The 69419-nt window shown below is 54.7% G+C and overlaps 1 protein-coding gene across 3 annotated transcripts; it reads left to right on the top strand.

The window, feature by feature from the left end:
- Window positions 1–13857: 13857 nt before the first annotated feature.
- Sec14l1 (SEC14 like lipid binding 1) lies at window positions 13858–51422 on the top strand. 3 transcript variants are annotated; one of them, XM_048367333.1, is made up of 17 exons: window positions 13858–14026; window positions 15738–15820; window positions 34046–34195; window positions 34279–34410; window positions 35341–35469; window positions 36852–37086; window positions 38296–38405; window positions 39693–39882; window positions 41826–41914; window positions 43079–43149; window positions 43816–43987; window positions 44135–44269; window positions 46438–46572; window positions 47922–48173; window positions 49122–49300; window positions 49420–49521; window positions 50916–51422. In XM_048367333.1, exons 2-17 carry the CDS (start codon window positions 15758–15760, stop codon window positions 50929–50931), a joined length of 2160 nt encoding a protein of 719 aa, XP_048223290.1. In that variant the 5' UTR covers window positions 13858–14026; window positions 15738–15757; the 3' UTR covers window positions 50932–51422. The 3 variants fall into 3 exon arrangements, with proteins under 3 accessions (XP_048223290.1, XP_048223291.1, XP_048223289.1); XM_048367334.1 differs by lacking the exon at window positions 13858–14026 and adding an exon at window positions 14748–14840; XM_048367332.1 differs by lacking the exon at window positions 13858–14026 and having other exon boundaries at window positions 15266–15820.
- Window positions 51423–69419: the final 17997 nt, after the last annotated feature.

Consider the following 69419-nt stretch of genomic DNA (forward strand, 5'->3'; position numbering starts at 1 on the left):
GGCCTCCTGTGCAAAGCTGGAACTCTGGTTCCTTTGAACCCCAGATTGGAAGCCAAAGGCTTGAGGGGTGGTCAGCCACAGCCAGCGTTTCATCTGGGTCAGCTTCAAGCCAACTGGATAGCAGGAACCGTGTCATTTTTTTTTTTCTGATCTGGGCATGCTGGGCAGGCCATCAAGTCCATCTGGCTTGTTCTGGTCATGTCAGTGCCCAGCGGCTGGAGGGATGGGGGGCCCAGAGTTATGGAAGGGGAAGGTGGCAGATGGTTCTTCAGGATGCTCAGGAAAGATGCTTCTAAATCTATTCTTCTTTCCTCCTAATGCACCGAGTGCGTGTGTGCGTGTGTGTGTGCATGTGTGTGCATGTGTGTGCGTGTGTGTGGTGTGTACTGGGGCTTGAACACAGGGCCTCACGCTCTTGCTTCGTTTTGTTCACTCCAGGCAGTCTGGCACTCTGCCACTTGAGCCACGCCTCCACTTCTGGCTTTTGGCTCGTGAATTGGAGATAAGAGGCTCTGATTTGTCTGCCTGGGCTGGCTTTGAACTGCGATCCTCTGAGTCGTTGAAATAGGGGGTGCGGGGGCCTGGCCCACTCTGACCTGGGCGCTCTCTCACGGTGGGGGGGGGAAGGAGGGGTCTGCAGCTACCGCACGTGGCTCTCTCCTCCTCCTGCTCCAGGACTATCGATCTGTCATGTTAAAATCGACACCCACCCAGGTCCCTTCCCACAGCAAAAAAAAGGGGGGGGGGGCGTCAGTAATAATTACTTTCGGTCACTGGGCGTAAACCCAGGCTGTCCCGGGCCAACTGGGTGGCACGCTGCTCTAATTATACAGGAGGGGGAGGGAGGAAGTGATTCACTAGCGAGGCTCCCCATCCCCACCCAGCCGAGGATCTGCGACAATGGACACGCTCCCGCCAGCGCCGAGCCCCAAGCAGGCAAAGATTCAGAGGCTTTCCAGCCGCCCCCTGGGTGTGTCCCTTCCCATGACGGGAGAGGAGCCGTCCCCGCGTCAGGGTTATCATTACGCCCCCCCTTCCCGCCACCCGGCTGACGCGCACGTGGGCGCGTGGGCAGGCCCTGTGCCCACGACACGCCGAGTACACACAGCTGCCGTTCGCGGTGGGCGCCGGCACGGGGGGGGGGGGGGAGCGCCCGGCTCACGACGCAAGGGAGCCGGGACCTGCCTGGCGGGGCAACCCTGGGGGGCGTAAGACGGGGCAGAAGCCGCCGGCACCTTCCGTTCATCATCCTGCCACCCCGCGCCGACGCGATCGAGGCAGCGCTGGCTCTGCTGACTTGTTAAGCAAGGCCGATGTCACAACCGGAAAGGCAAACCTGCCAGGCACGGGTGGCTCGCGCCTGGCATCCTCACTATCCAGGAGGCTGAGAGCTGAAGATCGTGGTTTGAAGCCAGACTGGGCAGGACAGTCTGTGAGATTGTTCTCTCCAGTGAACTACCAAAAAAAAAAAAAAGCCCACAGTGGATGTGTGGCTCAAGTAGTAGAGCCCCAGCCTTCCGTGAAAAAGCTGAAGGACAGCACTCCCCCGAACCCCAGCACCGGCACAACATAAATAAATGCACTCTTAAAAGAAAGAAAAGAGCTGGGCACGAGGGGCTCACACCTGTGATCCTAGCTCCTCAGGAGGCTGAGAGCTGAGGACCGTGGTTCAAAGCCAGCCCGGGCAGGAAAGACTGTGAGACTCTTATCCCCAATTTAACCACCCCAAACCTGGAAGTAGGGCTGTGGCGCAAGTGGTAGAACACACTGGCTTTGAGCAAAAACCAAAGCCAAAAGTTCAAGGACAACACCCGACCCTGACTTCAAGCCCAGGACTTTGGGGGATAGGGAAGGTGAGCTGGGGGGGGGGGGGGGGCTTGGGAAGGAGACGCTGTCCTGAGGGCAGGACAGAGGAGACTCGAGCAGTTCTCCAGTGGAGCGCGGGACGGGCAGAACCGCGGCCGTGCGAGGGCCGCCTACTACCTCTGGCTGGGGGAAACCATGCGGTGCCCACACCCCCAGGCCTTACCCACTCCCGCAAAGGCTGCGATCATCACACAGGAAGAATGAAGAGGGTGTTCCCACCCCGCGCCAGGGGAAAGACGGGCGCTTACGCCATCAGCAGCAACTTCAAGAATGTGACCTTGGACTGACCTTCCTTCTCCCTTTGCCTTGGCTGGGAATCACCTTCCTTGCTTTAGGAATGATTTCCGATGGTTGGTTTCGCTGCGTGGGAGGTCACTGATTACAGATTAGATTCCACTAGCGTGTCCTGAAAATGTGAGGTACACGCCCCCCCCTCACCCCAATGGACTGCACGGTTGCCGCCTCTGCTGCCCCCATCTGAGCCCCCCCCCGCGGGCTTTACACGGACGCCTCACACCACCAACTCTGACGGGAGGTCAGGGGTTCACACCCACAGGGCACGCACGCGTAGTCTGCTCCCTGGGTTCTTGGCCAGCTTGGAGGCTTTTGGTTTCTTTTACCCTGATAAGAATCAGGGTTCTGCGCATGCCGGACAAGCCTTCTCCCACTGAACTACATCCCTAGCCATGGCTCCAGAGTTCTAGAACCTTCTCTCCATATTCTTTTCTTGTTTTGTCAGTACCGGGTCTTACACGCAGGACCTGGCTCTCTCATGCGTTTTTTTGCTCTTGTGCATAGCTGGCACTACCACCTGGGACACGCCGCCACTTCTGGCTTTCTGCTGGTTAACTGGAGACTAGAGTTGTATGGAGTTTCCTGCCTGGGCTGGCTTCAAACTGCGATCCTCAGATCTCAGCCTCCTGAGTGGCTAGGATTACAGTCAGGGGCCACCAGTGCCTGACTCCACATTTACCTTAATATAAGAAATGCGGGGGGGGGAATAATGAGGAAGGAGGTAACAAGTTGGACAAGAAACGTACACACTGCCTTACGTGTGAAACTGTGACCCCTCTGTACATCACTTTAACAATAAAGGAATGAAAAAGAAATCACTTCACAGCGAAGAAATACGAAGCCAGCTGGGGTTCAGATGTGTGGTTTCGGGGAGCACATGTTTCTTCAGGAGGCTGTCTCAGAACTGACTTACATAAGGAGGCAGGTGTTGATTGTGGGCCGGGGAACTTGACCTTGGAGAGGGTCAGAGGCATCGCGTCCTGATTGGGCAGCTTCCCGGGTAAGCCACGCCTTCCGTGTGATGCGGTGACTTGGTTGGTTGTCCCAGCAGCCGGCCCCTGGCCTGGCGCCTCCAGCTCTCCCACAATCCTGTGTGCTCCGCGTCCCTTCCAAACCTTCCCTGGCACAAACAAGACAGCTGGCGTGGGTCCTACCTAAGCACCCTTAGCTGACACAAGGCACAGGCAGCCGCGGGCAGGGAAATAAGACATCAGGAAACGGTGGGAAGGTCCAGGATAAATAAGGGAAGTTAGCGTATGTTTTTGAATCGCGGCCACCACTTGTTGAGGCTGTATTATGTACAGTCTCTAACCCTTGCAACAACTCTAGCAGGAATGATTCCCAGATTAAAGATGGGAAAAATGGCACGAAATGAATAAACGCCTACGCCGGGCTCCAGTGGCTCACGTCTGTAGCCCTAGCCGTTCTGCTGACTAAGATCTGAGTATTACGGTTCCAGTATCTGAGTATTATGGTTCAGTATTACGCCAGCCCAGGCAGGAAAACCCACGAGACGTTTAGCTCCAATTGGCTACCGAAAAGCCAGAGGTAGAGCTGTGGGTCAAGTGGCAAATGCCAGTCTTGAGCGAATAAGTTAAGGGATGGTATGAAGCCCCTGAACCCTGCACACACCCCAAAAATGACCATGGCAGTCATGGGGCGGGACCAGGCCTCCGTTAGGAAATGAGACACCGGGGGACAATTCCCAGAGCGGGTGACCAGCGCGACCACTCGGTGTGTCACGCGGAGATGGGTTACAGGCCGCTCACCTCCGCATCCACACACGGTGCTGCGTGCATGGAGGGCTGCTTTGTGAGGTTTCTTGTTCTGCTTTATAAAAAGCAGGAGGATTGCTTTGGTCCTCGGGCATCGAGATCGGGGTGACTTCTATTTTCTCCCCCTTGCGTTTCTTTCTGCACGCACCGTGTTTCTAAAAGGAGCGGCGTGCGCACGCCGCTTCCAGCCACCGCGAGCAGAGACTCCTGACTCGGGGAAGCACGAGGAGGAGGCTGGGCTGAGCCCCGCGGGAAGGGCGGGGAGCCAGCCGCCCCCCACCGGGCGGGGCCGCAGCGTCCCCGGGGACCTCTGTGGCCCCTCTCGTGGGCACGGCGTGGCCAGCACAGCTTGGGAATCCGCGTGGGCACCAGGGCTCCCGGCCATCGCCGCCTCCTTGGGTGCCCTAGGTGTTTGGCGTTGTTTCGGCAGCATTGGGGTTTGAACTGGAAACCTTCCGCTTGCTAGTACCATCGAGGCTGCCTCTGTGGTGTCCTTAGAGAGCCCCGTCTGGGGCTGCGTGCCCACTCTGCTCGGTCAGTCTTGGGCAGGAGGGGTCACTCGGTCTCTGCTTCCCAGCTGGGGCTTCCTGGATTTGCAGGAGCGCAGACCCTGACGTCCTGGTCTTGGGAAGGAGGTGTGACAGCCTGGGTTTCTGCAGTAGTGCATATTAGTACTATCATTTTGTTATTTTTGTATCAGTACTAAGGCTTGACCTCAGGGTCTGGGTGCTGTCCCGTAGCTTTTCGCTCATGGCTGATGCTCTACCACGTAAGACACACACACACACACACACACACACACACACACACACGGAGTCATAGAGGTTATTGCTACTTGCTACGTAAAGAATCTATGAATCAAGCCGATTTGGTGGCTACTCCCTAACCCCACGGAGGTCGTGGAAGCCCAGGTATGTTCTTGGTTTGCCTTGCTTAGCGGTGGGTGTGCAAATGCACAGATACTGCCCCTGTCAGTGCTCCCTGGGGGCCGGCTTAAGCTGGCGGCCACCGGGCCATGCCGCAAGCCTTCTGTACTGGTGCAGCGCATTGCACCCTAACGCCTGGGCCAGTAGAGATTAACTGCTGAAGCAGGAGAAAGGAAAACAAACCCAAAACCCACTGAGTCCATGAGAGAAGCGTGTCAGAATCCCCCATCCCTACCCCAGACGCCCCGGCGTGTGCCGGGCGAGAGGGAGATTCACTTCCTCCCCTGAGGTGACCCCGACACCCCCCGTTTATGAACTGAGCTCAAGGGGGTCTCGTAATTAGAGGTCAAGGGAGCGGGATATGAACTGGGCCCCCTATTCTGCATTCTCTGTGGGGATTAAACACCTGTGCCTCAGTATCCCTGGGTGTGTCATGAGCTCACCTTGCCAGCGCCGCGCCCCCCCCCCCCCAGCCTGCACCCAGAACCCAAGAGCATCACACGGGTGAAGCCAAGCTCCAGTCCCATCCTGTCCCTGTGCATGCTGGGCCTCTGAACAGAGCCGGGCCTCTGCCGCCAAGGACAGCGTGTCCTTGTCCCAAGCCTGGGGGCTACAGAGCGGCCAGCCTGGCTGGCCTCCTGCTGGAAGGGGCCGATGCGTGTGGAACGCGCCTCCAGCCCTGTGCTGGGCAGTGGAGGAGGGTTCCACGTAGCCCCCAGAAAAACGTGTCCGCCTCCTGCCGGTGCAGCACGTGGGAAGATGCTTTAGCTGGAAATAGCTGCTCTGTCGCTATAAATTAAGGATCTAGAGACGAGACTGCTGTGCAGTGAGGATGAGTCCTAAATCTTAGAGGTTTTTTTCTTGGTTTGTTGTTATTTTTTCGTGCCAGTCCTGGGGTTTGAACTCAGGGAACGGGCGCTGTCCCTGAGCTCAAGGCTAGTGCTCTACCGGGTGAGCCACAGCGCCACTTCCAGCTTCTTTTGGCAGTTTACTGGAGAGAAGTCTCATGTGCTTTCTTGACCGGGCTGGTTGCAAACTGGGATGGTCAGATCTCAGCCTCCTGAGTCGCTAGGATGACCGACATGGCTCCCCAGAGCCCAGCACAGGAAGATTGGACCCGTGGAGAGAAGGCAGAGGCGGAGACTGGGGTGGCGTGGCCACAGGCCAAGGACTGTCTGAGGCCATGGTGGGTGGGCTGCCGGGCCTGCCCCCCAGACTCGCAGGAAGAAGCCAGCCACGATGTCTCCTTGGGAGAATCGATCCCATGTTTCGAGCCACTGGGTTCATGGCGGGGCGCGAGAGACCAGCGCGCCAGCCCGCGCTCCCTTCCTGGCCCCGGGAAGCTAGAAGGGGGTCCTCGGGTCCTGGAGGCGCAGAGGGAGGTCACGTTTTACGTCAGCATGGTTACACATTGCTGGGGTAGCTGGCCCCGAAGGCTCGAGGACGACGGGTTATACATTTACCACGGAGCAGTTTCAAGGCGTGTGAGCTTTCTGACCTTGGAGAGGTTGGAGACTGGCATGCCCAGCAAGCAAGCTGCCTGCGTCTCCGTGGGCTTCTGGTCCCACCTTGAAGACGGCTTACGAAGAAAAACCCTGCAAGTTTTTCAGCCTGTCTGTATCAAAGCCCATAGCAATGAGGATTCATCTTTTTTTAAAAACTCAGAGCCTGGGCTTGCTAGGCAGATACCCTACCACAGAGCCAAGACGCCCCCCACCTTTTTATTTTTTTTTTGCATTGCTTTGTGTCCCTGTTTGTGGCGCCTGGACTTTGATCCTCCTATTTTCTTCCTTCCAGCAGTAGCTGGGATGAGAGTCGAGTGCCACTCTGCCCAGCTCTTTTCATGGAGGGTCTCATAGACCTTCCTGCAGGCGCTGATCTGAACTGTGATCCTCCGGATCTCAGCTGCCCAGGTTACTAGGATGATAGGCAGGTGCCACCAGTGCTTGGCTAGTTTGGGTGGGGTTTTTTGTGTGGGTGTAGCGCCAGTACTTGGACTTGAACTCAAGGCCCTGGGAGCTAGCCTTTCGCTTTTTCACTCAAGGCTAGCATCTATCGCTTGAGACACACCTTCATGTCTGGCTTTTTTTTTTGGGGGGGGTGGGGTGTTTAGTGGGAGATAGGAGTCTCAAGGCTAGCTTTCAGATCTCAGCCTCCTGAGGAGCTAGCATAACAGGTATGAGTTACCAGTGCCCGGCTTTGGGTCTGGTCTTTGAATCATATTTTCTTTCCTTTTGGTCTGTTGAACAATGTTCACATTATTTTTCTGTGTGTATGTGGACATATAAGACAGGAAGAGAGTTTTATCTAAATATAAAGATGGCGCGAGTAGCCAGCTGGAAGTGGGTAGGATGATAATAATAACCTGTGTGCACAGAACATTGAGAGGCAGAGCCCGGCTGTGGGAAGTATTTACAATGTGTTTTCACAAACATTTTCTTATCCAGCTTAACCACCCCATGAGATGTGTTTTCTGACATCAAATCCCATCAACATTCAATTAAATTATCCTGTTTCTGTCTGGAAGAGAGAAACCATGAAAGCTACTTTGGGCGATGGAGAAGGCTCAATTTGGGTGCACAGGTCCTGCCTGGGTTGGAAGGGAAGGGAAGAGAAACTTCCAGCAAGGCATGAAGTGAGCAGGTGTGTCTGAACTCGCTTGGGGCATCTGTAAGCCAACCAACTCAGGAGGCTGAGGTCTGAGGATCACGGTTCAAAGCCAGCCCAGGAAAGTCTGTGACAATCTTATCTTCAATTAACTACCAAAAATCCAGAAGTGGCGCTGTGGCTCAAGTGGTAGAACGCTAGCCTTGAGCAGAAAAGCTCAGGGACAGCAGCCCTTCCCCGAGTCTAAGTCCAAGTATGGCGCGCGTGTGCGCGCGTACACACACACACACACACACACACACACACAGAGCCAGCATTTGCTTGGGGCAGAGCTGGATGATGTCTGGCTGCAGGATGGGCCCCAAATCAAAAACTCAACGGAAGCTGTAGTATATTTGGGGGCCCAGGTGGTCGTCCCTTTTATCCATCTCAAGTGGGGGGCCGTGGCATGATGCCCCTTGTGCGTGTCCTGGGCTGTCTCTGCCCACGGGAGGGACCAAAGGTGGCCTTCCTAGGACGCGCCTTGCTGTAGCTACCTGCAAGTAGGAGACCGTGGAATTCCTCACCCAGTTCCCTGCTGAAGCTGCTTTATCTACTCCGTGCAGACCAGAGCACCTCCCCTTCCCTCCCCAAGGCTAATTTGAAGTAGCAAGCTCGCCCCCCCCCCCCCCCCCCCCGCCCCGCTCCCCGCCCCGCCCCATGAGCCTCCACAGCCTGGCCTCCCTGCTGGACTTGCAAAGTGAAGGCTCCGCCCCTCATGATGGAAGCCGGTGAACACGGGACTCCGTTCTGCAGGCAACACACACCAAGAAGTGTGACTGGGCTGGACATGCGCATTTCCCCGAGCTGGAAGCGAAGAGGCCGGGTCGGCTTTGTGGTCTGAAGTCTCCCCCGCCCCCCCCCCAGCCGAGGCCCAATCACTTCCCCGGCGCCCCGTCCCGGCCCAGGGGAGGGGGGGCTGCGGGCGGAGTGTGGGGGACAGTGCGGTGACCGGGGGGTGCTCCGTCCAGGCCACAGGGTGGGGAGATGTTCAGTGCACGCAGACAGAAGCCTGATTCAGTTCCATCCCACTGATAGTTAACAGGTTCTAGAAAATGCCAGGCGCTCTGTAAAGTAGACGAAAACCAGTGCCCCTGGCTCGGCACCGGAGAGACGTGTGTGTGTGTGTGTGTGTGTGTGTGTGTGTGTGTGTGTGTGTGTCCCCTGGGGTTTGAACTCAGGGCCTGAGCTCTGCCCCTTAGCTTTCTCACTTAAGGTTGGCGCTCTACCACCTGAGCCATAGCTCCACTTCCAGCTTTGTTCTGGTTCATCTTGAGTGTTCTTCCCTGGCTGGCTTTGAACTACGCTCCTCAGATCTCAGCCTCCTGAGTAGCTAGGATGACAGGCGTGAGCCACTGGCTCCCAGCTAATACTCTGCTTTTATGTATCAGAAAAGTACTTGAGGGGTGGGAATGTGGCATAGCAATAGAATGCCTGCCTAGCATGCATGAAGCTCTGGGTTCGAATTCCTCAGAACCATATACACAGAACAAGCCAGAAGCGATGCTGTGGCTCAAGAGATAGAGTGCTAGCCTTGAGCAAAAGAAGCTCAGGACAGTGCTCAGGCCCTGAGTTCAAGCCCCAGGATTGGCAAAAAAAAAAAAAAAAGCGCCTGAATCCACAAAGTGTTGAATTAACAAAGGAAAGAATAAATGATGAGGTGAATGAAGATGGAAAGAAAGGACAGGACAGTCCTAGACAAGATTAGTAGAGGACCTTGAGTGATAACTTGGAAGCTCACATTTCACACTGTAGTCAACACTGCTTTTTTTTTATCTAGAGAGCGAGCTGGTTTGTGTTTTTGTAGGAGAATTCTGCCCATCATCTTGGGAGTACCCCCAAACAAAATGAGAGAACAATGGGGTTACAGTGAGCTTTGACTCCAGACCGAAAGGAACTATGTCAGGAATATATGAGGCTGTGTAATACCTAATGCAGATCTGGCTTCTTGGCCCCAGGTTTTCACAGCCTGTGAATGATGCAATGTATTAGCTCAAGGCCACTGGCCTACTGCCAGAGCTCAATTAGGAAATTGTGCCTGTAGGGTAACCTACATTTTCAGTACTTTTCCAGGCTGTAAACTTGGCCAGACAGACTATGTCGGAAAACTATCCTGCTTTGCAAAGATGTCTTTAACTCCTTTGCCACCATGGAGGAATGGGGTCTGTTCCAGAAGGGGAAGAAAAACCTGAATCTCGGGGTGTGTAGGACACCAGAATGAGAACTTCATGCTCCGAGCCTCCCAGCACAACCCAGATAACTAATGGGCCTTGACTCTGAGCACCCATGGCGGATCGTGAAGTCTTATCTCTTGCTTCTCTAGCTGCGTGTGGGGGTGGTGGGTGAGGATGGTAAAAAGGTTGGACGTGCATGCCTGGCTGGCACTCTACCACGTGAGCCACACCTCTGGTCCTGCTTTACACTGATTATAATTGGAGATGGAGTCTCAAGGACTTTTCTCCCCTGGCTGGCCTTGAACCACAATCCCCCAGATCTCAGCCTCCAGAATAACTAGGATTACAGGCGTGAGCTACTGGTGCCTCACAAGAAGCTACTGTTTTTGCTGGCTGTCTCTCCCCTCCTTTAGTCTTCCCTGCAGTAACTCTACCCACAGTCCTCTTGTGCCATCAATTTCCTATGCTTTAATTGAGAGGACTGCTAACATTGTGCTAAGAGCAATGGAGAAGACACGGCCTAGAAACTAGTAATAGTGTCACCACATATACACAGATGTGCACACACACACACACACCACACGCATACTTCCCTTACATTCCATGGGTTAGAACCAGAGTCACAGGGACTCACCTAATTACAAGGAAAAAGAGACCCATAGCCTGACTTTTAAACGGCCATGCCCTGCTAAAAAGTTCTATTAATTAGAAAGATGCAGGGGCTGGGGATATAGCCTAGTGGCAAGAGTGCCTGCCTCGGATACACGAGGCCCTAGGTTCGATTCCCCAGCACCACATGTACAGAAAACGGCCAGAAGCGGCGCTGTGGCTCAAGTGGCAGAGTGCTAGCCTTGAGCGGGAAGAAGCCAGGGACAGTGCTCAGGCCCTGAGTTCAAGGCCCAGGACTGGCCAAAAAAAAAAAAAAAAAAAAGGTGCAGAGGACCGCTGCTTCTGGCAGCTAATAATATTACTCATCAAGGATTTAATCACACTTGCGGGTTGTTGTTTTGTGTGTGTGTGTGTGCGCGCCAATGTGGGGCTTGAACTCAGATCTGGGTACTGTCTGTGAGCTTTTTTGATCAATTCTAACATTCTACCCACTTGAGCCACAGTTCTATTTCCAGTTTTTTGCTCCTTAATTGGAGATAAGAGGCTCACAGACAGACTTTCCTGGCCTGGCTGGCTTCCAACTGTGATCCGTGGACCTCAGCCTCTTGAGTAACTAGGATTCCAGGTGTGTGCCACCAGTACTGCACGGCCTCCAAGGAAGAGTGTCCTTCAAGGCGGGAGGTTTGAGCTTCACTCTGCTACCTCGCTGGAGGTCCAAGAGACCTGGTGATACCGGCAGAGCAGCAACCCAGAGGGAGCCCTCGTCCCTGGCAACAGGGAAGGAGACGTTTCATAAGGAACCATCAGCCCTGCCATCGAACACCTCCTGTGTCAACACAATTTTCTGTTTGATCCAGGAAATTCTCCTTCGGGAAGATTAAACTGTAAACCAGCATCTAGGCTTGACTGTTTGCTTCAGGAAACTCCTCAAGACTTCACTCTAACAAAAGATTTCTCATCTTGGCAAATAACCCCTGCTGCAGCAAGATGACAAGTAGCTCCCCTGGGCAAACAGCCCACTTATCAAACAACCGTTTACTTATTAAGACTGGAGACTTTGTTACATCCACCACGCTTAAACCACTACACCACAAACCACTAGATTCCATCAGATGCCAGCAGTGAAAAGTGCCTTAAGCACTGGAGCTAAGACTCTCAAACCCTAAAACCCACACTTGGATCCAGTCCCTTTAACATCTCCCGGAAAAAAAAAAGTGTCTTCGGTGTCACTGGGCGTGAGCAATTGAAGGTGAACACGGTGTCTTGCCAGCCCTGGACCTCATTCACACACTGGTATCATGATACTTGTTCTTGGGCTTTTGATCACCGGCAGCCTGCACCCTCCCCTCTTCCCTGTGGTTATCTTTGCGCCTCACGTGTGCTGACATGTGACCAGACTTCTGTGCACTCCTGTGAAATGGGTGGAGACTCCCTGGAGTTTCTCAGTTCAGCCCAGGACATGTTAATCCACAGAATTTCTTGGATCTTGGATACCTATCCAATAATGCTGATTTGAGAACAAATGGGCTAGGGGTATACGTAGCTAAGTGGCAGATAGTCTCCTTAGCACGCACAAAACCCTGTGTTGGACTCCCACAAAAACCAACAACTATAAAACATATCATGAGTTATATAGACCCACAAGCCAAGACCCATAAACTCAGAAACATCCATATGAATCCTTCACACCTGACCAAGTGTTATTTCCTTCCAGTTATTCATCCTAACCTACCCCCTGTAATCCTAGCAACTCAGAAGGCCGAGAGCTGAGGATCGAGGTTCAAAGCCAGACCAGACTGAAAAGTCTTCAAGATTTCAATTAATCAGCAAGAGGCTGGACTGGAGGCAGGGCTCAAGTGTGAGATCAAGGGGAGAGGTCCTGATACAAGCATAAAAGAAAAATATTAGACATAATTCCATCATCCCACCTAACAATTATTAGTAATTCCTTATATTATATGTTTGAATTGTGTTTAAGTCTCCCTCTTTAAGTTATTTTTGCTATCTTATTAAATCAAGGTGGAAATAAAATTTATGTATTGTAATTGGCTTCAGATTTGTCTTTTTTTCTTTAAGATGCTCAATTGAAGGATAGTATACACAGAAAAAAAAAAAAGACTACAAGTTCTTCCTTTTTTTGTTTTCACAGATCCTGGGGCTTGAACTCAGGGCCTGAGCACTGTCCTCGGCTTCTTTTTGCTCAAGGCTAGCACTCTACCTCTTGAGCCACAGCGCCAGTTCTGGCTTTTCTGGTAGTCTATTGGAGATAAGAGTCTCACAGACTTTTCTGCCCTGGCTGGCTTTGAACTGCGATCCTCAGATCTCAACCTCTGGAGAAGCTAGGATTACAGGCCTGAGCCCCCTGCACCAGCTACAAATTCTCTTAGTCGGATCTATAAACATTTTGCCAGCTCATTTTTCCCCTCTCAAATTTATTGGATAAAATAAATTCTGCAGGTTGTTGTTTCATTTAGCTTGCTGGTCTGTTTACTGGTGAAGCGGTTTGTGGTCGGAAGATTGTCTGACCAGGACTTTTTTTTTCTTTTTTCTTTTTGCAAGCCCATTTCCACAAGTGCTACTCTTTACTCTGACCGATGGCTTCTGATGGTGTCTTTTCGTGTTTTGAAGGTGGATGTCAGGTGGCTACTCCGGACTCGGTCTAGCAAACAATGGGGGTGGATCACGCCGGAAAATGAAGGTGTGATCAAGTTGTGAATGACTTACTTTGTGCGACTGGTAAACACGCCCCGAAGGAAATCCCAAAACAGCTCCAAAACTCGTCCCGGGCAGGGTGGGGCTCCGAGGGGGAGCCGGCCGGCCGTGACGGGGAGGTCAGGAAGCCAGCCCGGCCCGGGGCTTGCCTGGGGGTGGGGGTGGGGGGACGGGCACCCCGCTTTTGCTGTAAACTAGGATCTGGATGAAACCCGAGACCCACCCCCACGGCCCAGGGAGTGAGGGTTCGCGTGGATCTTAGTCCCTCCCACTCCCCCCACGTGCTCACGAGGATGCCGCGGGGCCCCCCCTCCTCCCCGCCCCTCCCCCGGGGGGGGGAGAGGTGATGTGGTCGGGTCACGGCGGGGGTGCCTGCTGCTTCTGAGTGGGCCACGAGAAATGCGGAAGCCCAGGGGGGAAGCTAAGAGGCCGGCCGCGGAGCGGGCGCGGCTCCGGCCCGGCAGCAGCAGGGTCGAGGCGGGAAGGACGCTCGTTCTCCCGGGCCCGGGCGCTGGCAGCGCCCCCACCTCGGCCCCTCAGCGTCCGACACCTCCTTCGCCAGCGAGTCCAGGAGCGCCCCCCCACCCGCCACGCCCCCTTCGCCGCGCCACGCCCCCGTGACGCAAAATGGGGAGGAGCCTCCGGCCCCCGAGCGAGACCCGGGTGCGTCCAGTGCGTCGTGTTCCCTAGCTCCTCCCACTCCCGCCACTTTCGACCTGGCGCCTGCGCAGTCCCGACCGGGCCCCGTGGTCCCCGCTCCCCCCGCCCTAGCAACCGTCGCCAGCCCCGCCCCCGCCCCTCGGCCACGTCTGCGCACGCGCGCCCCTTCCGGCGCTCGGCCCCGCCCTCCCCGTCACCCGTAACAACCACTGGAGCCCTCGCCGCGCCCTCCCGCCCCAGCCCAGTCCCCGGAACCGGCGGCCGCCCGCTCGGCGGAGCTGTGGAACGGCGACGTCCCCGCGGTGGCGCCGGCATGAGCGTCCGCCGCCGCCCCGCGTCCCCGACCCGGCCTTTCTGACTAGAGGTAAGAGCGCGTCGCCGCGGCGGGCTGGCCGCGCGGCCCCGACCCCGCCTCGTCAGCCGGCGGCCCGGGGCGCGCTCGGGGGGGGGGAGCCCCTCGGCCCGGACCCCGCGCGGGCCCCGCGCCCCCGCTCCGGGGGGCCGCGCCGGGGTGCGCAGCCGCGCCGGCCCCGCCTCGCCGGCCGGACCCCGCGCGCGGGGCGCTCGGTCGGGCCAGGCCCCTCGGCTACTCGGAGCCCCCCGGCCCGGCCCGGCCCGGCCTGGGCGCCCCTGGGCGCTGGGCGTCCGCCCGCCCGGCCGGCCGGCGCGGCCGAAGCCGGCGGTGAGCTCGGCCGCCGGTGCGGTCCCCTCCGCGGACCCCGGGGTCCACGCCGCCGTGCCCGAGCCTCGGCGCGCCGGTCGGGGGGCGCCCTCTCTCCCCACCCTCACCCCCTCCCTTCACCTGGGAGATGCCGGAACGTCAATCTTCTCCCGATTAAATTTTAAAGAGATGATTCCGATTCGATCCCCACCGCGCGCCGGCATGGAAAGATCTGCAAAAGTAAATGGAACGCGGCCCCGGCGCCCCCGGAGCCCCCGGCGCCCCCGGAGCCCGCTCGTGGAACCCGCGTCGGCGGACGCCTGGGCTTGAGCTCGGACCACTCCGGGCTTGGGCCCCGGCTTTCCGAATCCGAGGGTGTGGAGCCCCCTGCCCCCCCCCCCCCGCCCTGCCCGAACCTCAGACATGGAATTAGGGAGGCGCGGGCTTGCTGGAGACCACCCCCGAATAAAGGAGTTACCTTAGCAGCCCGCCCTGCACACCCCAGTCTCCCAGAGAGGGGCGCCCCCCCCCCCCGCGCACGCCGGCCCGAGTGCGGGGCGCGTGGACAGAAAAGCCCCGCGATCACGGCACAAAGGCGGCCGTGGAGGCAGCCCCGTGGTCCGAAGTGAAGGCGATCCCGCTGCTGGTTTTTGTCCCCGCAGCCCGTTCCACTTCTGAATATATCCTCTCAGACAAGATCAGGTTCTTAAGCCCAGGCAGGGGCACGTAGGCTTTACCCACCACACTTGTTCCCTCCTCGCTTTCAAAGCGATGTGGACCCGAGCAAGCCACCCAGGACCCCCAACACAAATGTGCTTTCTTTCAGCAAAGCCCGCACCGGCTGGCACTGGGAGCCGGAGGAGGGACACCCACCCCCCTCCCCCTCCCCGCCGTGGGGCTCGGGTTTGAGTGTGCCTCTCCACTGGAAGCAGTCACAGCTGAGATTTCAGCGAGCCCCGGTTAGCTGGGTGCTTGGCCCTCGCTGCCGTTTGCAGAGGGGTCTCCCAAATCGTCCTGTACACAGAAAACAGGAAACGACAAAAGTTCCTTTTTCGAGCTGGCTTTTGAGGAGTCTCCAGTCATTCGAGATACAGTAGTATTTTTCCCATTTTTATTGTTGTGACCTCCCCAGACTCAGGTTGAAACATGGTAACTTTTTTTTTTATTTGGTTCCTACTAGAAGTTTGAGAAAATGATTAAATCTTTGGGTCCTAGCATTTCATTGCTAGTTAGCCAGGTAGCTGGAGGAGGGAGTTGGTTCCCCCCCCCCACCTTTGTGGTCTCATACCTCCCTGCCCTTTGGGTATTATATGTATGGAATTATGATCTGTTGTCCCTCTTTACCCTTAGAATGGGGCACGACATGTTAATACAGACTTCGTGTTTTTCCTTGACATGTGTGCACGTGTTGCAGGTGTGAGAGGAGACACAACCATGGTGCAGAAGTACCAGTCACCAGTGCGGGTGTATAAACACCCCTTCGAATTAATTATGGCTGTAAGTATTTTACATTTCAGCTTACTCATTGCCTTGTTTTTTTAATGATTGGAATTTGATGATCTATAAACTTAATGTTCACTTTCTTGCTTATCCTGCCTTTATGATTATGAACTATATCTAGTGTCTGTAGGATGTTTCTAAAATAGAAGCCTCTGTGCACTTAAAAAGAAATGTACTTTAGAATAGAATGAGTCTGCAGCTATTCTTCCTTTGAAAACACAGGAGTGAAGTCTGACTAAATACTTCCTGTGGATTTTGCTGTGTTTTTGTTTGTTAGTTGGAGTACTGAGGGGAGGCTGAGCACAGTTCTTTCCTTTGCTGCTCCTTGGGGAGAGTCGGGGCTGGGGGCATGGGGGCCACTTTGGGTGGTCAGAGGATGGAGGGCTATATTGTTAAGTGACTCTTGAGTGAGTGCTGTTAGAATTCTGCATGCAGGGGATACTGGTCTGTTTTTATTATCTACCCAAGGATTTGGCTGACAACCATCCTTGTAGATATGAGAGATAAAAAACTTACCAGTCTCTTTTAGATTAGTGCAGGGTACTCCTTCCCTTCTTTTCTATTTGCTTTAAGGTATGATGGGAAATGTATCTATCGGAAGCAGATCTGTTGGTGGTGCCAAGCTTAGGGAACAGGACATACACAGCCCAGGATGAGTGGCTCTGCCCCATGGGTCCCTGTTCCCCACCTCTCAAAAGGAACCACTGGCTTGGCGGTTTCTTTTGCCCTCCCTCCCTGCCTACCTTTTTTGTTTATACTGGGAATTGAACACCAGGTCTTGCCCATGTTAGGCAAGCATGGTACCTCTGAGCTAATATTAAAAGCCATTTTTTTTGTTTGTTAAAATTATGTTGAGACAAGGTTGCACTGTGTTGCCCAGTCTGGCCTTGAACTCTGGCTGGAATTACAGGAGTATGCCACCATACCTGATTGCCATAGGTGTTCATTTTCTTTTTCTGTTCTTTGTAGCAACAGGATCGATGTGCTTTTTTTTGTTTGGGTGTTTCTGCTTAGTATTATGTTTGCGAAATTAGATCCACTTGGTCTTGAGCAAAATAAAAACTCAAATCCTCTACAGGGGAAATTTTGTTATTTTTTTCCCCGTAAAAATATTGAGATGTTCATTTACAGTGAAATGGTCCCATAGTTGTATGGTTTGGTTAGTTAAGTCACCCATACCTGTGGCCATACAGAACATTTTCACCCCCGGAATGCCCCATGCCTCCTCCCTGTCCGCTTGTCCCGTGGCTTGCTTGCTTTAGCCGGGCTGTCCAGTCCTCAGTGTGAAGGACCTGGGAGAAGGGCACTTTCTCACTCCATGCCGCTGCTGCCTGTGCCGCAGCAGGAGTGAAAGGGAGTCTTGTTAGTGTCGGCACCCATGGCGTGGTGGGAATCACCAGGTTTACCAGCTTTGGGAGTTGTGGCTGGGACCAGCTGGAGCCCGGCACTGAGGGAGGCTCCAGCAGCTCCGGGACACTCAGCAACAGTTGTCCCTGGAACTTCACCCCAGGGGACCCTGCCTCCTCCATCTGCCAGAGCCGCCAAGGGCTTTCTCTCTCCTCCCCTGTGGCTCCAGCTCACATGCTTTCTCTGCTGGCCACAACCCCTCTGGCCCTAGTTCACATTTGTGGTATGTCTTGTTGTGTTCTTTCAGTGATCAGTTCTTGTCACATTTCCTGCTTTGTATTCTTGAGCGAAACTTGGACTGGATTTCTTCCCTGGGACTTCTGCATAGGGCTGTGTTGGAATGTCTGCTGGTGTGTGTGTGTGTGTGTGTGTGTGTGTGTGTGTTTGATACTTTACCTCTCAGGGCTAGTGGAGGTCAGGGCCAAATTTTTTGGAGGAGAGAGAAAGACAGTATCAGGAGAAGCAGAGAAGAGAGGAGGGGCAGGCAACCAGGATGGGGGTGGGTTATGTTTTCTGAAACCTTAATTATGGTTTTAAAAGCTTGGTGCTAGCCTGATAATTGGGAGCACAGGTTGGTTTCTTCTCCAGACACCTAAATTTCATAAAGAAGTTCTAATGGTCAGACTTCCTCATTTCCCTTATTTTACCGTTTTTAAAATTGTGAAGTTTAGTTTGCAAATTTTATGCATGAATTTGCAGAATTGGAAATTCACATTCAGAGGCTTTCCCTCCTCCATCTTATAAAATTAAACCATTTGTAAACTGCTGTCTTAAATTGCTTCTTAAATTGCTAGAAAATATCTTTACTTTTTTGGAGGGGGGTCAGTTGTGGGGCTTAAACTCTGGGCCTGGGTGCTGTCCCTGAACTCTTCAGCTCAAGTTTAGTGCTCTACCACTTGAGCCACAGCGCCACTTCCAGTTTTCTGGCGAGTAATTTGAGAGTCTCAGACTTTCCTGCCTGGGCCGGCTCTCCGTGATCCTCAGACCTCAGATCTCAGCCTCCTGAGTAGCTAGGGTTACAGGCGTGAGCCACCCGCGCCTAGCGGATCTTTGCTTCTTTTAATCTAAATTTGAAATACATTACCTCCTTCCTTCTTCCAAAATTAGAATGTTTGTTATGCTGTTAAGATTTTGTATAGACACTTGCCCCTTCTTTCTGGCTGACAATGTGGTATACATACCATCCTCAGAACTGACTTTGTCTTATTTCGTTACACAAAGGAGAAACCATCCTGTGATAGCGTTCCATTTGTTCACTATTCAGCATGAGAAAGGCACGCAGTTGAGGTGGAAGCAGAGCTGTTGCTTCAGCTGGAATGGCCCTGCCAACCTTTAAAAGTGAATGCATGCTGGGCGTAATCCTAGTGCTCACGGGGCCCAAGGAGGGTTGGGCTGGTGGTCGGTGAGCTGTGGTTGACCGGTGTGTTTTAATCTTACAAGCACAAGAACTCAAAAAGGGACTTGTCCAATGCTGTTGTTGGTTTGTTTTAGCCAAGTGTTTAATTGTAGTCTAGGGTAGCCAGAAAAGGATGGAGGTGAAAAGTGCCTAATGTAAATAGGCAAACGGAGGTTCAAATATGTTAATTGCATTAGATGAGTTAATGAAAATTTACCATTTGTTTGAGGATTGATAACATTAAAAAAAAGTATGTTAAAGATGTCATTAGCTCATTTTGAAGCCAAATCTTAGACACTGAAGTGGAGGTTTTCAGCAGACCCTTATGGCCCTTGGAAGCCTAGGGCTCTGGTCAACTGCCCGCTTTGGGGAGGGAGGAACTTGGGGTTCAGACCACACGGTTAGTGGCTGAGAGCAGATTCTTGTTGATTCTGAATTCTTTTTGTTGGTCATGGGGCTTGAACTCTGGGCCAGGGCACTGTCCCTGAGTTCTTCAGCTCAAGGCTGGTGTTCTACCGTTTTGAGCCACAGCGCCACTTCTGATTTTCTGGTGGTTCATTGGAGATAAGAGTCTAATGGACTTTCCTGCCTGGGCTGGCTTTGAACTGCAATCCTCAGGTCTCAGCTTCCTGAGTAGCTAGGATTACAGGTATGAGCCATTGGTGCCCAGCAACTGATTCTGAATTCTTGCAGATTCTTGTGTCTTGACACACAAATAGGAAGGCTCTTCAGATCTGGTGTTGGCCAGACATGAACCCTGTGGGGAGACTTTGGCAAGTGGGGAGGAGAAAGGGGTCAGTGAGGGACCTTCAGCTGGCTGTACTTGAAGGGTTGACACTTGACTGGGTGCCAGCTATGGGCACCACAGCTTAGGGTCTCAGATCAGGCTTGAGGCAGGGAGTGTTTTATCTGGAAGTTTTTAGGATAAAACACAAGTTTTAAGGCTGAGCTGGGTATGGTAAAACACACCTATAATTCCAGCATTTGAAAGGCAGAGGCCAGAGGATCGAGTTCAAGTTTAGCCTAGGCTACACAGGGAGACCTTGTCTCAAACGAACCTAAAATATCTGGGTGTGAGCAGCTCACACCTGGAATGGTAGCTACTCAGGAGGCTGAGTAGGAAAGTCTGTGAAACTCTTTTATTTCCAGTAAACTACCCCTGCCCCCTAAAAAGCCAGAAATGGAACTTTGGCTCATGTGGTATAATGCTAGCCTTGAGCCAAAGAAGCTCAAATATAGCATCTAGACCCTGAGTTCACACCCCAAGACCGGCACAAAAACAAAATAGAAACAACAAAAAACCCCAAATAGTATAAATGTTAGCTATTTTCAGATGAAGCCCTCCCCTGTGTTAATGAGAGAAGGGGAGTTTAGAGCTCTCTGAGGTCATGGCTTGGGCTCCTGACGTTTTCTCAGCCACGGACAGCTGTCACTCTAGCCGTGGTTGGCACTTGCTGAGTCTTCTTTCTGTCTGGGCCCACGTGAGGTTGCCGCACCTCCTGCCCTCTCGGGAGAGCTGTGTTCCCCACAGTGCCTTCTCATCTCCCTCCTGGCCACACACACCACCCTTCAAGTCCCCCAGGCTGTTCCCCTCTCCCAGCTGCCACCCATGCAGCTGGAGGCTTCTGCTCCAAAGAGGCTACTGTGCCTTTTCCTCCCCTCATCCTGCAGCCTATTCCCCCACTCTAGCATCTGGTCAGTCCTGTAAGGCCCGTTCTACCTGTGTCCTACCTCCTGCCACTTTGCTTCATCTATCAGATGAACTTCCCATCACGAGCGCTACCGTCTGTTCTGTTCTGCCCTGTTGTGCCCCAGCTTTTCCTACGTCCTTGCCTCACATGCCTGTCTCTTCCCATCGGTCTCCTCCATGCTTCATCTTTGCATCCTGCCCCCTTCCTATGTATGGGTCCCAAGGCAGGCTTCATGTCTCCCTTCGCTGGGGGACACACACCGGTCTCCGTGTGTCCTGGGCATGTGTTCTGCCCCGAGCTATACCTTAGGTCTTCCAGTAACAGGTTCTTAATATTACTGGGGACCTTAGTATGTCACTGTGCTTGCTTTCTCTTCTTGCGTCCCTCAGGGTAGAGGCTTGTCTGTCACTCTCTTGGTCCTTACAGGGAGCACACAGGTGTGTAGATGTGTGGATTTCTGTTTGCTCCTAGGAACCTTGTGTGTGAGTGGGACTTGCAGACCTCACATCAGAGTTTCAGGCAAGGGGTGCGTGTTTTCTCCGGAGGAGAAGCAATATGCTGCAATCCTTCAGTCACTTCCGGTTCACCAGTTCCCCCAGTGAGCAAGCCCACTTGGGCTAATTTTTTTGTTCTCAGAAGTCACACAAAACTCTGTCAGTAAACACTGTCATCACAACTGAAGCCATATGATTTCCACTTAAAACTTCATGCTTACTGGGATTGGTGCTACGCCTGTAATCCTAGCTGCTCAGGAGGCTGAGATCTGAGGATCTTGGTTCAAAGCCGGCCCAGGAAGGAAACTCCATGAGATACATCTCCAATAAACAAATTTAAAAAGTCCAAAGTGGCGCCGCGGCTCAAGTGGTAAAGCACTGGCCTTGAGCAAAAGAAGCTCAGAGACAGCACCCCGGCCCAGAGTTCAAGCCCCAGGACCAGCAAAACAAAACAAAACACAAAACCCCAAAGTTGTTACTTTTCTAGGTTGAAAACTGAAGAACTGATTTACCAGTGGACAGTTGTTGGTTAATGGCCCACTAAATGAAATTTATGGCCATCTCTTTTAAGGAGTCATTAGTGAGGGAGCCTCCTGTAAAACTTCCATAGATGCATACATTTGAGCTAGTTCACCCTCTGTGTTGTATTCCCTTAGTCCCCTCTCCCCCACCTTTGAGAAACAGCATTTGGTGGGTCTCAGATGTAAGTGTGTAATAGACTTTGATCCTCGGCACCCCAGTGCCCTCTTCTTTGCCTCCCCCCTCATGCTGGCTCCCCCAACAGTCCCCTTTTACAGTCAAGGCCCATTATTACTTTGACCACTTCAGACCTAGATTCCACCCATGAGTGATAACACACGCTGTCTGGCTTTTGGGGGTTGGCTGGTTTCACTCAGTGTGATGGGCTCTGTTTCTTTCCTTTGTCCCTGGCTTTTCTGGCCCGGTGCTCTTTCCTTTCTGGTGTGTCTTTCTTCCAAGACTAGCACTGACAGGAAGAGAAAGGGACTAGGTGCAAATCCTGCCTGCCACCAACTAGCTGAGTGTCTGGAAGGTGATGAGCAGAGTGTTCTGCAGGTGGTGAGCAGGTGAGGCCTAACCTAATGATGGCCACGCCTCCCTGATGACCCCGCAGCTATGGTGAAATGACGCAAAGTGCCCGAGTGCGTGCCGAGGCCTGAGAGCTAGAGTCCTGAGGGGGTGGGTGGCCTTGTCATCTCCAGCCCCCATCCCCACGGCTGTGTCCAGACAGGTGGCCAGTGGGTGGGGCAGAGGAACACAGCTCGAGGGGGGCCTCTTAGTCTCCTGACACTCCCCCACCTTGTCCCTTCTCAGCCCTCCTTGCTAACTCACATCCTAAGCATATCCGGTTTCAAGTATGTGCTCAGTTCTCAGCAATGTTTTCATTCCACCGTTCGTCTCAGGACTTCTCCCCCCCCCCCCCCCCCCCCGACTTCATCCCCGGGCTTTTGACTCTGCCTTCCAAGTTCTGGCAGTGAGGTGAAATATGCCTTTTTCATCCACTGAGGTTCTGTTTCCTCTGGAGCCTCGTGTGCTGTAGTCCTTAATTTTTTGAGATACGGTCCTTGCTGTGCAGTTCCACGCTACCCTCTCCCCGTGCATCCTCCCTATTCTCCTTTGGATTAGCTGAGATTGTAGAAGTACACCACCATGCCCGTTATTCACATACGTTGGTCCTCTTCGTTGGCCCAGAGGCTGGCTAAAAACCCAGCTGCGCAGCCGCGTCATCGCTACGTGAACCCAGAGGGTCCTGGTGGGTCATTTTGGTGAGGCCTGTGTTCCGCTCCTCTGTGGAGGTTTTGGGTGCCCGAGTGCGTGCCCCTTGCGTCTCATAGAAGCCAGGGAGTAACTAATCCGATTGACTTGCTGTGCTCTCGGCACACACGGCTCAGGGAGAGCAAGCCTGTCCCCTCGCTCCACGGCAGCCTTGGGGCAGGCAGTATGCCACAGGGAATTCTCTCAGAACTTGATTTAGCTCTCACCTCTCTCATTTACCCGTTTCTGTCAAAAAAAAAAAAAAATTCCACAGAAACCCAAACCTGGTGTCATGGAAAATTCCAGGCTTACCCGAGTGGAGAGTTGTACAGTAATGCCAAGTACCCACCAGTCACTTTTGATACTATCATCTTGCAATAATTTTCCATTTTCTCCCCCCTCCATTTAAAGCAGATTGCAGCTATCTTTTAATTCATTGATTAATTCACGCATCTCTAACCCTTAAAGACTTTTTCTTTTTTAAACCTCACCACATTAAAATCTTAATGATTCCTTGGCATTATCTAATACCACATGAAATGTTCAAGTTTTCTCAATTATTTCAAAAGAAAATGTCATGTTAGAAGTGGTGTGGGTTCTGCTTCAAGTGAAACGGTATCTGGTTACTTTGTTTCCTAAATCCCTGCCTGGGTTCTGCCCTTCTCCCTTTCCTTCCATTGATCTACTGGAGAAACCAGGTCACTGGTCCTCGGGCACCTCTCCCTTCTGCTGGTTTAATTGTCCCCTACAGCGAGAGGCTGGGAAGAAGGCTGCCTCCTGGGTAACTTCACCCATCTTCCCAGTTCTCCTGAAACTTGCTATGGAGATGATACTAATGCTTAAAACTAGCTGCCCCCCCCCCCCCCGTTTTGTTTCCATAATGGTTTGAGGTAATTTGGGGCTGCAAATAAGGTGCAAAGTGTCTGTCTCAAATTGAACTGGGCCATCCTATTTATAGTTTCTTTTTAACCCACTGACTTGAGCCAGCCCTTCGTGCTGAGTGGAATGAGTTATGGACAGGTTTCTGTGTGGTGTGTGCAGAAATCTTGGCAGAAGTGTGGCCGGAGGCCCAGTGGCTGGTATAGTGGACTGAGATGTCTGGCGGTGCTGTTCCATTGACCTTTGCCTGTCTCCATCTTCAGAGCCTGGATGGGCTGCTGGGTGGGAGGAGGGGGAGCTCTCCTGAGACTCTGTCTACTGAAGAGAGATTGATCGGGTGGGCAGCCCTTACTACTGACCTCTCTTTCTTGACATTTAACCCACAGAATGAAACAGCTTTTGTGTATTTTCCAGGGGGCATGGTTTTAATGTCCTAATTCATTGCTTTGTAATTCTTCTGAAAGGGACAATCTGATGTGAGGACTATTAGTGTATTTTTGTTTCTTAGTTTCTAAGAAAAAAATGTATAGACTAGGCTATCCTGGAACTTGTGATGCTTCTGCCTTAGCCTTCTGATGGCTGGGTTTACAGGGGTGCACCACTATGACCAGCTAAGCAAAATCTTAAAGTCAGGGATGGGGGCGTGCTTCCGAAAGCTGCTGGAGAGGCTGAAACAGGAGGAGCATTTGAGACTGGACCACCCTGGGCAATGTAGTAAGAGTTCATCTCAAACACAAGAACAAAAACAGAAGGACGTAAGGAAAAAGAAAGGAAATGAGTAAATAAATAAATCTGCTGCCTGGGCATTTCATGGATCTCTACTGCCCTGTTTTGCAAAATTCAGATTATTGCTAAGGTCCAGTTTGTAAATGTCTGACGTATTTAGTAAGTCGGTCGCATGCCTGACTCTCTTCCTCTCTGGTGTTCAGCTCTTTCTGGCTTTTCTTTCTCTGTCCCCCTTTGTGTCTTTCTGAGTTCGGATGGACTATCTGCTGTTTAGGCACCTCAAGTTGTAGGTTTTGTATTTTCTGGCCATAATAGGTGTTTACTTAAGTAGTTGCTGCTGTTGTAGGAATAGCCTCCCAGCCCTTTCTTCCCCAGTGACCCTGCCTGGGCAGAGCCCTGTAAACCTGGAGCCTCAGCTGTCATTTTAGGAATGGAATCTCAAAGCTCAGTCTTCAGCCTGCATACCTCTCTGGAGCTTCCAGACCCATAGCCGACTGGGTTCAAATTTCCTTCTGAAGACTCCTGAATAGACTGTTTCCTAAGTAATTCTTTTCACTTTATGAATAAGTTATCCTGTGACTAGGTAGTCCTAATGGTAAACTATATCCCTTTCTATTTCTAGTTTAATATATATGTATATATGTATGTATATATGTATTAAAAACCAAGGCCAGAACTGCAACTACAAGTACATATATTAAGAAGTGAGATGACTTCAGGATTGTTAGTGTTACAGGATATGTGCCTTTAATCTTCAGAAGGCTCTTCCCCAAGCACCTGTTCTCTTGTCCTAGTTTTATCAGCCATTGGGAATTGTGATTCTTCACCGAATGTCATCCCTCCAGGAGGGCCCAGCCTAGAGGGCCTGAGGTCTCATGGCTCTGAGGTGCTTCTGAGATTCTGATGCCTTCTCAGATTGGAGAACCAACTGGCTTAGACTCTTTAACATGAATTCAGCAAATGAATTGGGCTCTGTGTGTGTTAGGCGCTGCACCACCAGATCTGCTGGTTTAGCTCAGATAGGCAGGTGCTCCACTGTTTGAGTTGCACCTTCAGCTGTTTTTGCCATAGCATTTCATTCTCTCCCCCAGGCTGCTTAAGAACTGGGAACCTCCTGTTTTGCAGTTCTTACAGTAGCTGCCATAGCAGGCTGATACCAGCACATCCAGCTTTTTCTTTTGAGATGGAGTCTTGGAAACTTTTTTGTCTAGAACCAGAATCCTCTCAGTGTCTGCCTTCCACATAGTCAGGATTACAGGTGTGTGTCACCGGCACTCGGCCCTGCTGAGCGGCCCTCCTCTCAGGTGAAGGGGGAACTCCTGAGGTTTGGGAATGGCAGTGGTGGAGAGAGAATTCTACAGATGGTCCTATCTGCCTGTTCAGTGTTCAAGATGTGACTCCTGATTTCCTTAGGTTTGTTCTTCCGAGAATGTTTTAAAATCATAAACTCTTCGAGGTCTGTGGTGCACAACTTGTAGAGGAGTCATTTGATAACTTTTGCCATCTGATAGCTTTTCCTGATGGATTAGAACAACTCCTCCTGTCAGCCTGCTGGCTCCATGGAGCTTTGTTCTGCTCTAGGAGGCCAGATAACATTCCCATAGCTCATTGCATTCTTTCATGTGGGCACACACATGGCATCTTTGAAAGCTGACAGCTGCAATTCCCTGGAACACCAAATGCTCTTCTGAAGTCCACGAGCTATCTTTACACCACAGAAAGCGAAACAACTCTGCCAAGTCCGCTTGATTTGAAGAAATAGGAAAAACTGCTATTTTATTGTCAGAGATATAGTTATGTCGTTTGTTCCTTATTAAACCGTGCATTTTATGGATTACGAATAGCTTTTGGATTCCCTCGGGTCCCTTTAGTATCATGCAGTTACGTGAAGTACACAGTGAAGCGCCTGGAAACTGAGAAGGGTTCTTTAGAGCACTGTCGATATTCTTTTCAGTCTTGGGCTTAAGTAATTGTGGCATGTGGACTTTAGACATTCAAGATTTATTGAAAGAAAAGTATCTTCAGTGGTATAAAGATCTCTATTTTTTTCTGGCTCGTGTCTTTCATTTTCTAACAGGCTGGTTAATGTCATTTTATTTATTTATTTTTATGTTTACCAATCCTGGGGCTTGAACTCAGGCCCTGGGCTTTGTCCCTGAGCTTCTTTGGCTCAAGACTAGTGCCCTACCACTTGTTCCACAGCTCTACTTCTTGCTTTTTCTGAATAGTTTATTGGAGATGAGTCTCCAGTAAGATAACGCCTTTCCTACCTTGGCGGGCTTTGAACTGTTATCCTCAAGTCTCAGCCTCCTTAGGGGTGGAATTAACATGTGCACGATGTTTTTGAGTCAAGGATAACCGAGCCACTTGACAGAGCTGAGCCGGAGCCGTGCCAATGAGGATTTAAATAGAGCAAGGCCGCGGAGGCAGTGGCCTGCCCTGCTGCCGCAGAGGGACCTCCACGTTCCAGCCTCTTAGCAGTTGCCTGTCCCCCTGGATGTGCTTGTTACTTTGGGTTTTATCATTTCGTAACTCAGTCTCCTTCCTGGCCCAGGCCCCACTGGGGTGCTCTAGGCTAGCCTTAAGCAGCTCTGCTCAAGGGATTCGGAGTGTCGGAGCTGCAGGCCCAGGCCACCGTGCTGGGCCTCCCTTAGTTTGTACAACTGTCTTAACATAATAAAAATAGCCAGTCAGCACTTCCTGCTCAGGGAACTAACTGGGCACACTTACACTCAAGGAAATGTCTTTTTCAAAGGGCCTGGAACACTACACTGGTTTGTAAATTACTTCTCAAGGTCCCAGTGTTTTGCTTTACTTAGGTGAGCCCACAGCAGCTAGGTCCTAAGTTGGGTTTTGTGTGAATCCCAGCAGGGGTCGGGAGCGGGAGGGAGCACGCCTCCCACTGTCGGTGCTGAGGGTTTTGTCTCTGTGTTTGCAGAGGTGCAAGGCAGCCCTCTGTAGCCAGTGTAGAGCTGTAGTCTTCCTGTAGCTCTCCTCCTGGTGACTTCCTGCAAAGTGACACAGAGTGTATTGTTACTGGTCAGTACTAAGAAAGTCTGTTTGTGGACACTCATGATCGTGAACATTTTGGAATGCTTTATAAATGATGTTAGAAGGCCCTCAACTACAACTACAATGTTCTAACTATAGAGCAAAAAAAAAAGCCTGAGCCCGGGCTGGCTTTAGGTCCTCCTGCCTCAGCTTTCCCGCCAGCTGGGATTACAGTCATGAGAAGCCTGTCCGGCTCACAGCTTAAACACTTGGAAGGGATCTAGTTTGAGAATCTTAGTGTACCAAATAGGGCAAAGAAGGATGTGTCCTGGGGCGGCAAATGACTCGAGAGAGGTCAACAGACTGCCTCTGGGAGTCTGCTGTTTCCTGGAAGGCTGACGAAGCGCACTTGTGGTGTGAGCTCTCTAGTGCTGCTGCTGGCCAAATCATTTCCGTGGGCTCTGATCTGAGGGGACGATTGCCCGGCCTAGACTCCCACGTGACAGACCGGATCCTGCTCCTGGGACAGGACAAAAGCAAGCCCAGTGACAGCAACAACAAAGACCACCTAAGAGCTGTTAGAACCGGAGCAGCATTTGGCAGATGCCATGTGCCAGTATTTCATTTACTGCTCAGACTAATTTGGGGATAGACAGTCTTTATCCCACTTCACAAAGGAGAAAAATGAGGTGGAAGCTGCTTGCCAAGGGACAGCCCTTGCCCTGTGCGGTGGCTGCCCCTGCCTCGCTGCCCGCTCATCTCCTCGCAGTACCATGCTCAGACAGCGAGTCTTTGTTGACTTCTCCTTTCTTGTTCCCTTAACCTCTTTCCTCAGATCTGTCTGGTCTGCTCTGGCTCCCTGCTGGCAGTAACACTCTGCAGCCTCTTCTTGAAGCCCCCTCTTGCTCTTCCTGTTCTCTCGAGGTGTTGCTGTTGCTTTGGGTGCTGTAGCTGGGGTATGGGTCAAAGTCCAGAAACCGGAGTGCTCCGGCTCTTCTTTGCTCTACCATCTGCTCCCCAGGGATTGTCTGGCTCAACAGTACAGTGCTCAGAGAGCAGCATGATGATGATTGGGTGGGGACGGGTGGGCCTGGGGGCAGGCACAGGAATTTAAAACAGTCAGCAGGAAGCCGAGGTGCTGGTGTGGTCTTTGGTTCAGAATTGCGCAAGACTGCCCCAGAAGTCCATCTGCTGTCCTAAGAATGGTAGGTGGCTCCCCCCCCCCCCCCCGGGGTGGTCAGGGAGCCCAGTCCTGACTCCGGTTTAGTAGAGAGTGAGAGCGGTTAATGCCCTCAGCACGAAGCTGGGTGGAGGACCTCCAAGAACATCTTCTTCTCCCCACCCCGGCCCGGCTCCAGTGATTGTATGAACACCCTCTTCCCAACTGGAGTCACACTTGCCTTCAGGGCCCTAGTTTCTGCTTCTTTTAACCAAATCTCACATGCTTAGCTAATGTGTGAATTAAATAGCTACAAGTATTTCCTATGTTCACATGATGGATGGAATATTTTGTTCTCCGAAATAAGATCATTTTCTGTGTTTATCTTCCGTTTGCCTTTTCCTCACAGAAGGAAGACCTGAATAATGACATTACACCTAGTTCCCCTTAAAAAAAATAGTTGGCTAATTATAAACTTACATCTTGTATTTTTCAGGTCGTGAGGAGATAATAATCGTTTCAGGCTGGTTAACACATAGGTTTAATCTGGTGCCTGTTTTATAGATACTATTTTTTTTTTAGTGCCTCTAAACAGAGTCCCTGTGCCAGTGCCTGTGGCTAGACACAACTAGAGAGGCTCGTCAGGAATATTCTAGATGACTTACACTCTTTTTATGGTCTTCAGGGAGGTAAACAGACTTAAAGTGCAGGGTCCCGGCATCTCCTCTGGGATGTCAGTCTTGTGACATTTGAATAAGGGATGGCCTCATTTTTCTCATTTAAATGAACAAAGCACACTCAGTTATGGTCCAAATTAGATTGGAAAGCTCAGAAATCCTGTCAATCTGTTAGTGTCCACAAGTGTCCTGGTCTAGCCTAGAAAGTTTTGAAGAGGAATACATTACAAATACGTCAAGATAAAATGTTGTGGGTGATGGTGGTGGTGGTGGTGGTGGTGTGTGTATGTATGTGTATTGGGGTTTGAACGTAGAGCCTCCCACTCCTGCCTGACTTTTTCCGCTGAAGGCTGGCACTTTACCACTTGAGCCACACTTCTGCTCCGGGTTTGTTTGTTTGTTTTCCTGGTTAATTGTAGATAATCTCACAGGCTCAGGCTGGCTTCCTACTGTGACCCTTAGATCTCAGTCTACTTGAGAGGCTGGGATTATAAGCATGAGCCATCAATGTTTGTCACATGCAAATGTCTAAAAGACTTTGTTAGGCCAAGATTTTTGCAGTGGCGTTAATTGATTCCTTAAGAAGAAAGGGAGCTCTGTCTGTAACCTTAGTACATTATATCTAAAGTAGGATCTGCAGTTGAGCCAAATGCAAGCATACTAATCACTTAGCCCCTTCAGATGATGCTTTTCCTGTTGAGTACAGTTCTGGTGCTTGCCACCGTAGCTCAGCTGCTGAGCAGCTTGGTCCTCCTTGTTGGATTCTGTGAGGTACTGATGGGGACTTAGTTCCTCCCTGGCCTCTTCTTCCCTCTGCAGAGCCTTCCTCCTCAAGAGGAGCCTGCTTCAGCCAGCTGGCCAGGCATGACTCCATAGCCCAACGCAGGCCATGGTCACATCCCGTCATCTCTCTAGTCTGGTGCACCCTTCTGAGTTTCAGGGCTCACGTTCCTAGGCTACGTTCCTGCGTCTGCTTCCTCTGCCACAGGTCTCGGCCTGTCCATGTTTTGATGGTAAACCCTAGAACTCCAAGGGATTTTCTTACTATGCTGAGTGTGTGTTCCTAGAGAGGCTAAGGCATCGTGCAGTCACAGCTCCTTGCCACTGCAAACAGGCTCTGCTCATGAGTCAGTGTGAGGGTCATCTCTCTCCCATGGCCGACCTTGGGTTCACTGAACATAGCTCATTTTAAAGGCAGGACCTTCCAAATGAGGTTTTCTGCATTTTGTAGCTTTCAGTTCAGTAATTGTCAAGTTGAATTGCTTTCACCAAAATATGATTTTCTTTAGCAAGGTATGAGCTTTTAATATGTCAAAATTGCATTCAAAGGCTGGTTAAGAGCTCAAAGCACTGTTGCCAGGCTTCCAAATTGCAGGCTCAGAAATCTTTTGAAAGGGGAAGAGTGGGTGGGGAGGTGGGAGGAAGAGCCAGGAAAGAGAGCTCCCAGGGAAGAAGGCGGCCTTCCGGAGGAGGGGAGCAAAGGGGTACAAGCTGATTAGGCCCAGTGTTTTTTTTGTTGTTGTTGGAACAATTGCTGTGTTAAACATAAGGAGTGAACAAATGACTACAGTAGTTCTTTTATAAAAGTAAGTTCCTTTAAAAGCAGATCTCTTAGAAGAAATTACTTCTGGGAGGGTTCATTTTGTTCAGCTTCCTAATATTAGCCTTGGTCAATACTGTGTGTGACTTGATCACTAGATCACATTACACAGGTCTTGGGGGGCGGCGGGGAACCCTGGCTTGAAAGGTGGGCTCTCCCTCTTCTCTTGTTCAGAGCCAGAAGAAGGCCTGCTGATGTGGCTCTTGGGCGAGAGTCTTGTGAAAAGCCGGATTGGTGGCCTGGAGCTCGAGAGGATCTGGGGGAAGCCATTGCTTCTTCTATAAGTTTTAGGCAAACCAGCGTGTGTCTGAGTTTTAATGCACAAAATGTGGACGCTTTGTTTAATCTGTCACATGCAAGAAAGTGTAGGGTGGCTTCCCTTCTCTTCTTCCTCCTTTTTTTTTGGGGGGGGGCTGGGTGGAGCCTTGTTGCTGCTCTTCTGGTAGTGACTTGGACCTGGTGAGAGCTGGTATTTGGGGGGGGGGGATAGAACCCAGGGCCTTGCACATGCTAAGTACATGTAGGCTCCTTTCCCCTAGCTTTGCATGCTCCTTTCCCAGAACTTGGCAGGCTGACAGTAGGCCCATTCGATGTAGGCAGGAAATATTGGGCCTCCTCCCCCCTTACCTTGTGATGACTCTCCACTGGGGCAATTACAACCACATGAGGTAAAAGGACCCCTTAAAGTGACCTTCAGTCTGGCCAGCTGCAGGCTCCTTATCTACTACTTGGGCAGCTGCCATAAATCCTAGCCCGCCATGATGAAGTCCCTGGTCCACAAGTCTGCACCAAGGTCCCCGCTCCTAGCCCCTTAGGTTATATAGGTCACCTCAGACAAAGACCCGGGTGCTTCTCCGGTGAGAATCAGCCTCGTCAGTACCCTTGCTAGCAATAAGCCATCCCTCCCTCCCTCCCTCCCTCCCTCCCTCCCTCCCTCCCTCCCTCCCTCCCTCCCTCTTCCCTCTTCCCTCCTCCCTCATTCTTTCTTTCTCTTGCTTGCTTGCTTTTGTGCCTGGATGTCCTCATGGTTTTTTAGAAGGTCCCAAATCACATGCCACACCGAGCATAGATATGGTTTTCTGATTTGTGCCGACATATGTATACTGTAAAGCTTTGTGTAATAAGAGCACATCTCTCCTCTAAAGCTGCTTTTTGTTGCTGTTGATAATGCTTTCTCCAACTTTTTATTTTAGAAAATTTCCACTACAAAGGTGCTAGAAAAGAAGAGTGAATACTTAAATACATTTCATACAGATAAACATGCACATATACCTGTCTTTCTCACATGTACATATACAACACACATACATAGACAAACACACACATATATTTTTTGTCGGACATGCGGCTTGAACTCAGGGCCTGGGTGCTGTCCATCTGAGTTTTTTTTGCTCAAGTCTGGCACTCTACCACTTTGAGCCATGGCTCTACTTCTAGTTTTCTGGTGGTTAATTGAAGATGAGTCTCTTGGACTTTCCTGCCCCGGCTAGCTTCAAACCATATTCCTCAGATCTCAGCCTCCTGAGTAGCTAGGATTATAGGCCTGAGCAACCAGCACCTGACTTTTTGGTGGTTGTTTTGTTTTGTTGTTTTTGCCAGTCCTAGGGGCTTGGGACTCAGGGCCTGAGCACTGTCCCTGGCTTCTTTTTGCTCAAGGCTAGCACTCTGCCACTTGAGCCACAGTGCCACTTCTGGCCGTTTTCTGTATATGTGGTGCTGGGGAATTGAATCCAGGGCTTCATGTATACGAGCCACGCACTCTTGCCCTGGGCCATACTCCCAGCCCCTGGTAGAAACATTTGAAAGCAAGAGTATATCCAGTCATGACACTGTCCCTGAGTTCTAAAGTGTGGCTTGCCTAAGACCAGCCGTTCCCCCATATTCCCAAGACCTAGCCATAGAATTCCAGTGTGATGGAGTCATCTCACTTCATAGGGAGCTCCAGGTCCCACCCAGCTTCTGGGGAGCTGTGGCCATTGCTGCCCAGGAGCTAAGGCCTCCTTGCACAGGGCAGCTTGTCTCCTCAGAGGCCTCTATTCTAGGCTCTCTTCTGACACGGACGGTTTTTCCTGTTGAGCTCAGGCTGGGTGTTGTGTAAGCCGTTTTGTAATCTGAATACTTCTTCTGCTTTCCTCATTGTTAGTTTCGAGGTTGGCTGGGTGTGCAGAGGGCTGGGGATCCCGCCCTGGTCCTGCCTACCTCCCCAGTGCAGTCCCAGGGCCAGACTGTCCCTACTGGTCCCAAGTCCAGTCATTCAGTTCAAGTGTGCCTGCCCGATCTTTCCATTATACAGGCACCATTGTAACTAGCGAGTGCAGGATAAGAATTGGAGAGGGACTCTTCCGATCTGGAATGGGATCCATTGTGGGTTCTCGTCTGCGTGGCTTCCTGACCCCATTCCTGGCTGTCTAGAGGCATTACCTCATCCTCACAATCCTCCTGGGCTCCCTCGCTGACACCATTTTCTCCCTGGCCACTTGCTCAGTTGCACTGTGGTTTATAATGCTACATCTTCTTTCTGGTGTTCAGACTGGTGGCCGGGGTCCTTTTAGGCTGCTTCTGGTGTCCTTTGGACATACATGTTCTTGTCAGTCCTCTGTGTGAAGAAATGCTTCAGAGATCTGCATGTTGGGTTTGCGCCTTGCCAAGACTGTCATTGCGTTTAGGCTCTTCTAGTGGGTTAGAGCTAGGACTTGCCATATTCATGTTTTTAATAAAACAAGAACGTTTCTAGAAAGCCGGGCACCGGTGGCTGATGCCTGTAATCCTAGTTACTCAGTGTGCTGATATCAAAAGATTATGGTTCAAAGAAAAGACTCTGAGATTCCATCTCTGGTTAATCAGCAAAAACCAGAGCTTGGAGATGTGGCTCAAATAGGAGAGCGCCAGCTCTATCAACTCTGCAGTCTTCCCTTGCCTGTAGCTGCAGGACCATCTTGCTGGGAGAATGGCAGAAATTGCGTTAGGCCTGTGCATCCAGATGAGCAGTGTTGACATCCTCTAAAGTTGTCTTTTGGGGGGGGGAAGGAGGGTTTGAAGTCAGGGCCTGGGCATTGATCCTGAGCTTTTTTCCTCAAGGCTAGCAGCCAAAGCTGGGTTTGAAGTCAGGACCTGGGCATTGACCCTGAGATTTCTTTTTGCTTAAGGCTAGCAGCCACAGTGCCACATTTAGCTTTTTGGTAATGAATTGGAGCTAAGAGTCTCACAGACTTTCCTGCCAGGGGGTTGGCTTTGAGCCGTGATCCTCACATCTCAGCCTTGTCAGAAGCTAGGGTTTCAGGCTTGAGCCACCAGCGCCCCTCTGCAGTGGAATCTGTGAACATGAGATATAGCTTTTCTTTTCTGATGGAAGCTGCAGGCGGGCAGACCCGCAGGGAGAAGCGTGAGGCCCATTCTCCCTCCCTATCTGTTTCGTCCTTTTGACCGCAGGCCTATGAGAGGAGGTTCCCTACGTGTCCTTTGATTCCAATGTTCGTGGACAGTGACACCGTGAGCGAATTCAGAAGCGAAGATGGGGCCATTCACGTCATTGAACGGCGCTGCAAGCTGGACATAGACGCTCCCAGGCTGCTGAAGAAGGTGAGTGAGGACCAGAGGCCTGCTTGTAGCTCTTGCCACACCCAAGGGTGTTGACAAAGCCTCTTCTCTCTGCTTGCTTACAGATCGCAGGAGTTGATTATGTCTATTTCGTCCAGAAAAACTCACTGAATTCTCGGGAACGCACTTTGCACATTGAGGCCCATAATGAAACGTTTTCTAACCGGGTCATCATTAACGAGCACTGCTGTTACACGGTGAGTGGCCCCCCTGCCGGACAGAGGCCGCGGGAGCCACTGCGGGGCAGCGGGCAGCTCTCCTTGGAAAGTAGCATCCCCTGTGTTCGACGGGGAAGGAGGGTGGCAGGGGTGGCCGTGCACAGTGCAGTTGCTCTTAACAAGTCAGCCACGCATGCCTCAGTTGGGTTCTAAATGTGACTTTTTTCTCCTCCCATTCTAATACTTTAGGAACGTATTTGAAAGACAAAGATATTGTATTTCTTTAAGATTAGAGCTGAGCCAGTGATGGAGGCCCCGAGTTCGATCCCTAGTACCACAAAAATATAAAAAAGCAGAAGCATTAGAGCCGAGAGCATCTACCTCCCCGTCTTTATCGCTTCCTCTGATTGGCACAGCTTCTCTTAGCAGCTCACTAGAATAGCCCCCCCCCCCCCCCCGCTCGCTCTCCATGCCAGTGCCTCCGGAGCCGCCCTTCCCTCTCTCCTAGTCACTCGTGTCTGTCCCTTCGCTCTGCCCAAGCCTTGGACCCTCTTGCTGCCCCAGACACAAGGCAGCTTCCTCGAGGACTTCCTTGTTCCCTCCATTGCTGGCCCACTAAAGCCAGCAGTGGCCGCCCTGTTGACCTCTGCAGCCTGCTCCTCCCCCGAGTCCTTCCTTCCCACAGTGCTCAGGGGCTAATGGTTAGGCTGTCACCTCGGCCCTGCCTCCCTAAGGGAGGATGCTGCTCCGCAAGCGTGCTGAGTGGTGAGAACCAAGGCTGCTTTTATAGTCACTTTAGACTTCCTTGCTACTGTGATTTGGGACTCGTCACGATTTTGACCCCCTCTGTAATTCGGCCTGCTTCTTGCCCGATGGTAGCACAGTTTCTCTGGGATCCCAGTTGGAGGAGGCGCAGCATGATGTATGTCTCAGTGTTAAGTGTTAGTGGAGCTTTTTCTCTCTCTGCAGGTTCACCCCGAGAATGAAGACTGGACTTGTTTTGAACAGTCTGCAAGTTTAGATATTAAATCCTTCTTTGGTTTTGAAAGTACAGTGGAAAAAATTGCAATGAAACAGTATACCAGCAACATTAAGAAAGTGAGTCTCTGGGCGCCTATGGCAAAGGGGAGGGCATGGGCTTTGAGGAGCTGTGAGCTAGGTGTGTGTGGGAAGGCAGGGATCCCCCCGGCTGCCGCCAGCCGCTGCTTCAGCTGAAAGGGGTCACATGGTGTTGGTGGCGATGGGGAGGGGCTCCTGGGGTTGCTGAGGGCAGCAGAGATCGGAGTGAGGTGGCAGCTAGCTCACAACACCCCAGGTTTGCCCTCCAGCTCAACTGACGGGAGGTAGCGGTGTGCTGAGATTCTTGGACTGTCAGGCTCATTGGCTCTTAGGGATGGAGATGATGGAGGGTTAGCATCGGGGAGGCAAGCCTTCGGAAGGCTTGATTTATTCCCCAGTGTTTGAAAGTTACCGTATGTGCCAGGCAGCGGTAGCTCACGCCTGTCATCCTAGCTACTCAGGAGGCTGAGATCTGAGGATTGCAGTTCAAAGCCAGTCTCCTTCATAAATATCCAATGAAGCCAGGCACTGGTGCATCCCATGCCTGTCATCCTAGCTACTCAGGAGGCTGAGATCTGAGGACAGTGGTTCAAAGCCAGCCTGGGCAGGAAAGTTCATGAGACTCTTATCCAATTAATTCACAGAAACACCCGGAAGTAGTGCTGTGGCTCAGGTGGTAGAGTGCTAGCCTTAAGGAAAAAATAGCTCATGGAATGCACCCAAGTCAAGAGTTCAACTTCCAGGACCAGAAAAAAAAAATCCAGTTATCCAGCAAAAATCTAGAAGTGGAGGTGTGGCTCAAGTGGTATAGTTCCAGCATTAAGTGAAAAAGCCAAGTGAGAGCACAGGCACCTGAGTTCAAGCCTTGGTACTGATACAAAAAAAAAAAAAATAGCCATATAAGAATTGTATCTCTTTAGTATTCCCTAAACTTTAGGAGAAGATGAAATAACTATTTTTTGGTGCCAGTATTGGGATCTTGAACTCAGGACCTGAACTTGTTCCTGAACTTTTTGAGTCAAGGCTGGCACTCTACCACTTGAGCCACAGCTCCACTTCTAGCTCTTTTGGTGCTTAATTGAGATGAGAGTCTCATGGACTTTCCTGCCTGGGCTGGCTTCGAACCATGATCCTCAGATCTCAGCCTCCTGAATACCTAGGATTACTGCTATGAGCCACCAGTGCCTGACTGGAATAACTGTTTTATGTGTCAAAGTTCAGTTTTATTTTAGTTTTGTAGAGACGGGTCTCTACAAATCCAAGTGGGCCTGGATTTATGGGCTCGAGGAGTCCTGCTGCCTCATTGTCCTGAGTAGTTAGACCGTAGGGACACCATTTGTGACACAGCCTTAGGAGCTGGTTAGGGATGAATGATTTGCGTGTTGACTATGCCTTCGCTTGCATTCGGTTTCATCTTAAAGGGGAAAGAAATCATCGAATACTACCTTCGTCAGCTGGAAGATGAAGGCATCACGCATGTCCCCCGCTGGACGCCACCTCCCCTCGGGCCCTCCAAAGAGACATTGTCATTGAGCAAGAATCTAGCAGTGCCCACAGCTGTCATCGTCCCAGATGCTACCCTCAAGGAGGGCCTGGGTGGCGAGGCCCTCAGTAACCCGACCGGGGCGCCCGAGCCCGTGGTGGGGACCCCTGACGGTGGGTGTGAGAGACGTTTCCTTCTTCCAACAAGACCAGGGGGATCGTGGGGCTCTGGTTTCACTTAACTTGCTGGTCTCCGCCTTGAACTGTGATCTATCTTCTTCCCTTCTAGAAATAAGAGTGGCTTGCAGGACGAGGCGGCCATAGGGTCTGCTCCAGTGTGTCACACAGCTCTCCACGTGCTCCATAAGGAGCACACTTGTCCTCTTCTGCCACTGGAGCTTGAACTCTAGTCTCATATTTGAGGCAAGCACTCTTTTTTTTTTTTTTTGCTTTTTGTTTTTTGGCCAGTCCTGGCCTTGGACTCAGGGCCTGAGCACTGTCCCTGGCTTCTTTTTGCTCAAGGCTAGCACTCTGCCACTTGAGCCACAGCGCCACCTCTGGCCATTTTCCATATATGTGGTGCTGGGGAATCGAACCCAGGGCTTCATGTATAGGAGGCAAGCACTCTTGCCACTAGGCCATATCCCCAGCCCCTCTAGTCTCATATTTGCTCAACTCGTGCTCTACCCCTAGAGCTCTGCCTCCAGCCTGGTTTTTACTGGTTAATTTGAGACGTGACCTTTGTGCTCTGAGTGGCTTTGAATCTTGATCCTCCGGATCTCAGCCTCCTGAGTAGTTAAGATTCCAGCACAACCCTCTGTCATAACCCTCTGTCCCCTGGCTACCACTTTTTAATTATAGAGTGATGTCCCTTGTATAATGTTCAGAAAATATGAAAACTATGATTTCTGTCACTCAGAAACTTCGGATATCAGTATTTATCTTTTCATACACAGTGCTCTGCTGCTAGCCATTGGTTCACCTTCAACAATTAACCAGGTTTAGGTTGTTGAATTGTAACCTTGTGCATTTTTATTTGTTGGATTTGCTGGTATTTGTTGTACCAGCGCCTCCTTCAGTTGGCGTTACTTTTGCATAGAGGAGACCTCATTTGGTATCCGCTGTAGCTGCTATTCTATCATAAACAGCACTGCGGTTTCGCAGTCAGAGGAGACTTGATGGTAATCAGAGGAAGGTAATTAAGTCGGAAAGCTTGCCCGTGGATTATCAGTGATCTCATCTAAGGCCATCACTGAAGTTTGCCAGGGCAGCTGCTCAAATCTGGCACCTCAGGGAGCATGCTAGCTTCACTAAGAAGGACCTTGGGGGCCTCAGGACCCTGTTGTCTTTGTCGTAAGTCTTGCCATTCAACTTCCATTGCAGATAAACTGGATGCAGACTACATCAAGAGGTATCTGGGTGATCTGACTCCTCTCCAGGAAAGCTGCCTCATCAGGCTCCGCCAGTGGCTCCAGGAGACCCACAAGGGCAAGGTGAGTGTGGCCTTGCGTGTGGCAGGGTGGCGCCGCCGTCCTTCGGAGTTGGCAGAGTCACACCTGACAGCCATGGGCCAGTGATGTGTCTGGGTGGTCGGGAGGAAGCCTTCCTGCATAAGGACTTGTAGTTTTCCAAGCCTTGAGAAAATGGTTTGGTTTAGAGAAAGGTAAATATGGAGTTACAAAGTTACCTTGTGTCCAAGGGTTCCCACATTTTCCTGTTGAGAAGTTTGGAGGAGCTTAGGATCACAGAGAGGAGCAATGTGGGAGCTTTGATTCTGAGGTTTGGGGTGAAATCTCAGCCAATAAGGAACGGTGACCTTTGTGGGGGTCCGGCAAATGGTGTGCATTCCCTAGTGCAGGGAAAGCGGGCATGACATGTGGCCAGCCTGGCTTTTGCTGGGCCGGTCCTGCCTCCTGGAAACTGAACACACGAGGGCTTTAATGGTCAGGAAGACAGCCACGCGAGGTGGCCCGGCCCTGCACACTGACCAACAGCCACATGGTTTGCTCCTACCAGCCCTGAAGTGGGTTGTGATCTGAGGAAGCTAAGGCGGGTGTACAGCATGGCGGGAAAGGGGAGCCGATATGAATGCTTGCCCCCACATACTCTACCATGCCTGTCTAACCGGTGCGCTCAGGGGCGAGGAGCAGTTTGGCCCCGCGTTGCCAGGCCCAGAGGCTCATGGTTCCTCCTGACAGTAGTTGACTTGAGCACAGGCTGGGCTGTGTTCTTCCTCGGGGGAGTTCCTCTTAGTAGACAGTGGTGGGTCAGAGGAGGTCTCTCCAGGCAGCTGCACGCCATGCTGCCCACGCCGGGCTCTGGGGGGAGCTGTGCACGGGCCAGCGGGCATGCTGGTGGCTCACCCACAGGCAGGGTGAGGATCAAAGCGCTGCATAGGTACGAAATCATTTGTGCCTCAGTTTCACTCTGCTGAGCACCCAAAAGAAGATTCAGACCTAGGTGCTCTAAAGCATCAGCCATGATTTTTGGGGACTATATTCACATATAGATAATCACAGATATAAGCATATACGTATGTGTGTACATATGTGTACATATGCACACTTGTTTCTTTTCCTGAGATGAATGCAGGGCCTTGTGCATGCTAGGCAAGCAAGCATTCTACCACTGAGCTACGTTCTAGCCCTAAGGAAAGCTAATTTTAATCAGTGTTACTGTTGGCAGGAGGTGGGAGTTTTAGACTCTTATTCCCTTAGCAACTTGGTGTTTTCCCTTAGTAACCCTTAGCACTGCTTAGAAACCTCTTTTCCTCTTCCTAGATCCCTAAGGATGAGCATATTCTTCGGTTCCTACGCGCTCGGGATTTTAATATCGACAAAGCCAGAGAGATCATGTGCCAGTCCCTAACATGGCGGAAGCAGCATCAGGTAGACTACATCCTGGACACGTGGACCCCACCGCAGGTCCTTCAGGACTACTACGCGGGAGGCTGGCACCACCATGACAAAGGTAGGGTGCTCCCGACACCGGTGCACCTTGTGTCCCTAAGCAGCCGAGGCCTCTGCTCTAGTTAGGCGGGTCCCTCGCACTGTGACCAGTGTGGACAGCTGGGAAGGCAGGCCCTCCCCAGGCTCCGTGCCAGCCCGGGCAGCCGAGGAGGGGCCTGGACCCTTGGCTTCTTCCTCATGGCTCAGGCCAACCCCGATTTACCTCTTTTCTTAGAAGATGAAGTCTGCTATGGCTTTTTAAAAAACTGAATGTTTGGGGAAGTGGAGCTGCAGCTCAAGTGCGCTGGCCTTGAGCAAAAAGACTCATGGACAGCACCCAGGCCCAGAGTTCAAGCCCCAGGGCCAGTGCACATGCATGTGCGCATGTGCACACGTGCACACACACATCCCAAAGCAACCCTGAATGTTTGGTTCTGAGGTCCCCCCCCCGTGTGTGTGCGTGTGCATGTCTCTCTCTCTCTCTCTCTCACACACACACACACACCCCAAAGCAACCCTGAATGTTTAGTTCTGAGGCCTCTCTCACTCTTTCTCTCTCTGTCTCACACACACACACTCACACACACACACACACACACACACACACAGAGCAATCCTGAATGTTTGGTTCTGAGGCTTTTCAGTAAAAGAACTTCAGTGACTCTTGAGCTGTGAAATGTCCAGCCAGGTTTTCTACCTCAAAACAGTGGAGAACTTGAATAAACAAAGGGCAGATCCTGGCACACTTCCCTGAAGTGAAGCTCTACCCAGGCCTTCCAGAAGAATCTGCCTTGTGAAGGGCTGGCCTTGCACTGATCCAGGGCTCAGCTACAGTCCCTGGAGAGGAGACGGGATCACTGTGGAACCTGCTCCCCCACCTTGGAACAAGTACCCCCAAGCCCGGCTGAGCCTATCCATCATCTTGTTCTCTTCACTTAGTCGCTTGTATCTCTCCCGATCAATTGCAGTTTTACATAGTTCTTAACAATGGCGTGTGTGGGCCAGGTACCTGTGGCTCATGCCTGGGATCCTAGCTACTCTGGCTTGAAATCTGGAGGATCAGGGGTCAAAGCAGAGAAGCTCATGAAACTTCATCTCCAAAATAACCAGCAAGAAGCAGGGCTGGAGGCATGGCTCAAGTAGTAGAGCACCAGTTGAGCAAGCAAGCTGAGCAAACATGAGGCTCTCATACAAGCAGGAAAGGAAAGGAGGGAGGGAGAGCTGGAGGGAGAGAGGGGTGGGAGAGAAAGATGCGTCTTGAAGGTTCACAGTGTGACTTTTCTGTCGTATATTTTTTGTTGGTGACCCCGTTGGTGAAAGGGTAGAAAGGTTGCTGGTAAGTTCCTGACAGATGTGTGTCATTCACCCTCTGAAGCAACGGTGTGAGGTTCCCTTTCTGTGGCTTTCAAGTCAGGAAAGCCATTTTGCTCTCTGCAGCTAGCTGCAGGAGCTCCGGGTCCAGATCGCCAGGCCGCGTTCACCGGGTGACGGGTCCTGTGCCCGCCACCGGCAGCACACCAGGCCTGCTTTGTTTGTTGGAGCCTGGCCCGGCCCGTCTCTGCTGCCATCTGACACCGAGCGACAGGCGTGCTCACCTCAGAGCCGCCCGACCGTGACCACCCTCTAAGGTGCCACCCACTAGACTGCCCCGCCAGCAAGACAGGACCCACGGGTGCTGCAGGTGTGGCGGGGCTCCCGCCGGCCAGCCCCAGGCCCCCTCGGCGCTCAGCGGTCACCGCCTCCCTTTCTAATGGCTTTTTGGAAAATGCTGGTAACCTCCCCACAGGTTCACAAGCGCGTTTGCCTGTGAAGGTGCGAGGATAGAGCCAGGGCCTCCCCTGGCCTGGCAGGGCCCTGCCACCTCTGTACTGCACCCTGTGCCACTGCACGAGGTCTTGAAGGTGCGTCCTCCGCCTCCCAGCGGGGACCGAGGCCGGGTCCTGATCGCTTTCCTCCCTCCTGCAGACGGGCGGCCTCTCTATGTGCTCAGGCTGGGGCAGATGGACACCAAAGGCTTGGTGCGAGCCCTCGGGGAGGAGGCCCTGCTGCGATACGTAAGTGCTTGGCTGCACACTCCTCTGGCCCGCTGGGATGAGCATGCTTCGCCTCTGACCTGGGAAATGTAGCCCTGGGTGTGAGAAGTTCTGAGCCGCACGCCGGCCATTGCCGCCCCACGGCCCGGCTGCAGCTCTGCCGCCACCTCCTCCTGCAGCCCTCCCTGCCCCTGCCCCTCCTCTACTCCCATGCTGGCACCTCCTCCTGCAGCCCTCCCTGCCCCTGCCCCTCCCCTACTCCCATGCCAATACCTCCTCCTGCAGCCCGTCCCGCCCCTGCCCCTCCTCTACTCCCATGCCGGCACCTCCTCCTGCAGCCCTCCCTGCCCCTGCCCCTCCTCTACTCCCATGCCGGCACCTCCTCCTGCAGCCCGTCCCGCCCCTGCCCCTCCTCTACTCCCATGCCGGCACCTCCTCCTGCAGCCCGTCCCACCCCTGCCCCTCCTCTACTCCCATGCCGGCACCTCCTCCTGCAGCCCGTCCCGCCCCTGCCCCTCCTCTACTCCCATGCCGGCACCTCCTCCTGCAGCCCGTCCCGCCCCTGCCCCTCCTCTACTCCCATGCCGGCACCTCCTCCTGCAGCCCGTCCCGCCCCTGCCCCTCCTCTACTCCCATGCCGGCACCTCCTCCTGCAGCCCGTCCCGCCCCTGCCCCTCCTCTACTCCCATGCCGGCACCTCCTCCTGCAGCCCGTCCCGCCCCTGCCCCTCCTCTACTCCCATGCCGGCACCTCCTCCTGCAGCCCGTCCCGCCCCTGCCCCTCCTCTACTCCCAGCCTCCACTTTCCAGACAAACACGCCCCTGAAGACACATCTGCAGACCGCAACCCTCATACACTCTGTACTGTATACTGTTAGAGGCGTTCCCATGTCTGTGTGCACACATGTACACACGCGGAGGGCTGCTGTGAGACGGCCCCTCCTGCAGGCATCTGGGACGGCGTGCCCGCACTCCCCTCCCCATCCCCGCACACGCGGTCCCTGCGCACGCGGTGCCTCGGCACCGTCCCCTTTGCCGTGGCGGAGTCGCCTGTGCTGGTGCGGGGTGGGCATGCGGGCGTGTCAGGGTCAGGGTTAGGTGGAGCGGACGCCGCTCTGGGGGCCTGGCCGGGACAGGCTCTGCGCGCTGTGCTCACGCCGGCCCTGGTGCCGCCCTCCGTGCGCAGGTTCTCTCCATCAATGAAGAAGGTCTGAGGCGCTGTGAGGAAAATACGAAAGTCTTTGGACGACCTATCAGGTGGGTGGGAGTTTGCGATTTTCCTTTCAGCTTACAGAAGCTGGATTCAGTCTTTCTAGTTGATACTTGGAACCAAACCCTGGTAGTTTGCTCTTCCCTGGTGTTCTAGAAGGTGATAGGTGAATGGGTGGTGAGCTGAGCCCACAAGGGAGCTCCTGGGGTCCGTGTTCTCATCCCCCGAGGCTGCGGGGGCCCAGGACTCCAGGGCTTTGCAGGTCACTGTCTTTGTCCTCTGCCATGCTTCTGGCGACAGCAAACTGTTGTGAGAATGGCAGTGGTCGGTGTCAGGGCACAGATGGGCACCAGACAGCGGTGGGAGGATCTCGCTCACCACAGGGTCCTCGCTCGGCTCCTCCCACAGTGCTCCACTCAGGAGCTGACTGCACTTCAGACCTGGTGTATATATACCACGTCTTGCTTAGGGACAGCGCATTGTGCCTGGCTGGTCACTGAGCAGTCTGCGAGGGCTTTTCCCAGTGTCGGAGTTCAGGATGAGCTCCTGTGTTTCGTACACGTGTCAGAGTAAGAGCCCATCCCTGTCCTTGGAAACCCCAGTGTGCACTTAGAAAGGACCATCAGTGACTTGTGCCCCAGGAGGAAGACCTGGGGTGTGGGGCACCGCTGGCCACGTGCCCCCGGCTGAGGCCGGCCCCTGCTCCTCCACAGCTCGTGGACCTGCCTGGTGGACCTGGAAGGGCTGAACATGCGCCACCTGTGGAGACCGGGGGTCAAAGCCCTGCTGCGGATCATCGAGGTGGTGGAAGCCAACTACCCGGAGACGCTGGGCCGCCTCCTCATCCTCCGTGCCCCCAGAGTCTTCCCAGTCCTCTGGACACTGGTGGGTTTGGGTGTCTGCCGCCACGGGGTGCCACTGGGAGCGTAGATCCGAGCGTCCCCAAACCCTGCAGCGAGGCCCCCACGATGCCGCATCCAGCACCGTCCACCCGGGAGAAGCAAACCACGCGCTCTTTTTTGATCGTTCCAGGTTAGTCCGTTCATTGATGACAACACCCGAAGGAAATTCCTCATCTATGCGGGCAATGACTACCAGGGCCCTGGAGGCCTGCTGGACTACATCGATAAAGAGATCATTCCAGATTTCCTGAGTGGGGAGTGCATGGTACGTATTGGGCGGGGAGTCGCCTGCCTTGGTGCAGGAAAGGTGGGTGTTAGTTTGCACCATGATTTTCAGAACATGTGCTCTGGGTTATTTGGTATTTCTTCATTGACTTAGGTGATTGTTGATAGTGCATATTTCTCAGTGTTAAGTGCTGAGAATTTTTTTTTTAATTTTTTATTATAAAACTGATGTACAGAGGGGTTACAGTTTCATACGTTAGGCATTGGATTCATTTCTTGTACTGTTTGTTACCTTGTCCCTCATACCCCCTTCCCCCTCCCTCTTTCCCCCAAGTGCTGAGAATTTGCTTTAGAACCAGATAGAGATGCGACTTGCTTTATCCACGTAGCCTGTCTGAATCCCCCCTTTTGAGGGGGTGACCGGCTGTGAACGCAGGGTCTCCCCTCTTGCTAGTTAAGTAACTCTACCACTTGGGGCTACCCCTTTTGCTTTAGTTATTTTTCAGGTAAATTCTCCTGTGTGAATTTTACCTAGGGCAAGCCTGAGACCTTGATTTTCCTACCTGTTGACTATTGAGAGAACCACCACACCTGATCTGTTTGTTGAAATGGGGTCTTGCTATCTTCTTCTTCTTCTTTTTTTTTTTTGGTGGAGGGAGAGGCCAGCCCCAAATCACCTTCCTCTAGATCTCTACCTCCTAAGTAGCTAGGCTATAGGTGTGAGCTACCACACCCAGTGTTATTGTGTGGTTTCTGGCTTTTTTTTTTTTTTCCCAGTCCTGGAGCTTGGACTCAGGGCCTGAGCACTGTCCCTGGCTTCTTTTTGCTCAAGGCTAGCACTCTAGCATTTGAGCCACAGCGCCACATCTGGCCTTTTCTGTTTATGTGGTGCTGAGGCTGGCTTTTTTAAAGCTAGGACTATTTAGCAATAAGAAGGTGGAAGAGGTCTATGGTTTGCTCCGTTGCAAACAGTGGCCTGGGAAGGGAAGGGGCCCCCTTCCCACAGCGTTTGATAGGCAGGTGCTCTGGCGCTGGAGCCATGCCCCCAGCCCACACTGGGCAGCCTCACCTGCTAAACTAATGAATTGGACTGCCAAGGTCTTTGTGAACACAGGATCCTGGCTCTCTCTCTACAGTTCAGCTTTAAGACAACTGCAGACCCTCAAAGTACAAAGGACAAGTAGATTACAGGACCATCTCCTATCGAGTGCCCCTGAGGTAAACCGTGCTGTTGTTAGGGCTAACCAAACCATCCCATATTTAATTAAGAGTCCTTAATAGTAAGAAATTGTGTTAAATAAATACTGCTGGGCACCGGTGGCTCCTGCTATAATCTTAGCTTCTCAGGAGCACGTGCAGCAAAGTCTGTGAGGCTCGTTATCTCTAATTAATCACACACAAAAAAAGCCAGAAGTGGAGCCATGACTCGAATAGTAGAGTGCTAGCCTTGAACAGGAAGAGCTCAGGAACAGTACCCAGGCCCTGAGTTTAAGCCCCAAGACCGGCAGAAAAACAAAACTATTGAAATGATGAATCCCCTCTCAGAAAGACGTGTCCTGTGCCGACAGATGGGTGGGGAGCAGGGCTGGAGGCTGGGCTGCAGGGCCGCGGTGTCGGGAGGCTCAGCTTAGTCAAGCCATCGGAACCGTGTCCTCTGCGGGCCGCCGCTTTCCTAGAGCGCGTTTGACCTGGGTCAGGCGGTCCTCTGAGGCCGCGTTTCATGGACTCTGTACGGCTGTAGTGCTTTGCTTTGTGTCTGTTTCCAGAGCAGAGAATACAGAGACTGCTGGGCTTTTAGGAACTTGAATATGAAGTCATTGTATCAAGGTCATTAAAACATTTACAGTACACACAAATTGTGATTCTACACAAATGACAAGTTGTATGTTGGGGCGCGGGGCCCTGGGCCTGGTTGTGATTTCACGCCTCTAGATGTTGGGAATCAAATCTGCCTCCTGACAGAGTGCTCTTCCTTTAGAGTGCAATATGAATTCTTTCCATTCTTCCACAAACTCTCCTTAGTAATTCAGTCCAGTACCTCATAGGTATGAGTGGAAAGCTTGTGGTTTGTCCTCATGTATTGGAAGGAAAGCGTGGATTGGAGTGGTTTTGAAAACATTGAGCTGAGCAGTAGGAATTCCTTGCGGGCCTTGCCCTGGCTCCACGCCCGTGAGGGCACCGCGTGGCTCTCACGGTCTCCATTTCCAGTGCGAAGTGCCAGAGGGTGGACTGGTCCCCAAGTCTCTGTACCGGACTGCAGAGGAGCTGGAGAACGAGGACCTGAAGCTCTGGACGGAGACCATCTACCAGTCTGCGAGCGTGTTCAAAGGAGCCCCGCACGAGGTACCTGTGGCGGGGCCCAGCCTGCAGTGGGGGCCCTCGTGGCGCCTTTGTGTTTAGGGCAACGACACGGGTGTTCGTGTGGCCACCTGGGAATGTGGAGGACCAGCCCTGGGGTACAGCATGGCAGTGTGGCCTGGGGCCTGGGAGGACGTTAGCCCCTGACTTCCCCTTCGCTGAGACACTGGAGGATCTGGAGCGCTAGTATGTGGGTGGGGGTGGGGGGCGGGGGGTGTCAAGCCCCCCAGTAGGGTTTATTTAAGGTTACCGAGAACCGGCTCCCGTGCTGATTTTTCTTGGTGAGGTTGGCTAGTGCGGAGTTAGGGCCCCGAGCGCAGAAGGACGCGCGTCCTGCTTGGTGTCCGCCACATGGCTGTCCCGGAGCCTGGCCAGGGTCTGTGCGACTGAGCCCCGTGCTGCGCTCGGCAGCCCATGGTTCAGCACTGCTGGCAGGATGATGCCTTCCACACGGGGCGGGTGACCGTGCAGGGTGACCTGGGCAGCAGGGGAGAAGCCCCCCGGGGAGGGAAGGCGCGGCTCACGGTCCGCAGGCGGCTGTCCACCGCATCTTTGTTCCGGGAGCTCAGGGCCCAGCGGGCTCTGTGAGTCAGGCCAGGGCCGTCTCAGCTCTGCGAGGGCCAGCCGAGGGTCCCCACCGCGCCTTCCGAGAGGCCCGCGGGGGCACAGGCCTCAGCACAGGCAGATCCGCCCTCGGCCACGCTGCCGGCCACGCGCGCCTCCTGCTGCCCTGGCTGCGTGTCGTGCGTCACTGAACGTGCTGCTTAGGGAGATCTGGACGTGGCCTGCGGGTGCGGCACCGTGGCTGGGTGGAGTTGAAGGAGGCGATGGGGAGTCCGCCCCCCAGGACCCCTGGGGGTGCAGCTGAGGCGCCAGTGGCCACAGGGCCTCCCCCAGCTGCTTTTCCCTCCGTCTCTCCCGCTGGTCCTTGGAGTCTGTGGCTTTGACCGTCTCCCAGGAAGCTCTCTAGGGGCTCAGCGCCCGAGGCAGCTGCCCACCACGGGGGCTTCTCCCACCCCACTCCCATGTTTGGGGCCCTCTACTTGTTGCTTGCCTAGCCCCCCCCGCCCCCCAGCCCAAGCAGCCTACTCTCCTCCACGTCCGGTCTCCCGGGGCTTGAGGCTGGGAGGAGGATGGCTTTGAACGCTCTGAACACGGTGTCGTGGGAAGCTGGCCCAGCGCGCCTCGCCTCCTAGCAGGAGCTGCTGGCGGACAGACGGAGGGCCGGCACTTGCTGGCGCCCACCCTCCCCTGCACGCTCCTTCCTGCCAGCACGTGCCTGCCCTGGGCTTTTGGGGTGCGGGTTGGTGGGCTGACGAAGTCTCGTTCTCCAGATTCTCATTCAGATTGTGGAGGCCTCCTCGGTGATCACCTGGGATTTTGACGTATGCAAAGGGGACATTGTCTTTAATATCTATCACTCCAAGCGGGCACCACAGCCTCCCAAAAAGGACTCCCTGGGGGCCCACAGCATCACCTCTCCCGGCGGGAACAACGTGCAGCTCATAGACAAAGTGTGGCAACTGGGCCGAGACTACAGCATGGTGGAGTCGCCTCTGATCTGCAAGGAAGGCGAAAGCGTGCAGGTAATCCCAGGCCTGGGCCGCTTCTGAGCAGCAGAACGGCCTAGGGAAGGAGTCCACGGAGAGGCCGGGACCAGGACGCATCGGGTCAGAGTTCGAGACTGAGCCCAGAATTCAACTAAGGAGCATGACTTTCCCCAGCAGCCTCCGCAGGGCGCCGTGGCCCCGGAAGGAGAGGGGCTGCGGGCGTGTGGCCGCCGTCCCCGCCGTCCCCAGGGGAGCAGGCCCTGAGGGAGCCGCCGGCCTTGGGAAGCGTCGCGGGGCACCGTGCCTGCCGGCGGCTGCCTCCTGCCCCGGCGCTCCCGGGCGGCTCTCTGCCTCCCCCGCAATCAGTGGGGAAAGTTGTTCACAGGGAGGGACATCCCTTTGGCCAGGGCTCCAAGGGGAGGTGTCTGGTAGTGGGGTAGAGACGGGCGCCTGGCCCGCCGGCCCCAGTAACCCCTCCTGCCAGACACTCGCTGCCTCGGGGTCACACTGTACCCTAGGAGAGAGGCTCGAGAGGCTGAACGTTCTTGTTGTGTGTGTGCCAGTGCTGGGGCTTGATTGAACTCAGGGCTGGAGCACTGGCCATGAGCTTCCCTGATTGAGCAAGGCTAGTCCTCTGCCACTTGAGCCGTAGCGCCACTTGTAGCTCTGATAGTTAATGGGAGATAAAAGACTTGCTTGCCTGGGCTGGCTTTGAACTGGGAGCCTCCTAGATCTCAGTGGTAGCTAGGATTACGGGCGTGAGCCACGTGAGCCACCGGCCCCCGGCAGAGGCTGCAGGGTCTTCAGGGTGGCGGACGGCAGGCGTGTCCCTGCACTCCCCACAGGACCAGCCAGGTGGGGTCCGTGTCTCACCAACCGTGAGCCACCCCTAATCCCGCAGGACGGTCCCCCAGTCACGCCGTGTTCCTCCACCCAGGGGCGCCCCGCGGCCCTCTGTCAGCTCCGCGGCCTTCTTTGTTGCAGGGCTCCCACGTGACCCGGTGGCCCGGCTTCTACATCCTGCAGTGGCGGTTCCACAGCACGCCGGCGTGCGCGGCCACCAACCTGCCGCGGGTGGACGACGTGCTGGCCTCGCTGCAGGTCTCCTCCCACAAGTGCAAAGTCATGTACTACACGGAGGTCCTGGGCTCCGAGGACTTCAGGTGCGGCCCCACGGGGTGGCGGGCCCTCGGGGGCTGCGGGCTCCAGGGCGGGGCGGGCGGGCCGGGGGGCCCCCGGGCCGGGTCCTCAGCGCCCCGTCCTCTCCCCGTGCCGTCCGCAGAGGCTCCATGACCAGCCTGGAGTCGAGCCACAGCGGGTTCTCCCAGCTGAGCGCCGCCACCACCTCGTCCAGCCAGTCGCACTCGAGCTCCATGATTTCCAGGTAGTGCCTCGAAGCCTGGGCCTGGTGTGCAGAGGGGACCGCCGCCGCGCCTCGGCCGCCGCCAGCTGCGCCCGCCCCGCCGCCCGGCCCCGCCTCCCCTCTAGCTAGCCGTAGCTCCCGGTGCACACGTAGCCGCTGACCCCACCGGTCGCCCGCGCCGTTTCCATCTCCCCCGACTAACTCGATAGCCATAGATTTTGTATGCGGTGCGCACAAAATCAACGCAGAGCACAAGGGCTCCTGAACGCAAAGTAGCTTCCGCCCGCCAGGTTCTTTGTCTCACGTGTCGATGCAAAAAACTTCTCAACCCACGGCACCTTGTGCCCTAGCGGTGACTCGCTGCGGTGCCCCGAGGGGCCCGGCACGGGGGGCTGCCCCCCCCGCCCTCGGGAGCACTCCCCCCAGCCCCGGAGCGCACCGGTGGCTCGGGAGGGCATCTCGGGGAAGCCCACCGCTCCAGGGAATGCCGCCATCACTAAACGACACTTCCTCCTTCCTCCTCTCCCAGTCTGCTAGTGCTCAGAGCAGGCGTGTGGCGTGGGCTGGGGTGGGGGCGTCGTCCCTCTTCTCGCAGGGTTCTTCCTGCCCACAGGCGGCCGTGCACGCGCCCGAGGCTCGGCTCGGCTGGGCGTGCGGGCCCCGTGGAACCAGCGTGTCACACTTGCAGGTCTGCCAGCCAGCAGCCTGGAGCGTCGCGCCTTGGGGCGTGGGCCTTGGAGCAGCCCTGGTCTTGGTCAGCGGACGTGGTGGACGTGTGTGTGGGGAAGGGGGGTGCCTGTAGCGGCGGGGTGCTGGGAGGGGAGCAGTAGACGGACTGCATTGTAGTCGCGGGAGCTCCGTGGAGGCGATCCGAAGCGGGCGTGGCTCGCCGTGGGCCCGTCCGCGTCCCGTCACGAGCCTGCCGTCTCAGGCCGACTCTCACTTTCCAGAGCAGCTGCAGATCCGTCTAGGAGTTACGGCTGCTCTCTGTGATAGAAGCATGCAGTGTGTTTTTGTGTGTGGCAGGGACTTGTAGAGACTTGCAGCCAGCCCCGTGCGTGTGCGCGCGCGGGGCGTGGGCCCCGGGCACGGGAACTGGAGACAGGGCGCCCACGGGAAGAAGCGGCGCAGACCTCACCTGGTCGGGGCCCCTCTGCCTGCCTGCCTGCCTGCCTGCCTGGTCTGACTGCATTTCTTGTGAGGGGTGAACCCCACAGGCACAAGGCCTTGTTTCCAGAAAGTTCCAAGGGTACTTAGCACCTCATTGCTGCTTCCAGTCAGGGTTTCTGACTCCCGGTTCTCAGGACCTGAAGGTGGCCCCGCTCTCTCTCTCTCTCTCTCGCTCTCTCTCTCTCTTGCTCTCTCTCTCTCTTTCTGTCTTTCTCTGTCTCTCTCTGTCTTTCTCTGTGTCTCAGATGGCGATTTTGCTGACAACTTCCAGGAAAATGCTCCACTCCACATGTGCCCAGAGATGTTTCTAGAACTATGTGAATTGCAGCCATGCCCCCAGCCCCAGGCTGAAGATCTGTCCTTTTTTAAATTCATTCAGAAGTGGCACTGTTCTAGCCCCAAAGAGCTGGCTGCTCCTGAGAGTTGGAAGCACTTGACCACTGTGTCTGGCCCCCGGGGTTCTCCTGGGTGCCGCGCCCCGGGGCCCCCTGGCCGCCGGTCCTCCCAGGAGGGGCCCGCAGCCCCGCTGGGGTTCACTGCGCCCGCGTGCTGCCACCCTTTCTCAGTACTAATGATTCTGGGCTTCTCCCTCCCGCCAGAGCCTCCACTCCCCTTCCCTCCTCCGCCCATCGTTGCATATCAAATTCTGTAAATGTTTTGTAAGCATATTACCTCACTCTTGGTAATACAATACGGATAGTCTTTAAAAGATTTTTTTATTGTTACAATAATAAATGTGACTGTTTAAGAAAGCAGCGTCCTTTCCTTCTTGGGCCAAATCTCCAGTGAGGGGCGCAGGCTGGCTTCTGGGAAGAGCGGGGGGCCCCCCGCGCGCCGGGCACCTTCTGTAATCACCGGGGACCCAGGTCAGCTGGCGCCCTGGATCCCGCGGCGTGGAGGGCCGAGGGAGGGCCGTGGGAGGAGGGGGGTGCAGGAGGGTGGGGCGAGGGCAGGGCTGCACCAGAAGCCATGAATGAGCTGTGTGAAGCTCCACCCCAGGAGGACCTCAGGAAGTTCTTGAGCCTCCTTCATTGGGAAGGAGTCGTTTTCCACGCCCAGTGAGGTGGCGCACGCCTGCAGTCCCGGCGCTGGGGCCGCCGAGGCGGGAGGGTCTGGAGTGGGAGGCCAGCCTGGGCTGCCTAGCCCGCGCCTCAGTGTCAGGAAAGGTGAAGGCGGAGGACTGGGAGGCCCTTGGGGTGAAGCAGGCCTGGCCAACAGCCCTGCCCTCAGCGCTGAATTTTAAAAACCAGCTGAAGGACCTAAAGTAATAGGACAGGAGAAAGCTACGAGCTTGCTTTTCATGCTTAGGAAGAGCAGTGAGTGAGGAGGACGCAAACAAAGGCGCTGAGGCTCAAATTAAAAATGAACCAGGAAGGGGAGAGGGCGGGCGGGGTGGGGGGGCGAGGGAGCATGCGCACTCCTCGGCCCTTGTCCTAGGCAGCCTTCGCCTTGTTGTCCTGAGAGTGTTGCTGCGGAGAGGGAGGAAACCGAGGCGCAGGTGTGGATGGGGGCTTTCCAGCCGCACCTCGCGCGCCCTGTGGGGGGACGCAGCAGGAGTTCCCTGAGCGCCACGCGCTTTTCATCTTAGGTCTGAGACCCGGACTCACGCCCGGTACCTCACACTTGGGCTCGTGGCTGGCGTTCTACCTACTGAACCGAACCTCCAACCCCAAGGGGTGGTCTGGTCTTGTCTTTTTTTCTGTAACCTGATCTCAACTTAGATTTGGAGGGCTAACTTGAAGCCGTGCGCAGTGGAGGATCGGGTCCGAGGGGAGGAGCCAGGTCCTGCCCCGCCGGGTTCTTGGCGGGACACCAGCCTGTCTCAAGCTGGGGATGGCTGAGGTAGCCGTGTCTGCCTCCCTGTCCCCACCCTTTGCCACCCCACAGAAAATTCTCATCATCGCCACATCAAATGGTTTCTTCTTTTTCCTCCCACCTAATAGCTCCTGGCTTTTATGGCTTGTTAGAAAAGGCCGCTCCAAGTTAAATTCTCCTCGCTTTCCCCCGGTGCACCCGTGGTTTTTCTCTTTTTACGATGAAATTCAGAAGCATCCGTGCCGAGTGGCCCGTGGGGGCGGGAGGACGTGATTGAGCCTAAATGGTTCTCTGGATCCAGAGGTTGCCAGTGTGGGACACGCTGGCCGCCAGCCTCCCAACCTCCTCCTTGAGGAATCAGTAGGAACCGACGCCGAGTTCCAGGTAGGAAGGATTTAGGAAAGGGGGGGGGGCTGGGCAGCTTGTGGATAATTAGATCACACATAAGCATTGTTGAAATCCCAGAGATAAACTGCCACGCTCGGGGGGAGCGCAGGCACTGACCCGCCACCAGGGGGCGGTGTTTCCGGCCCGCGGGGCAGCTGCCGGGTGCCTGAGTCCAGCCATTAGCAACCCTGCGTCAGCATTCAGTCAGCTGAGCGGGGCCTCTGAACAACTGCTGGGCTGACTAACGAGCACAAGCGATTTATTTTTACTGTCTCATTTTTGAACACTTCAGCCGCCCCCCAGGACCTCTGGTGGTTTGGAAAGTCACAAGAGAAAGCGGGAGAGAAAGTGCAACCTAGAGAAGAATGGGACTGCTTTGCTGAGCCTCGTCCTGAGCGGCTCGGCCCTGGGGCGTGTGGTTTTTTGGCTCAGGCTGTTTGGGGTCAACATTTCCAGGTATGATGCCCACTTCAGCCTTGAAAGAGCCAGGCAGGGTTTTGCTAAGCGAATACCAAGAATATTACTGCCAGCTGCGCACGCCTGTCATCCTAACTACTCAGGAGGCTGAGATCTGAGGATTGTGGTTCAAAGCCAGCCTGGGCAGGAAAGTCCATGACTCTTACCTCCAGTGAGCCACCAGAAAACCGGAAAGTGGTGCTTTGGCTCAAAGTGGTGGAGCGCTAGCCTGGGGTGAAAAAGCTCAGGAACAACATTCGGGTCCTGAGTACAAGCCCTGTGACTGACAAAGAAAGGAAGAAGGAAGGAAGGAAAGAAAGGGAGGAAAAAGAACTGCTTTCTGAGCTTGGCACCAGTGCTGCTCACTCCTGTAATTCTAGCTACTCGGGAGGCTGAGATCTGAGGACTGTGATTTGAAGCCAGTCTGTGAGGCTCTTGTCTCCCAATTAGCCACCCAAAAGCCAAAAGTGGAGCTGCGGCTCAAGAACCAGTCTTGAGTATAAAAGCTCAGGGACATCACCTGGGTTGTGAGTTCAAGCTCAAGCTCCAGGAGAAGCGAGCACACACACACACACACACACACACACATGTGTGTGTGTGTTGAGAAGGACCTCCAATAAGAATCCTTTCATAATGCCAGATTTCTGTCATGGTGGCTGCCCAACTTTCTGTTTGATAAGCCGAGTGACACCCAGTAGGAAATTCTCTTAAAGCATGAACACATTTATTCAGTTCTAGGGAGAACTTGGGCATCCTTCAGGACGGAAGGTGTCAATACTAGCGAGGAGGGTACGCGAATCTGCTCATGCATTTGATTTTATAATTTATAGTTAGTGGATCTGGCACTGAATATGCAAATCCGAGGGAAATTGCATGCAAATGGGCGGCACGGGGCTTCTATTTTGAGCCCTTCCTCCCGCCTCCGTAGCGCGCATCTGGCCAAGCAGATGGGAGTTCTTCTCCCCTCCCAGCTCCTCCCCGGACCCTCGCCAGGGTCAGGGCCCAGCGCTGCCTTTTCACCGCAGCCGAACAGGGCAAAAGCACCGGCTGCCCCCGCGTGGGTGGCCGTCCTGCAGCCGCAGCGGGGCCGAAGGCTCGGGTTCCCCGCTCTGCCGGTGAGGAGCTGCGGGACGCCGGGGACCTGCTCCCCCAGCTTCAGGTCTCCACAAGGGCCAAGTGCGCTCACTCGCACTCAGCACTCGCCTGGGGTGTGAGACGCTTGTGACCATGAGCCCCGGCTGACTTGGGACCCTTTCTGCCACTCCTTTCCTGCGGGGATCACAGCAGGCTGACTGAACCTCGAACCCCCCGGCCGGATCCACGAGTCCCAGCGATCCAGTCCTCCTGCCCGGCGAGCTGTGGCTCCAGCTTTTCTTTCATGTTTGTCTCTCCCTTTCCCCCCTCCTTGCTCTTTCCGATGTTGGGGCTTGAACTCGGAACTTGAGTGCTGTCCCCTAGCTTTCCACGGGAGGCTGGTGCTCTGCTCCCTCAGCTGCAGCTCCACTTCTGGCTTTTGGCTGGTTAATCAGAGACGAGCCTTGCGGATTCTTCTGCCTTGGCCGGCTTTGAACCCCAATCCTCAGATCCCAGCCTCCTGAGTAGCTAGGATTACAGGCGTGAGCACCCTGCTCCTGGCTTCTTTTCCTTTTTGAGATAGGGGCTCACTCTGTGGCCCACACGTCTCCCACTTGAAATCCTCTCCTCCCACCTCCACCTCCCCAGGGCTGGTATTCCAGGCATGTATCCTGCGGCCATGGCTTCAGCTCTTCACAGACGAGAGGCCTGCTCTGTCCCAGCAGAAAGGATCAGGTGGAGAAGAAAACGGGGTGACATGCAGCCTCCGTGGTCACCGAGTGGGAGCTGGGCAGAAGCAGCTTTGTGTCCTGGACCGGCTGCTGGATGGGAAAGTGGCCCAGTGCCCACCGCGTGTGGCCCCGTGAACCCCGAAAGCCCCGCACAAGAAGCCCTTGGAGGGTCCCCAGAGCCCAGCTTCCGTTTGCAGCGCCTGGCCTGACCACACCCCACCCCGACTGCGTAGGAGTCGCCTGGGGCCCCAGCCCGGGCCGCCTCCTCTCTCCTCCTCTGTGCTCCTAGGGGTCCACGCGAGCCAGGGGTCCCACGGAGCAGGGGCCACTCCTTACTCCCGGTGGAGGCAGTTGGTGGTCACCAGTGGAGACTATGGGGTCTCGGGCGCTGTTCCCATGGTGTCCAGCAGGTGGAGACACCTGCGCTGAAGCCTTTGCCAAAGAACGCCCCGGCACAAATGCCAATGATGCCAACCTGGAGAAACCCTGTTTCCCTCTCAAGGAGGCGGCCCTGTTGTGGGTTCCGCGTTCCGGGCATGGGTGGATCAAGGTGGCTGCAGCCAGCCATGGGTGCTGAAGGCAGTGTCCTCTCAGAGCTTGCTCTCTCCCTCCCTCCCTCCCTCCCTCCCTCCCAACCATTGGGGCTTCGGTTCAGGGCCTCTCCATCTTGCTTGGCATTTTACCACTTGAGCCGCAGCTCCACGTCTGCTTTTCGTTATCCAGAGGTCATTCTCACGGACTTCCCTGCCCGGGCTGGCTTTGAACCGCGATCCTCGGTTCCCAGCCTCCGGAGTAGCTAGGGTGACCGGGGTGGTCCCGGCTGCGGGCACGCTGCGTCTCATCCGGGCCGGGTCGGCCACCAGCCACTGCGGGCAGGCACAACGCGGGACCCAGAAAGTCCCAGAATGGAGAACCAGGTCGGGGCGCCCCTCCTCAAACCCCTGCTCCTGGAAGCGCCTTCGCTCCCGGCCCCTGCCCACTCGGGTTCCTCCTGGGGATCTGATTGGCTCTGCTCTGGCCACGTGACCGCCCCAGGTCCAATCAGGCACCACTCACCTGTGAGTGGACAGACGTGGCTGCCAGGGCTTGCGGTATAAACGGAGGAAGAATCTGATTGGCTCTGCTCCCGCCACGTGACCGCCCCCAGGCCCAATCAGGCATCGCCAGCCTGACTAGGCAAACATGGCTGCCGGGCCTGGCTATGTGGCTGGGCCGTGTCCCCCAGTGTCTGCGCCTGTGCTGCTGGGACCAGGAATCAGCCAAGTAGAACAACATGGATGCTGGGTGGGGGTGGGCCCCCCAAAGGTGGGGTCCGCGGGAATCGCTGGGTCTGCCATTTGCAAGGTCAAAGCCCTGGGCCCTGAGGAAGCAGCTCGGGGGGCCTTGCCCGGCCCGGTGGGCTCGAGGTCTGAGCGGAGGTGGACTTCCCTTGGGCAGGATGTGTACAAACCATCTTCGTGTGGATTTCTATTGTTGTGACTTCTCTCCTTAAATACTTTGTGGGCTTTCTTGAGGGCTGGGAGTGGGGTTTGAACTCAGGGCGGTGGTGCTGCCCGAGCTCCATTGCTCAAGCTTCTCCCTTCTGAGCCAGAGCTCCACTTCAGGCTTTGGGGGCAATTGGAGATAAGAGTCTCACAGTCTTTCCTGCCTGGGCTGATTTTGAACTTCCATTCTCAGATCTCGGCCTCCTGAGTAGCTAGGATTACAGGCGGGAGCCAGCAGCATCCGCAGGCTGGGTTTGTTTTTTTGTTTTTAAAGTGCCATGTCCTTAATTACCCATGTCACATGGCAGGTGACAAAGCTCACAGTAATCCTTTTATGTCATTTCATGGCTGTCTGAACTCAGTTGCCTCTTTATTCCCTACCTGACTTTTCCTTTTGCCTCCAACAGGATCTGCCGGGCTAGATTTACCTCCCCCGGTGCGGGGATGCTCAGCTTACTCCCTTATCAGTGCTCCCCTTTTCACCCTCTCCCCTGGGCACCTGACCAGCAGGCGGCCAAGGTGGAGCGAGGGACACGGGCTAGCCTAAAGTTCACGCGGCCGAACGAGATCCCCTTTTCCTCCCTCCTTGCCCACCAAGGAAGCCAGGCGCCACGGATCTCGGAGACGCTTCGGAGAGCAATCCGGTTTATTCGGGAGGGGCTCACAGTAATATAGTAGTGATGACGAGGATTGAGCAGGAGCTGCGATAGGCTGGCGAGCTTGTCCATCCAAGAGCAGCTCCCAAGGACCTCCCTCAGGGGCTAACATCACTTCCCATAGTACCGCCCTCTGGGCAAAGCCCACTCGAAAGGGGAGCGCACGTGCTCGCTGGCGCAAGGTGGGGGCTGGTCTCAAAGCTACCCCTTCTGGCTCCGGACCCAGAAGGAGATAGGTGTGGCTCACTTCCACACTGCCCAGGGCTGGGGGAAGGGCGGCGTCTCGGGAGCGCTCTCCTTGCCCTTCCCCCCTTAAGGCCAAGATGAATCCCCAACAAGGATCCGTCTGTGCACATGGTGGTTGTGTCCCTTCTGTCACCTTTTTTTATTCTTTTATTTTGGCCAGTCCTAGGCCGTGAACTCAGGGCCTGGGCACTGTCCCTGGCTTCGTTTTTGCTCAAGGCTAGCACTCTGCCACTTGAGCCACAGCGCCACTTCTGGCCATTTTCTGTATATGTGGTGCTGAGGAATCGAACCCAGGGCCTCATGTATACGAGGCAAGCACTCTTTCCACTAGGCCATATCCCCAGCCCCCTTCTGTCACCTTTAAAGCAGAATGACACCACGCTATGGTTTGAGTAGGGTTGAGAATGTCCGCCAGGGGGTCCTGTGTGGTGGAACCACATGAGAGCGAGCAAGATGATGAGCCACTGTCGCTGGAAGGGGTTCGTGCCCAGTCTTTACCAGGCCATCCATGTGCTTGTTACCCAACCCCTTGTATTTTGTTACACAACATAACGCCGGCTAAAACACCGCTTTACTCCCTCTGGTCTTGACTGTGGAAGAGCCTGGGCTGGCTGGCTTTCGGCATGCCCTGCCTCTGACTCATCTGGTTTCTCCAATTGTTGCTCACTTTCCTTCACGTGAGTACATGTTAGAGCTGAAGAAGGTTCTGCTTAGACACAGGTTAGACTTTGGAGCCCGAGTGTCTTGTAGGTCATTGGAAGGCATATTGTGAAGTTTGGGGGTTCTGGGGTTATGCCAGCTGAGAGTTGGCCATTTCCACTGCTAAAGCTGTGTCCCTCCCTGTTGGTGACAGCCTCATCCCGCTTCCTTTGACAACCTGCTGGTCCCTGCAGACGTTCTGCACCCTCACGCTTCAGAGGTGGGCAGCGGATGGAGGTACCGCACCAGGGTCCAGGCCTAGAGTAGGGTGCTGGCCGGATGTCTGGGTTGAGAGGCTGGCCCAGGAGTATGGGATGGAACGCTGCTGAGGGGCCTGTGCTCGAGTGCCAGCCAGTGTATGCCCGCGTGTGTGTGTGTGTGTGTGTGTGTGTGTGAGCAGGCACACGTGCATCTGTGTTACCTGTGGACACATACACGTGCATATACAAATATATGAGCATGCATGCGACGGGACGCAAGTGCACACATGTGCTTAATGTATGTGCGCACGTGTGTCATGGGCGCATGTATACGCCTACGTGACACACACATGGGCGTGCCTGTGCACACCTGTCCCGTTCAAGGGCCCAGGTGTGGTGAGATGAGGATTGGGGATTGGCTTGAAGGATGGTTGACACAAGGTCAGTGTGTCCAGGAAGTGGGGACTCCTGGGACAAGGGGAAAATTCCCGGCAAGGAGCCATCAAGGATGGGTTGCCCACATGGTCCCCCTCCAGACCAGGTCCGTGTCCACGCCCACGAGCCCAGGCCCCGAAGGACGAGCCTCGTTCACAGGACGACAGCGCCACCTGCTGGAGCACGCCTGTAGCGCGCCCCCGTGTCCTCACTGAGCTGTGTCCACCCGCCTGCCACGGGCCACGCTGGAAGGGACCTTCCTACGTGACATCATAATGGCCCTAGAAAGGCCCCCTGCAGACCATGCTGAGCTGGCTGCCTCTCACAGACGGAAGCACACCTCAGGCATGGCAGGGACATCTTGTCACCCCAGCCTTGCTGCGCCCCACCTTCCCTACGCTGTTCCTGACCTGATGGGCCCCAGTGGCTGGCTGGACGCTTCGAGTTCTTGGATTTATTTTTTTCTTTTACATGTTGTCTTTGCTGTGAATTCTTTTTTCAAGCACTGGGGATTGGACCCACAGACCACACCCTGGCCTTTCATTTGAATTTTGTTTTCTAGACAGGGTTCCCCTGACTTTGAACTCTTGATCCTCTTGTGTGGCCTCCAGCTCTGCTTCCCCTCTTTCCCCTGGCACCCTATCTCCAGGGGAGCTGCAGTCTCTGAGGATGGGGTCACTTCAGACTGGTGAAGCCAGTGAGCTACTGCCTGGCACAGGGACCGACGGTCACAGTGCAGACCCCGTGCAGGAGCGCTGCTTGTGAGTCAGGGTTGACACATGGAGGCCAGGGGAGAAGGGCTCCTTCATTCCCTCGCCCACCACACCGGGAAATCTAGCCACTGTGACTTGATACTATCCCTATGCCTCGGATGTGGAGTGAGGCTGGGAAGGAGACCCTCAGTGCACCTGCGCAGTCCAGACAGGGTACCTAACCCAGTGTACCTAACCAGGACCCCCAGTGCACCTGCACATTCCAGACAGGATGCCCAGTATACCTAACCAGGACCTCCAGTGCACCTGCGCAGTCCAGGTGGTGCCCAGTGTACCTAACCAAGACCTGCAGAGGCAAAGGAGAACACAAACCATCTGAGCACAGGTGCTGGGAGCAACGTAGGGCAGAGTTTGAGATATATCGTGGAGCAGCTTTGTGACCTTGAGCAGGAAACAAATCTCTGGGCTTTCATTCACCTCCATCCATCCCTTCCTCACCATCCCCTCCTCCATCAACTCTTCATCTAGCATCTCCTTATCTATCATCTCCTTATCCATCACCTCCTCATCTGTATCTCCTGATCCATCATCTCCTCCATCGAACACCTCACCTCATCCATCACCTCCCCCACCTCCCCCACCCCTCCTCCTCAGTCCTCCTCTCCCCTCCATATCTCACCCATCTGACACCTCATCCAGCATCAGCTCATCCATCAGCTCCTCCTGCAGCATGCAGTCATCGGTCATGTCCTCATCCCTCATTTCCTCAGCTGTCATCCATCTCCTCTTCCTCCATCTTCTCCTTATCCGTCACTTTATCATCCATCATTTCCCCCATTGATTGCCTCCTCCTCCATCGTCTTCTCTCATCTCCTCATCCATCTCCTCCTCGCCCATCTCCCCCACCCACCATTTCCTCTTGTTCACATCTCCTCCATCTAAGCCATTCCTTCCACCTCTGTCTCTACTTTGTGTTCCATCCACTTCCCCCCCCTTTTTTTTTTTTTGCCAGTCCTGGGGCTTGAACTCAGGGCCTGAGCACTGTCCCTGGCTTCTTTTTGCTCAAGGCTAGCACTCTGCCACTTGAGCCACAGCACCCACTCATGGCATTTTCTGTGTATGTGGTGCTGAGGAATGAACCCAGGGCTTCATGTATGCGAGGCAAAGCACTCTACCACTAGGCCACATTCCCAGCCTTGACTTCTTTAAATAACTTCTCTATATGTCTCAGTCACTCCCCTGACCTTGCCTAGCCTCCTCCAGGAATGTTCTGGTCCAAACCATCTTTTCATGGTTGAAGTCCTGGCGCCCAGGGATCTGCCACACCAGTATCCCTTTGGAGAGCTGCTCTTTCCCAGTCCTTCACGGGCGTCCATGCAGCCGGGCTGAGCATTCGCTGAGGGCCCAGCCCAGCCCAGCGCAGTCTCAGACATCCTCTTCCTGGAGCCAGGCCCCACTGGGCCCCTTCTAGCCCGCGAAGCCACGGTCCGATGGGTCCAGCGTCCCATCTGACAGTGGAAGAGCTAAGCGTCGGAGATGAGCGGCAGCCCCCAAGGCCTCCAGCAGCCGCGGCCTCTCCCCGAGCCGCTGCCGCCTTGTCTTGGAAACTCAAGGCCTCGAGCGCTGTGCCTCCAGCCAGGCGGTGCCTCGCCGGGTAGGGCTCCTTGGGCCCAGTGCCTCGTGTGGCATCTGCGTGGGCCTTGCGCTGAACCCCTGAGCTCAGGAGGAGGGAGCATGCCCGCCTCACTGCCTTCCCTGGGCCCAGGGACGGGGAAGGTCTCAGCCACCCCCCAGGAACCAAAGCCCGCACCCCCACAGGGGGGACAGCACCCAGACCCTCCGCAGCACAGGACGGATCCGCAGTCCTGGGTCAGCCTTGCTTCTCACCTCCTCTCTCCATCCAGTAAGTGATAACATCGCAGGCTCACCTGGATCTGGTGGCATACACCTGTAATCCCAGCACTTGGGCGGCTGTAGGAGGAGGATCTCAAGTTCAAGGCCAGCTTGGGCTACAGACATACACATCTCAAGAGAACAGCAAAGACGCCTGTGACTCACGCATGTAATATTTAAGAGGCTGGGATCTGCAGCATCGCAATTCAAAGCTGGTGCAAGCAGGAAAGTCTGCAAGAGTCATCTGCAAAATCACCAAAGTGTGGCGCAAGAGGCAGAGCACCAGCTGCCAGGCGAGCTCTGAGTTCAAACCCCAGTACTGAAAAGAAGTATCACAAGGGCTGGGGATATGGCCTAGTGGCAAGAGTGCTTGCCTTGTATACATGAGGCCCTGGGTTCAATTCCCCAGCACTGCATATACATAAAACGGCCAGAAGTGGCACTGTGGCTCAGGTGGCAGAGTGCTAGCCTTGAGCAAAAAGAAGCCAGGAATGGTGCTCAGGCCCTGAGTTCAAGGCCAGGACTGGCAAAAAAAAAAAAAAAAAGTATCACAAAAATAAGGAACTGTATAAGTAAAGTGAAAGTTAGACATGAAACAGTGCCCCACCCCACCTCCCAAACCTAGTGGTTTTCCCTAAGCTAACAGCTCTGGACATCGGGGTGCTGAGCTCTTGGTTTTTTTTCACTGAAGGCTGGCGTTCTGCCGCTATGTGCTGGTTGCTTGTCAATGGAGTCTCAAGCTTTTCTGCCTGGTCTGTCTTAGAACTGTGATTCCTCTCAGCCTCCTGAGTAGCTAAGATCACAAGTGGGCGTGGCACCTGGCCCAGATTTCCTCCCTGTCCTCAGATGCGGTGCGGTCCCCCCCTCCCCGCAGCATCTGGGGGCGGTGGCGTCCACTGTCCTCTGCAGTCTTACGCGTGCGAGGACTCCCGCCTTCAGTCAGTGAGAAGTTGCAGCGTGCGTCCTTCAGAGCAGTTTGGGTATCTTCCTTCCGCGTCCTGCAGTCAGTCTGCCCTCCCTCCGCCTTCCGACGGCAGAACTTTGGACTTGGATCCGTTTCCTGGGTTCCGCCTGGCCTTGGGCTCCCCTCTGTCCTGTCAGTCAGCGAAGTCCCCGCTCCCCGTCCCCTCCACCGCCTGTCAAAGGTCAGCAGTCACACTTCCGACTGCAGAGTGTCTAGGGGCCCCCTTCAGGACCCCCTCTTTCACGAGAGTCAGTTGAGGGTGTCCGATCGCTTGTTTTCTTTCATGATTCCTGTGTATCTCGGCTTGGCAGTCACTCGGGGTTTTCGCAGCATCCCCTTGCCTCTGGCGTGGCCTCCGCGCCACACCGCGGCGCTGCCCCTCTGCATCGCAGGGCTGCGGCTGGGCGCGGGTCTGCAGAGGCAGCGGCGGGGCTGGAACTCAGGGCCTCGGGTGTACCCAGCAGGAGCTTTACCACTTGAGCCACTCTGCCAGCTCTGCAGATGCAGCGTAAGCAGACCTATCTAGCTTCTCTCCACGTCTCTCCTCCCTCCTCCTGCACACTGGATGAGGCCACCCGGGGTGGGGTCAGAGCTCACCCTGCCGAGGGTACTGCGGGTCCTGACGGTGCTGAGCCCTAATGGCCTCCGAAGTTAGGACTGCTTTGACCCACCTCTCCAGTTTAGAGGGGACTCAGCCCCTCTCCCCCAATCTCAGAGCCTCTACCTAGTTTGGTTCAGCCCCTGCCTTTTTGTTTTTGTTTTATAACATGCCAGGACTGGGGCTAGAACTCAGGGCCTCGTGCTCTTCCTTTTATGTTGCTCAAGGCTGGCACTCGACAACTTGAGCCACGTCTCCAGCTTTTTGGTGATTATGTGGAGATAAGATTCTCCCAGACTTTTCTGCCTGGGCTGGCTTTGAACCGTGATCCTCAGATCTCAGCCTCCTAAGCAGCTGGGATGACAGGCGGGAGCCGCCAGCCCTGGCCCTGCTTCACTGCTTGTGCCTGTTGCATGATGATGGTCAGCAACACTTTTTTCTCCCCCAGTCCTGGGGCTTGAACTCAGGGCCTGAGCACTGTCCCTGAGCTGCTTTTTGTGCCAGGCTAGCACTCTGCCACTTGAGCCACAGCACCACTTCCGGCTTTTTCTGTGTCTGTGGTGCTGAGGAATCGAACCCAGGCTTCATGCATGCTAGGTGAGCACTCTGCCACTAGGCCACATTCCCAGCCCTAGCCTAACTTTTTACTATGGCTGCAGCTTTTCATTTTCAAATTTATGTCTTGGCTCCGTGGAATGACTTGGAATATGAACTTTCAAATGCTGTCTTTTTCATGCTTTAAAGTTTTTCGTTTATTGGTCGTCTATTAAAGTAGAAAACTGGGGTAATGTTTTAGCATTCTGGAATGTAATGAGGTTGGAGGTTAATTCTGAAAAATAAAACCCATCAAGCAAACCCCAAGGGCAGCTCAGATGAGTACACGTTCCCTCAGAGGTGGACTCGGCCAGCTATGCACACACAACAAATAATAAAATTCCTCTTCCCGTTTATAAGGGGAGGTAATAAAACGTCCCTCCAAGATAAATCCTATTAGCCTTCCTCTGTGGAAGCCTCTTTGCTAATTGAAGTTAATAATTAACCACTAATAAACCATCGTGCTGAATTCTAACATTGACACAGAAAAACGCACGGACGATAAACAGCAGTGTGACAGCCATCCACCGTGGGCCTTTGAGGTCATGGACAGCCCGTGGGGAGGGGGGTTCATCTCAGGGAAGGAAATAAAGATGGCGGAGATGAAGGGAAGTTTCCCAAGCCTGGGAAGAGGCCGGGGCAGAGGGACAGCCAGGTCTGCAGAGCCTCTGCTGGGGAGAGGAGGGCCGGGAGTGGCTTCCGGCTGAGCCTGGGGTCCTGGCGTCTGGGGGCCTGCTGCCAGGCTGGGGCAGCCATCTTCCCTTCACGTCCAGTATTGAAAAACAGAGCAGACCACAACGCGCCGAGAGGCTCTGGCGCGGTGGCTGTCTTTGGGCTTGGGGGCTTGAACTCAGGGTCTGGGTGCCGTCCCTTAGAGTTTTTGTTTGTTTGTGTGTTGCTTAAGGCTGGTGCTCTACCACTTAAGCCATGCCTCCGTTGCTGGCTTTTGGCTGGTTCGTTGGAGATCGGAGTCTCCCAGGCTTTCCTGCCCAGGCTGGCTTCAAACCATGGTCCTCAGCGCTGAGCCTCCTGGGAGGTTGCACTCGGCTCGTTCTGTTTTGTGTTTTTTATGCGTTGGGATATCACGGCGTTGTCTAGGATGGCCTCACGTGCCAACATCAAAGCAGCCAACAAGCACAGCACCCTCTCGGAGCAGCCTGGCTGTCACACGATGCCCGGGGCAGGGGACAACGTGTCGCCGCCAGCCTCCCTCTCTGACGGGCATTTGGGGGCCCCGGGCAGGGGGCTGAGGGCAAAGCTCCCAAGACGGTAGGGTTTCCAGCTTTAGCAAGCTGAGCAAGCCAAATGTGAGTTTCAGCTGCCGTCAGCCAGGCGGAGCCTGCTCCCAGCGTAGCTAGAGAGGAGCGCGCCGTGCACGTTCGGGTTTCTGGGGCAGCCTGGGCGTCCCTGGCCAGCCACCCACGGGAGCACTGTAGAACCGTCACCCACTGGACGCCCAGAGCAGGAACCCAGAGGCCACAAGCTGCCTGCCCGCTAGTTCCTGGGGCCCCCGGGGCCCTGGCCTGCTGCCCTGCCCCCCCCCCCAACTTGGTAGGCCCAGTGTGTGTTTCCATTCTCCATGAAAGCACAAGGGTGCTGAGACCAGACAGGGCTGCTGGGGGCCAGGGGGCCCCAACTGGCTTTCCTCCGTGCCGTGGCAGGCCGTCCCCCAAGCCACTTTCCATCCACCTTCATCTCATCGTCCAGCGTGGCTGCCTGCACCCCTGGGAGGCCGGGCGAGCTCCCTCCCGCCCCCTGCCCTGACCACATGCACCTGCCCGGCTGCCGAGGAGCCCAAGCCGCTCAGCCCGCGTGGTACCCTCAGCACCCCACCCCACGGTGCAGGCAGGGGAAACTGGGGCTCAGGATGGGGAGGAGGGGTGTCAGAGAGCCCAGGGCTGATTTGTGACAGAAGTGAGGTCCTTACCCAGGTAGCTAGCTGCCAGACAGGATCGCAGGCCCAGGGAGCATGGTAAAAGTCCCAGCCGCAGAGACTCCCTAGGAGATCCAACACACAGGCCGCGCTAGGGGAGGGGAGGAGCTGGCCTGGGGAGGAAGGGCATGCCAGGGGAAAGGGTGGACCTGTCCAACCACACTCAGGGGAAGGGACCAGCAGGCAAGTCCAGGAGACAATGAAGTGGCTGAGTTTCAGATTCAAAACAGTTAAGATGGCTTTGAGGTTCCTGTTGCTGTTTTCTTTTTTTGGGGGTGGGGGGACCTGCAGTGTGACCTTTTCTCTCTACTTCACCCAGACTCCGCCCCCTGGAGGGCGGGGCCAGCGGGAGATGGACAGGGGAGGCCTGGCTAGCAAGAAGGGACTGACTGGTAAGGGAGAGTCGGCCAAAGGTCAGTGGTGACTTTTCGCTGGCTCTAGGAGGGGGAGTGAGCGTGTGTGTGTGTGTGTGTGTGTGTGTGCAGGCCTTGCTGAGCACGCACTCCTTGCTGGGGCTCAGGGTCCACGTCTACTCTGGCAGACTCTGAGCACCTCCAGCTCCCGGAGACGGAGGCAGGAGGATGGTGGTTCAAATCCACACTGGGCTATGGAGACACACACTGTTTATGGAGGGGAATTTCACATGGGGTAACACCTATCCTTCGGGGGTAGAGGGCTGTGGAGGCCTCACACTTGCCCTAGCAGGTCCAAGGTCCGGGGTTTCAGCCCCATCACCCTGAAACTGAAAAACAACCCCTGCTTGCCAGTAAACACTCGATCGCACGGGTGCCGGGGTGGGAGGCCCGGCTCCGGTGGAAGGGAGCTCGCCAGGGAGCAGACCAAAGAAGAAAGGACTCTGCTGCAGCCGGGGTCCCTGCCGAGTTGGGGGTGACGCCCCCCCCCCCTCCCGCGGGCTCCATTTTGGAGGCTCAGCCCTGGGGCTGGCGCGGGCTGGGGCCCCGGCTGGGGTCCTGGGCAGGGCCGCGCCCGCCTGTGGCGGGAGGCCCTGGGCGGCCCGGTCCCACCTCGCCCCCCTCAGCACGTGGGCACCCCCGGGGGGTCCTCGCGCCCATCACCTCCGCGCCCATCCGGGTCTGGTCAGCTTCTCCCCAAGCTGAGTTGTAATAACCTGGGGGCGGGGAAGCCCCGCCCCGTGCTGTCGTCATCGCCACGCCCACTGCGGATTGGAGGAGGGGATTCCGCCCCACGTGGAGGGGACCGGAAACACCACCCCCAGCCTGCAGGCAGCTGGGGGCTATAAGAGGGCGGGACTTCCGGAGGAAGGGAAGAGGCCCCGGGAGCAGCCTCGTGGTTCCCCTCAGGCCTGAGGGCGGTCGAGGCCCCGGGCCCGCGGACGGAGGAGGCCGGAGCCCCGGGCCCGCGGCCGGAGGAGGGAATGGAGGCCGGAGCGGCCTAGCTCTGGCGGGAAGAGAGCCGCAGGCTGCAGAGCCGGGCCTGCTGAGAGCCAGAGGCCCGGGGAGAGCGGGCCGAGGAGCCGAGCGGAGCCGAGAAGACCCCGAGGCCTGCGGAGGGGCGCGGAGCCTGAGGCCTGCGGGAAAGCCCGAAGCCTGAGCGGAGGCCCGGGGAGAGCCACGTGGCAAGTGGAGTCCCTCAGACAGGGGAGAGGTCTATGAAGAAACAGAGGCCTGTGGAGACCAAGAGGCCTTCAGAGAACCTGTGGAAAGGAAGAAAGGAAAGAAACTCGCCCCTGGAGGCTGCAGCTGCTCCTAGCTCTGGGGTAGCCGGGGCAAGGCCGTTGCAAACTGACTAATAAAACTCATTTGTTGTGCTGGGAAGATGGCCTAGTGGCAAGAGTGCTTGCTCGTATACTCGAAGCCCTGGGTTCAATTCCCAGCACCACATATATAGAAAACGGCCAGAAGTGGCGCTGTGGCTCAAGTGGCAGAGTGCTAGCCTTGAGCAAGAAGAAGCCAGGGACAGTGCTCAGGCCCTGAGTTCAAGCCCCAGGACTGGCAAAAAAAAACAACGAAACAAAACTCATTTGTCACCTTTAACAGTGCTTGGTGGATTTTTCTCCATCCCCGGAATACAAGAGTCCAGTGGATTGTGGTCCCCAGTGGGCTCAGAGGGGTGTCTACATCCACACTCTCTAAATGCTGACTTCTGGTCTACCCTGGCCCTCTCAGAACCCAAGACTGTTTTTTTTCCTCTCCGACTTTCCTGCCTGGCCTGGCTCTGACCCACAGTCCTTAGATCTCAGCCTCCTGCGTTGCTAGGATTACAGGTGAGCCACCGGCGCTCGGCTTCTTAGGATAAGAACCCACGTCTTTAAAGGCCTCCTCTACCACCATGTCTCCAGTTTTCTGGGCTCCAGCCTTCCAGGGCCCCCTTTCAGCTTCTTGTGGGGGAAAGAACTTTTCTAACTAGCACCAGGGCCTTGAAATAGCCTGTCCCAGCCTTCCACACCTTTGCTTGTTTTTCGTGTTTAACCCCTGTTCCTGTTTAATCCTGAACCTTGCTTTGTGTCCTTTGGTGTGCCCTCCTCTGTGTCTTTGTGGCCACTGTCACTTGCCCTGTCTTAGGTGATTATCTGATAACTTCTGTCTCCCCTATCAAAGCATAAACACTGCCCACTCGGCCTGTGGGTTTGAGGGAAGTGTTCAGGAAATACAAGTTGAATCAGCAACTGAAACAGATCATTACAGAGACAGGGCGTGCAGGTGTTTTTGAAGCTCTGGGTAGGAATTTCTAGTGTTTTTGGGACCGGGGTGTGGGGGGCAGTGGGGGGTCCATCCTCTGGGCCGAGTGTCTCTTCAGAGGCTTTGCACAAAGTTCACACACACAGCCAGGCCTCAATCATCTGACAGGTCCAGCCCCCACCTCAGCCCTATGGCCAGAGGCAGAGCGGAGTTAGCAGCAAAGCCGCTGAGCCCGGGCTGGCTGAGAAGCTGGCAGGAGCGGAGGTGCCCAGGGCTGATCCCCACCCGGCTGGTCCAGACCTGAAAGTCTGGGCACATCGGCCTGGGCTGGCTGACAGGGGGCCGTGGAGGCTCACGGCTGGCTGTTCAGGCACCTGCAGCTGCCCCCTAAGGGCTTTGGCTCGCCTTCCCCGGGGGACATGGCTTCTGAGGTGCCCATTGGCCTTTCCCCAGGGGGCGTGGCTTCTGAGGTGCCATTGGCCTTCCCCGGGGGCGTGGCTTCTGAGGTGCCCAGCGACCTTCCCCAGGGGGCGTGGCTTCTGAGGTGCCCAGCGACCTTTCCCCAAGGGGCGTGGCTTCTGAGGTACCCATTGGCCTTTCCCCAGGGGGCATGGCTGTCGAGGTGCCCATTGGCCTTTCCCCAGGGGGCGTGGCTTCTGAGGTGCCCATTGGCCTCTGCCTCTGGTGCTTGTGGCCCCGTACAGCCCTCTCCTCAGCACAAAGCTCCGCGTGGAGGACCCTCCCTCCCTCCCTCCCACAGTCACACTTGTGGCTTGGATGTGGTGTGTCCCCAAAGGTTCCCAGTTCAAAGGATGAATGGTCTTTTGAGGAATGGCCGGTTCCTCAGAATGGCTTCTCACAAAATAACTTTGGGGGTGCAGCTGAGCGTGGATCACTTGCCCAGGATGCCTGAGGCCCTGGTGCCACGCCCAGCTCTCACATTTTGGTAATGGGAAAATAAGCCCAGTTATTTCCTGTTTCTCTAGTGGAAGTGGGATTTGCACTCAGGCCTCCAGCCTGGAAATTATTTCTGCTGGTGCTTTTTCTCCCATCCCCTTGCACTCACTTTCTTACTGTGTCATGAGGCACTCTCCCGGATGCTGGACACTTCGAACCGCAGCCGGAGAAACCTCTTCCTTAGCTGGGTGTCAGTGGCTCACACCTGTCATCCTAGCCACTCAGGAGGCTGAGATCAGGGGATTGCATTCAAA

Source organism: Perognathus longimembris, chromosome 17 (assembly GCF_023159225.1).
Source record: "Perognathus longimembris pacificus isolate PPM17 chromosome 17, ASM2315922v1, whole genome shotgun sequence".
In the NCBI taxonomy this organism is placed as follows: Eukaryota; Metazoa; Chordata; class Mammalia; order Rodentia; family Heteromyidae; genus Perognathus; species Perognathus longimembris.

Excerpts from the sequence above, each read along its gene's own strand:
- Sec14l1 (XM_048367332.1), top strand. The coding sequence starts at position 15,719 with ATGTGTGCACGTGTTGCAGGTGTGAGAGGAGACACAACCATGGTGCAG. Across the intron at positions 35,470-36,851 it reads ATACCAGCAACATTAAGAAA|GGGAAAGAAATCATCGAATA; the intron begins GTGAGTCTCTGG and ends TTCATCTTAAAG. Across the intron at positions 41,915-43,078 it reads AGGAGGCCCTGCTGCGATAC|GTTCTCTCCATCAATGAAGA; the intron begins GTAAGTGCTTGG and ends CTCCGTGCGCAG.